This window comes from Gossypium hirsutum, chromosome A05 (genome assembly GCF_007990345.1).
Source record: "Gossypium hirsutum isolate 1008001.06 chromosome A05, Gossypium_hirsutum_v2.1, whole genome shotgun sequence".
Classification (NCBI taxonomy): domain Eukaryota; kingdom Viridiplantae; phylum Streptophyta; class Magnoliopsida; order Malvales; family Malvaceae; genus Gossypium; species Gossypium hirsutum.
The window spans coordinates 16758440-16828132 of record NC_053428.1 but is presented as its reverse complement, the minus strand read 5'-3'; the positions used below and the strand labels follow the sequence as shown (position 1 = coordinate 16828132).

Genomic DNA, 69693 nt, shown 5'->3' with positions numbered 1-69693 from the left:
CTTATTACTCGAGCTGAATTGCTAATTTGTCAATGTCAAAACTGTTATCATTCTTCTGGTGATTACTATCAATTCTCACTTTTCCTTTACCTTTAATTTAAGTAGACCAAGGCAACTTACGGATTCAAACTTAGGCTGGGTGTTCACTAATATAATAAATGTATATGATCGAATAAAAAATAAAATAATTTTGTTTCAAAAATAACTAATTTAATTTAAAAAAATACTACGTTCATATGAATTTAAATTAGGATAAGTGATTTGATATATTAAAAAAGTGTTGAAATAATTTTTTTATATGAATTTACATCAATTAAATTTAAAGCAATTGTCAACCTTTTCAAACCATTTTTAATGAAAATAGAGGAACAACTATTTTAAAAAAAAAACCACATATATTCATTTCATTTTCTAAAAAATATTTTTAAAAATTTTAATCGAAACATACATTCTTAGTGTTTTTTATTATTTAAGAGAAAAAAAATATAACATCTATTTTGTAAAACCTAATAAATTTTAAATTTTTTTTAATGCAAATTGAGATGCTCTTATTAGTAAAGAAAGATAAAAATAACAGTAATAAATCAAAGAAAATAAACGTTTTCAGGAAATTCGAGGAAAATAAAAATTAAAGGAAATCAGATCTTTTTTTTCTCTGCCCTAAGCACCTCTTCATGTCGGTATAAAATCTCATATCATAAATTAAAATGATAAATCAGATTAAATATAAGACAATCACTCCTCTGTTAGAGAATAAATAAAATATTTTAGTTCTTCAAGACATTTGTTCCGTGACACTCAACTGAAATGATAGATTTTCTCCGTCTCCACAACCTCCTAAGCCACCATCAGAATTTCTTCAATCCACCAGACATCTCGTTTTTACCGAAATCCTTCCTTGACCAGCAGGTGAGCTACTTGGTTTCCCCCTCTCTTTATATGTTGAAACTTGATTCTTTCAAAACTCAAATAGATGTGTTTTTATTACATGTATTTTTGCAAATTATGCTTCATATGTAATAGTTAAATATTATATAAAATTAATTCGATTATAATTTTTGGAACAAAAAATAATATGACATAACTTTATTTAAGAAAAGAAATAAGACTTTGGCAGGAACAATGACAACCACAAAAACAACTGCAACATTACTCATTAATGGATTTATATTTGCTACCAACTAAGATTCTTTTTTAATTTGTATGGTCCAAATTACTAATTAATTTCTAAAAGTATTAATTACAAAACATTGTCATTGAGTCTTAACTTGATTGGTATAGGTATTGTTGTCGATGCAGGAGGATATGAGTTCGAGTGCTTTAAAACGCATTATCTTCCTATTTATGGGTTAAAAAGAGACTATGATAGTTATAGACATCGTGTCAAAAAGAACATCTATAATAAAAACTTATAATAAATGGTGAGATGGTTTACTTGTCTATCTCATTTGTAATCATATTTTGGTGGTACTGAAACACTTATTTTTCATTTGTTGACTGTATAAGTAGAGCTATATGTTTATTTTTATGAAATATTAAGAACATTATTTTAAAATTTTGAAATTTAGATTTAGAATTATTTTGATAATTTTACCATGAGAATAATAAGTAGAATAATTTAGAGTTGAGAAAATAAGTAGAATAGTTATGTGTGAAAAAAAGAAGAAGTGAAAATGTTTATAAAGTTTAGGTTTAAGATTACTAAGGACATTTAATAAGACCTGATATTTATCAAAGTTATAGCTAGAAAAACATATTTCAACAAATAATCTTGGATGGCCTTAGTAATTAAGAAAGTACAATTTTTCAATAAAATTTTTAGTATATAACCCAAAATATCAATCTAATCACAATGCCATGGACATGAGGTGAGCTGAGCAGGTCGGCAGGGGGGAGTGGTACTGTGCTGAAAGCAAACCCGTACCCATCAATGACAAAACTGCCAGGTCATGGAAGCAAGCATATTAAAGTTGAAAAGGGCGAATTTTTGGGGGCTGTCAATGATTGAGTGGGGGTCTAATTGAATACAATGCAAAGAAAGATTTTGTGACTTCTTATAAATCAATATATATGTGTCTCTGAAATAGTGATTACAGGACAAAAAAGTGAAGGAAGCCCAACAAACGACACGACCAGCTAAGCCCGCCCCACCATCAACCGCCACTTCCCCCATCATCACAGTCTTGAGAGAGACTCATCCGTTCCTTTTAAAGTAAATGACAACGCTCCACAAAATTCCTTTGTTTTTTAACACAATTTTGCACCGTACCCGCACTAACCGTCCATGTGGATAGTTTCACAATAATGGAGGCAAAAACTGGTCACCTCTTTTATGTTTCTATCTGCTTGTTCAATTCAGTAAAAAGATATTTGCGTGTTTTGGCCCTTGCAAAGACTGGGGCTTCAAGGTAGCCAAAAGACAAACCGATGTTTACCTTTTTCATTTTTTATAATTGTGATGAAGATAAAAGTTAGTTGAATTTAAATTTAAACTCTTATTTCATATAAACAATATATATTTATATTAAAAAATAATCTTATTGTTATTAATAGTCAAGAGTTCGATCATTACTTTAAATATGAAACAATTTTAAAACGTCTAACTTTATAATGTGCTTGTAAAAATTATTTAATAGTATATAAATACCTTGAAAACCCCCCGAAATAAATCACATCGGCCTTCCCTTATTATGCTCTTGAAGGTGGCTAGGTATCCGTTAGGCAACTCAAATCTTTTGCTAAAACTACAACTGCTGCAGTGTTGCTGCTCCACCTGAGCATGAATCACATGCTTTCTTAATTTGAATGTTGGACAATATACATATATATATCCTCAGGTATGATAAGAATATATTAATTCCTCCGTCGACCACGCTAGTTATTGATATATATATGGACAACACGAGGACATATTTTGCAGGCATTGATGAATGGATCTTTCGACTTTACCTACTATAGGGTTGAAAAGTTATGAAATTAAGAGAGGCAGGATGCAAGGAAAGATAGATTTTGTTTTTCTAAAATATCATTATTTATAGAGAAGGATCGTATATGTATGTGGAAGATTGTATGAAATTTCAGCTTCAAATAAGTCCAATTTCTTCATCTATTTCTGGGTGTCCCATGCCAATTTGATAAAAAAAAAATAAATAAATAAGGAAGACAAAAGAAAAGGCAGTATTTACGCAAAAAAAAGACACAGTAGCATTGCAGGTAAGGTTCCAGCAGATGATCAGTTCCAGGGAAGTTCACTCACAGCCTCATCCTCCTTATCCTCTCCACTCTCCCAGTCCTGTTATCCATGTGAGTGACTCATCTCAATCACAATCCATGAGCATCACAAAATAAATGCACTCTGATCAGGGATGGATCAGGGGACATGGGCGGTCGCCCCATTTGAATTTTTAAAAATTTTGAATTTTATTATATAACATTCATTCCACTTAGTCAAATTGTATTTTATATAATTCGCCCATTAAATTATAAAGTTATATTTTATGTTAACAAAATATTTTTTAATTTTTAATGATATAACTTTAATAATAATAATCAAATATTAATATATGATAGATCTTGAAAGATTAAATTTAGAGGCTTAATATAGACTTTAAAGTTAAATTTAAAAATTAAATGATTTGGCCCGTATCTATACATATTAGGTTAGTGATTTTCTTGTATTTTAATTTGTATGTCTTGCTAAGGAATTATTTCTTCTGATAATGTGCCAACACTGCAGAGAAAAAAAAAGGAGTTTGATACAGAGATTAAGAGCACAGAGTATAAAAATACAAATTATCTTCTTTTAACTCCTTACACAAAAGACCTCTTCGTAAATATTTTTGCATAAATTATATTCTTTATTTATTTGACTTACTATATTTTCCTTTTCCTAATATGTTGTTTAATATATTATTACAGTCTTCAAGTTTTTCAATTAAATTATGGTCAACAAAAAAATTGAATCGTTTTTCAAGAAAAGGGTGTCAGAAAGCAATAATAATCGATCGGTTCCTCAATCTTCTATTATTAGTGGGAAAAAATCAAATATTAAATTTTTAATATAGCACTAATTATTCCTTTTTATATATTGAAAAGAAATATTTAATTTTATATAGTTTAAATTTTTTTCTTTTAATTTTTTATAATTAAATCGTTCATATTTTTTAAAAAACATTAAATTAATTTAATTAATAAAAAAATATTAAAAATGAATTAACACTTTTTTACATTAATAAATACCATTCAAATTTAAAAATTTCAATCCTAAATTAAAATCCTGGATCCGTCGCTTACTCGATGATGCAAAAATAATCCGTGCTTCATATTGAACTTTAATTGTTATAGGGCACGATTCATAATTCCTAGCCTGCTAGCCCTACATGAAAACCAAACCAGCACTGTTTTCTTTGGGGTGTAATTATCATCCCTTACTGACACGCTCCAAAAATACAGTTGAACAAAAAAATCAAGAAAATAAAAAAATTGATGTATTTGGTTTGGTTTTATTTAATTTAATTTTTGATTGGTGTTATTATTGAAACTACATAATTTGGATTTGATTTTTTCATAAGAAACTTATTTCATAAAAAAATCATGTTTAAAGGAATAGCTCTAATAGATGTTTAATACATTTAACTTTCTTCTTCTTATTATTATTATTAAAAAAACTAGATAAAATCATACAAAAAAAGTAAAGTTATGAAAATATTTCATAAAAAATTATAAAGATGTAATTTTATATTAGAGTATGTGAATCATTTTTTAAATATAACAATTATAATTATAATTATAATTATAGAAAAACAAGTTATTAAACGTTATAATATTTTATTTATAAAAAGAATTTTTTTCAATTGTCAAATATATATATTTGATGGTTATGAATTTAATTGATTATATGAAATATTAAAATATCTCAGTTATAACTAATTAAACTTATCAATTAATTAAATTAATTAAACAAATGACAAAAAAAGGTATATCAATGATTTATGTATTAGATTTTCTTTTAATAACTTTGAATGATTTATCAATTTCAACTTACTAAATTCATTTGTGAAAATGGGTCTTAAAAGAATTTTATTGGATAAAATGATATATTTGATATATGAGTAGTCATATAATTATAGTTATATAAATGTAATACCCCATACCCGTACCTGAGACCGGGATAGGATACGAGGCATTACCGAGATTTTCAGAATAATTTCAATTAATTTATATTATTTAGTATTCATTTTCATGTTTCATGTAACATCCTTTTCATATATTCAATTCAAAATATCATATAAAATACGAAACAATACTTAAATTGTCATATTTACATGCTCATTCAAGATATACGAACCTACCTGACTAAATTATAGAAATACCAAGATTTAAGGGCATATTGGTAATTTACCATTTTTCCAAATTTCACCCGATATTAAATTGATAATTTCATTCAATTTATTAATTTAGATAATAAAACAACTCATTCCCTTCAATTTCGTCATTTTTGACATTTTTACAAAATTGCCCCCTAAAGTTTTACTTTTATTCAATTTAGTCCATGAGCTTAAAACATGTAAATTAGCCATGCCAACTGAATATTCATATATATTTTTCCTCCTCCTCCTCTCCATTCCACATCCTTAATGTATATAACACACTTATAAGTAATATTATCTATAATTTTTATTATTTACTTTTATGGATATTCAAGCTGTCCATCTGTGTCATAGTCACTAAATTATTTATATCTGGAGCTATAAAACTCCAAATTAAGATCCGCTAATTTTCCCTGAAACTAGACTCATATATATTCTTACCATAAAAGTTTAAGAATTTTTTTTTTGGTTTAGCCAATAAGTACAGTTTATTTTTTAAAGTTATCCCTGTTCTGCTGTCTGGCAGTTTCAACCCTTCTTCACTAAAAATTAATTATCTCACAGTACAAAACTCGGATAATATTCCCGTTGATTTCTCCTGAAAATAGACTCATTAGGTATTCTAAAAATATAACTTTAGGCCTCTAATTATTTTTCTCCAATTTTTGGTGATTTTCCAAAGTCAGAATAGGAGAACCCGAAATCATTCTGACATTGTCTCACAAAATTCATTATATCTCATAATTTACAATCCAATTGCTTATATCGTTTCTTCTATAAGAAACTAGACTAAATAAGTTTTAATTCCATATTTTATTCATCCTATAATTAAATTTTTACAATTTTTGGTGATTTTTCAAACTTAGACTACTGCTGCTGTCCAAAATAGTCTTTGTGCAAAATGTTGATTTCCTACTTTTAATTTCAATTTAATCCTAACTAAATTCACTTACTTTGCTATCTTAATTCATACTTTACTTCTACTCAATTTTTAACCAAACTTAGACATAATTATCTATTTTTCATCATAAAACCATAATTTTGAAATTCTTTCAATTTAGTCCTTAAAGCATAAAACTTATGAATCACTTTACAATTCAATCCTTATTTCATTTCTAACTTGAATTTCTATCAATTTAACCCTTAATTCATCTTTTTGTTCAATAAGAACAATGTCTTATAATCAACTATCTTACAATAAATCAACTTAACTTCATCAAAACCTTGTTCTAAAGTTTCTAAAACATCAAAATTAAGTAAAAAGGGCTAAATTGACATACCTATTTAAACCTCAAGCTTCAAACCTTCAATTTTCCCTTTCTTCTTTCTTTTCTCCTTTCTTTCTTTCTTTCTTTCCCTACTTTTCGTTTTGTCTATTTTGTTTCTATTTCTATTCTTTTTTTTCTTTATTTCCTTTTATATATACACACACACATGTATTTATTATTTAAATAATAAGTATTATTTATTTATTCATGTGTATATTATTAGTACATTTGTATTCATTTATAACCATACATTTGTCATTATCTAATATATGTATCATATAAAATCTTATAATATAATTATTTAATTAATAAATATCTTTTATAATTAATAAATATATTTTAATACTTAAATACAAGCATTACAAGTGTTTGTATTTTTTTATTAATACACTTGTACCCAATCATTACCACACATTGGTTTTACTTTTATTTATTTATCATATAATATTAATTTAATAATAATAAATACACTAATATTTACTTAAATAATAAGCAAATACATACATGTATTACAAATGTGTGTATTATATTTATTACACTTGTATTTTATTTTTGCCATATACTTAGCACTCTTTTTGGCTTATTTACTTATTTAGTCCTTTCAATTTTCTTTATTCTATAATTAAACTTTCACACTTCATTCAATTTAATCATTTTATCCAATTATCCTTAATTTAAGCTAGTTCTGCAACGACCAATCAGTCCTGACTGCTATAAAATGTGCTGACTTGGTAAGTCTATCAACTATCACCCAAATAGCATTCTTTTTGCTTGCTGACAACGGTAATCCCGTAATAAAATCCATCGTGATGCGATCCCATTTCCATTCAGGAATATTAATAGGCTGAAGCAATCCAATAGGAACCTGATGTTCTACCTTTACCCGCTGACAAGTCAAACATTTACTTACAAATTCTACTATGTCTCTTTTCATCCCTGGCCACCAGTATAATTCTCTTAAATCTCGATACATTTTCGTGCCTCCGGGGTGCGTAGCAAATGAACTATCATGAGCTTCCAGTAAAATCAACTCTTTAAGCTCAGAAGTATTTGGAATACAAATCTGATTTCGAAACCTCAAGCATCCACAATCATCAATACTAAAATTTTCTGCTGTGCCATTCTGTACCATCTCTCTTTTCTTCAATAATTTGTCATCTTCCAACTGAGCTGATCTAATCTGATCAAACATTACTGTTTTTATTCTCAATTCGGCCAAAAGACTCCCATCATCACTGATACTAAGCCATGCAAACATTGCTCTTAATTTAATTATAGCTTTTCTACTGAATGCATCAGTTACAATATTAGCTCTTCCCGGATGATAGTCTATAACACAATCATAATCTTTCAGAAGCTCGATCCAACGTCTTTGTCTCAAATTCAATTCTTTCTGAGAAAGAAGATACTTCAAACTCTTATGATCCGTATAGATGTAGCATTTTTCACCATAAAGATAATGTCTCGAAATCTTCAATGCAAAAATCACAGCTGCTAACTCAAGATCATGAGTCGGATAATTCCTTTCATGTGGTTTCAATTGACGAGATGCATAGGCTATTACCTTCCCATCCTGCATCAATACACAACCCAAACCACTCAAAGAAGCATCACTATACACTACAAAATCTTCACCCGATTCTGGCAATGTCAGAACTGGTGCCTCGGTTAACATTTGATTCAATGTTTCAAAACTTTTCTGACACTGATCATCCCAAATAAAAGGAACATTCTTCTGCAGCAACTTGGTCATCGGCAAAGCTATCTTCGAAAATCCATTTACAAATCTTCTATAATACCCAGCTAAACCAAGAAAACTACGTACCTCAGATACATTCCTTGGTGCATTCCATTGAACAATTGCTTCAATCTTTTTCGGATCAACTCGGATTCCATCTGCAGATACTACATGTCCCAGAAATACCACTTCTGATAACCAGAACTCGCATTTACTGAGTTTTCCATATAGCTGCTTTTCTCGTAAATTCTGTAGCACAATCCTCAGATGCCGATCATGTTCTGACTTTGACTTTGAATAAACCAATATATCATCAATAAAAACCACCACAAACTGATCTAAATACGGCTGAAAGATACGATTCATGAGATCCATAAAAGCAGCTGGGGCATTTGTTAACCCAAATGGCATTGCCAAGAACTCATAATGGCCATAGCTCGTACGGAAAGCTGTTTTCGGTACATCACTTTCTTTTACCTTCAACTGATAGTAACCCGACCTTAAGTCAATCTTCGAAAACACAGAAGCTCCTTTCAACTGATCAAATAAATCATCAATGCGAGGCAACGGGTACTTATTTTTAATTGTCACCTTGTTCAACTGTCGGTAATCAATACAAAGTCGCATAGAGCCATCTTTCTTTTTAACAAATAATACCGGAGCTCCCCACGGTGATATACTTGGTCGAATAAAGCCACGATCTAACAAATCTTGCAACTGTATCTTTAATTCTTTTAATTCTGTAGTGATATTTGATACGGAGGTATAGAAATCGGTGCAGTACCCGGATAAACCTCTATAGCAAATTCAACTTCTCTATCAGGCGGTAAACCCGATAATTCCTCAGGAAATACATCAGGAAATTCGCAAACTGTTCGGATCTTGCTACATTGACTTCCAACCGAATCTGAGTTAATAACATATGCCAAATATGCTGAACAACCCTGTTGAAGTAATTTACTAGCCTTTATTGCTGAAATGATACGTGCCGGCCCACTAGTACGAATACCGTCTACTTCAATCCGATCCCCACTGTCTGTTTGAATACTAAATTTCTTTTTATAACAATCCAAAATCACTCTATATTTGGATAGCCAATCCATTCCTAATATTATATCAAAATCCCTAAATGGCATAATCAACAAGTCAACAGGAAAAGTTTTATTCTGTATAATTAACGGGCATCTCGAACAAACTCGATTCACTAATATTGTTTGCCCCAACGGACTCGACACTTCTACAGACACTCTAGACATTTCAGATTTTAATTTCCCCGATTCAACTAATTTTGAATTAATATAAGAATGCGAAGATCCATGATCAATCAAAGCATAAACAGACTCAGAATGTAGTAAAAATATACCTGTCACCATATCGTGAGCATCACCTTCTTCTCGTTTTCTGACCACATAAGCTCTGGCTGGTACTCTGACTTTAGACTGCTGAGTAACAATATCACTGCTCCTTCTACCAGCACCTCCTTTGGAAGCCGAACTACCCCTACCTGACCCTCTTCCTCTAGTAGTAGATATCGATCTTTGTGACGATACAGGTGCAGCACTATCGGTGTTCGGACAATCTCTAATAAAATGGTCTGTAGAACCACATTTGAAGCAACCTCTAGTTACTTTCCAACATTCTCTTTTGTGTTTCTTCCCGCAGTGCTCACAGTCTGGAATTTCTACACTTCGAGATGGACCTCTCACACTGCTAGTAGATACTGTCATCTGTTTACCTCTGCTTCTACCACTTCTGTCTGAATTAAAGCTGGAACTCCAGTCACTTCTTGATTCTCTGAATCTCTTCGGTAATGGATTAGAACTAGTAGTTCCCATACGTTTCCCAGCTGATTTACCAATTTCTGATTTTTTATCCAGGCCCAGTACTTGTTCTATCATTTTTGCTCGCTCAACTAAATTAACAAGTTCAGTAATTCTAAGACTTACCAATTGAATCTTGATTTCATCTCGCAGTCCCCGTAGAAATCGTTTACAACTATCAACCTCGGTTGGAATATATTCTAAAGCATACCTGCTCAATCTAGAGAACTCTCGCTCATAATCCAGTACTGACATATTCCCCTGTTTCAATACAAAAAACTCTTGCTTTTTCTCTTCTATGTACAATTCCCCAATATACTTCTTCTGAAATTCTTTTTGAAACAAGTCCCAGGTTACTTGATCATCCGGTAAATGTCTAACCACAGATTCCCACCAGAGATACGCTTCTCCTTGTAACAGTGATACAACACATATTAGACTCTCTCGGGGGTGCAGTCTAATTGTTGCAAAACTCTTTTTGTTGTTTCCATCCAATTTTCAGCAGCGGACGGATCATCTCCTTTTAATCCTTGAAATTCCGTGGCACCATATTTTCGTAACTCTTTAATCGGGGCCTGTCTGACAGTAGGTACAGATGTAGTAGCAGGTATAGTTCTCACTATATGCTGTAATGCATCAGCTATATCTCTTAACAGTTGTGAGGTATTTCTTTCTCTCCCTACGTTAGGAGTAATGGATTCACACTAGGTGTAGCAGATTCAGTTTCTTCTAATTCTCGACTTCCAGTATACATTTCCTGTTCAACATTATCCAGTCTTTCATCTGACATTTTATCTATAAAACAAAATCAAATAAATATATTAGCATTCAAAAATCCCGACTCAATTTCGACTCGATAGTGGCATGTACTCCTAAACTCACTTCCGAGGACAATTTAGCCCGAGAATCGGCTAAACCTGATGGCTCTGATACTAACAACTGTAACACCCCCTAACCTTAAACCGTCGCCGGAACGAGGTTATGAGGCATTACCGGACATATTAGACAACTTACGAATAATTTACAATTAATATAACTTTCATAGTATAATATAATAATTAAGTCCCTATATTGGACTCTCGAAGTTCAAACACGTATTAAAAGTAGAACGAGACTTGTTCGAGTATTCCGGGAATTTTTTTTTAATAACTATCATAGCATCATTCTAAATTGATTAAAAACTTCATTCATTTAACCATCTAAATCTTATAATTCATCCTTCACTACCCAAAGTAATATACATATTCAAGTGACTAAACAACACCTATGTACATGCCACCTTTACCCAAAAGAAAAATATACATCACCAAATTTGTGTTGGACTCGGAATTGTTCTGGATGCTGAGCTGGGACACTTGACTTCTACTAACATGCGCACGGAAACAACCGTACGCTGAGTATGGATATACTCAGTGGTATTACCATAATTCAAAATATATCATCAATAATAAAAATATAAATATTAAAATACATAACAATTAATTTCTTAAATACTAATTCATACTTTATTTTTATTTTTATTTTCATCATTTCATAATAACAATTCAATTTAATTATTCGTCAATTCATGTATTTTTCACAAACTTGAATTGAAACCACTTATGAACATTTAGCTCATACTTTTGTCTTTCTATCACAATTCCAATTTTTATTCATAATTCAATTTCTTTTCTTTTTTTTTCAATGCCTTAAATTCACATTTCAATTTTTCACCCTATTAACGTAACTCAGATTTTGGCAGATACACGGATCCAATCAAACACACCAATATGGCACCCAGTGCCTCATCGGATAGTTCGAAGTAATAGTTGACACCCAGTGTCTCATCGGCCTAGCCGAAGTAAAGTTGGTACCCAGTACCTCATCGAATCTATCCGAAGAAATTTAGTGACACCCAGTGTCTCATCGACTCGAGGTCGAAGCATCCCTGAACACTTCTAATCCTATGGCATGCCAACTATATCTGACTCAGCCCGACTAGTTAATAGGGTATTCAATTCACTTTCTCAATTCTATATCACTTTCAATTCACAATTCAAATCACCATTCATTTTTCAATCAATACACTTTTCAAATAATCACATATTCCATAATTCACTTATTCTATTCAATTTAATTCAATTTGCATCACTTTCATTTTCACTCAATATTCATATCAATTTCACATACTTACCTCAAGTCTTACTTACCATACGTAACAATTAAAAATTCAGCAATCAATAATAATTAAAATTCGAATTATAGTAATACACACCGTAATTCTCCCGTTTTAGTCCTCGATGACTTTCTCCTTTCCTTTTGATGCTGATGCTTCAGGTTATTTGTTGGCTATGAAAATAATAGTAATTTACATTATTATGTACAGCATTAATTATAATAAATAATTAAATTTCTAAACAATTCCTACCTTATTCCCAATTTAATCCTAACTAAACTTAATTATTTTCTTAATCCAATTCACTCTCTTTTTCTATTCAAATTTTGTCTAAACTTATATTTAACTATAAAATTTCCTGCATATTTTCCTAATTTCGAAATTTCTTCAATTTACTCCCTACAACATAAAACTTATAGCCTAGTTTACAATTTAATCCCTTAATCAATTCTAACTTAGAATTCATTCAATTAAATCCCTAATTGCATAATTTGTCCAACATGAACCATATTTGGAAACATATGAACTCTTGAACTATCAACTTAATTTCATCAAAATCTTGTTTCAAAGCTTCTAAAACATCAAGATTAACTAAAAATGACTTAATTGACTTACCAAATTAACTCCAAGCTTCAAATCCTTAGTTTTCTCTTTTATTTTTCTTTCCCTTTTTCTTTCTCTTTTTTCCCCCTGCTTCCCGTTTCCAATTCTGTTTCTATTCCCTTTTGTTTCTTTATTTCTCTTTTATATTTATTTGCTCTACTTATTTAATTAGCATATATTATAATATATTTATTTTAAATATCTATTTTAACATCATTTACATATTTTACAATTGTACACATATTTAATTCTACATTTGTACCAATAATTTTATTACATTTGTCATTATTTAATTTGTTTCTCAAACAAAAATCTCATAATTTAAAATTTTAATTATTTAATTAACAAATATCTTTTTACTTAAATTATAAGTAATTTAGTATTTAAATTACAAATGTACCAATATAATTTTTCCACATGTATATTTTATTACCATATATTTATCAACTATTTAATTTATTTAAAATATAATATTCATTAAATAATCATAATAATTATAAAACCATAATAATAATTTTAATATATATAATACATACATTCAAGAAAAATCTTGATTTTTCTTCCATTTGCCGCCTCAATTTATTAAATGGCTTAATTGCCATTTTGATCCTTTTTATTTTCTATTACTTTAGAATTAAACTTTTACCCCTTTTTCAATTTAGTTCTTTTTGCTAATTATTCTAAATTAAGCTAATTTCACCTAATTAAATCCTAATTAGACCCACCACTAGGCTCATAAATATTTTTAATAATTATTTTCAAACTTATTTCACTAAGACAGAGGCCCTATAACTCACTTTTTCGGTGCCCGTGGTGTAATGGCCCAAATTTGAGGTTATCGGAACAGTGGTTTCAGAACCACAAATCCGATGAGAAAAATTTTATTTTTCTTATATTTTTATGGTCTACAATTTCACAAAATGATTTTTTGAAAATTTCGTTCGAAAATTTCGACGTTTGGGCACTCAATTTAGTCAAAAGGACTAAATTGTAAAAAGTGCAAAAGTTGAGTTCTACATGTTAGAGGTGTCCAATTGTTATGAAACTTTAAATTGGAGGTCCTTATATGGTAATTATACCATTTGTAACTTGGTAGACAAAAATGGACATGAGATAAGTGAAATTGAAAATTTTTAAGTTAGGGGCAATTTGGTAATCTAGTAATTAAAATGAATTAAAAGGGAAAAAGATGGCAAAAATCATCATCTTCTTCATATGAACGAAATCAGCAAGGGGGGAAGCCATAGTTAGGGTTTTCAAGCTTCCAAGCTCCATAGTAAGTGATCCCAAGCCTCGTTTTTAATGTTCTTTACGTTTTTGAGATCCCGGTAGCTTAATTTAGCTTATTCTAGCAATAATTTAACCTAGGGTTTATATTTGGAAAAATACCCATAGGTGAAAAGTGTTTATTTTGATGTTTTATGATAGAATATGAAGCTAGAAATTATGTTAAACAACTTTTTCTAAGCGATTTTAAGTGAAAACGAGTAAAACGACATAATCGGTAAAAATACCTAATGTTCATAAGTACATGTTAGAGTGGGAATTTGATGTTGCCATAGAAGGGAAAAATGTTCAGAATGTTATAAAACATAAGAATAAGAGATGAAGTTTAATTTCTGAGCCTTGGGGCAAAAATGTAATTATGTAAAAGTTTAGGGGCAAAATTGTAATTTTAAAAAAGTTAGAGTCGAGGGCTGTTTTGATGAATGTGATTATTAAATAAGTTAAATTTACTATTTTAGATCAAAAAGTACGAAACTCGAGGTTATACAAAGGGAAGAATAAAGTTTAAGACTAAGTTGGTGAATTTGGCTATAATTGGTACCGAGGTAAGTTTACGGTAAATAAATGCAATATTTCAATATTTATTATTAATGCTGTTAATTTCCAGCAATTATGAATTTATTTTATGAATTTATTTGATGATGATCCAAGCATGAAATGATAGAGAAGTAAAATTTAAAAGTCCCGTTGATACATAAGGATGGTACTGGATACGAATGTCATGACATTTGGGTAAAGAGATCCCATGTAAGACCATGTCTGGGACATGGCATTGGCATCCTTAAGATCATGAGAGGTCCCCTGTAAGACCATGTCTGGGACATGGCATGGGCACCGAGACGAGAGGTCCCATGTAAGACCATGTCTGGGACATGGCGTTGGCACCGAGATGAGAGGTCCCCTATAAGACCATGTCTGGGACATGGCATGGGCACCATCACGAGAACATCCCATGTAAGACCATGTCTGGGACGTGGCTTTGGCATGTTATTATCAGAAGAGACCCGAGTATCCTTATTATTCCAATGTAGCTCAACGGGCTTGTAAACGAATCATGTTCATGAAAGTTCAGTTTAAAGCATAAATGGCAAGCTCAGGTAAGTTGTAAGACTTAAGAACTTATTATACTATCAATTGATGTTCAACGATGCAGCAAGGATTAAGTAAGTTATGCACACAAGTATTCTAAGTAAACAAGTAAGAGAACTAGTATGAGATTAACTAAAGAGTAAACTAGAGATATAGACATTGAGTTTAATTTTTTAAGTTAAATATTGTTATTTATTTGCTAGTAAACTTACTAAGCTTTATGCTTACTTCTTTTATTTCTCTTTCTCTTATAGTATTGCAAAGCTACTTCAAGGATCCTAAAGAAGTCGGAGATCGTCCACACTATCAACTACAACTGCTCGGTATTTTATATCGAAACACGTTTGAGTTGTGGCATGTATAGGGATTTAGTTATTTTGTATGTTTGTAATGATGATTTTACTAATGAGTGATGTGTAAGTATTTGATGATGTATGGTTATTAAAATGATTAAGGATGAAGGTGTTTGTTGTTATGAAAGATTAGGTGATAAATTATGCATGGAAATCATGAAAGGATAAAATTTTGCAAAGAAACAGAATTCAGGCAGCACAGTGACGTGAATTTGAAAAATCACCCAAGATAGTATAAAATGAATTAGAGGGTGAAAGATATATGGAATTAAAGCTTGTTGAGTCTATTTTCATGGAAAAATAATGGTGTAGAAAAAGGAAATTTATATTTTAAGATATGTGAATTTTAGTAAGATAGGGTCAGAACTGTTTTTGGAGTCCCCTGTTCTGAGTTTAGAAAATAATTACAAATTGTACAAAAATGGTTATGAGTTGAAATTTACATGCTTAGATTTCTTAATGAGTCTATTTTCTGTAGAAACAAGTAAGAACTTCATATGAAAATCCTACAGTGAGAAAACTTATTTTTAGTGACTAGAGGTCAGGGCAGTTAGGTGGTGAAACAGGGGAGACTTTAACTAATAAACTGTACTAATTTGCTGAACCAAAAATTCTAAAAATTTTATGGTGAGTAGATATATGAGTCTAGTTTCAGGGAAAATTTACGGAATTAAATTTCGAGTTCTGTAGCTCAAGTTATAATTAATTTAGTAACTGCTGCGCGATTGGACAGATTTGCTGTGAATAATGAAATAAATTTTCAAACCTAGTTTTTATGCTCCGAATTGGTAAGATAAGCTAAGTAATGCCTCGCGCTCGACTCCGGAAACGGTCTCGGGTAAGGGGTGTTACACGTGGATTTTGGGTCATTACAAGTTCACTTAATTAAACTCTAATTAACCACTCAATTAACTTCGTAAATATTTTTAATAAATATTTACTAATCCATTTTTCAGAAACGGTGACCCGAAAATACACTTTTTCAGTAACGGTAAAATTCGGGTCATTACAATAGATACGTTTTATTTAACAAAATGTATAAGAGGATTGGCAGAACTGACTCAGTTTTTTGATAGGTGAGTAAATGGAGTAGGTATTACAAGTTTTTTTTGTGGGAGAAAGTATAAAATATCTAAGGGGAAGCCGCATCTCGTTTTATCTATTATTGTATTTATTTTATGTATTAATTTTTTTAGTAATTTCTACTTTATTTTATTTAATTTTATGCAATTTATATATTTATATTATGTATTATATTTTCATTTTTTTATTTATGGGAACAACTGAATAAATAGAACAAATAAAAAAATAAATAACAATAGGGATGGATATATAAGAGAAAATTGGGCTTTTTTATTCTTCTCTAATTTTTTTGTTTAGCTTTTCTCGAAAATAAAATATAAAAAATAGGCATTTTAGGTTATAATGGATCAATGAATTATTGGGCCGAGCTGGATTTGAACTAGCGTAGACATATTGCCAATGAATTTATAATCCATCCCTATTAATTGCTCGGGCATCGACCTAGTAAGAATCAATTCTAGGTTTATTGATAATACACAATCAACTTCCTTTCATAATACCCTGCTCTCAAGGGGAAGTCGAATCTTCGCCGCTCCTTGAAAAAGAGGTGTCTTGAACCACTAGAAGCTGGGGGCTCGCTATGCCAAAAGTGAGAGAAATCCCATCCCTCTCTTCCCTTTTTACGCTTTAACGCCCCCATGTCGCCACATGAGAGAGACCTAGGGGTGTAAAAAGGATCCTATCAACTCATTCCAACCTAGGATAATAAGTTCATGGGATTGGTCTTACTTCATTGTCAAGAAATGAAAGAAGACTTTGATCTCCAAGTTTAATTCAGACATAGCTCACTTCTTGTTGGGTGTAGAGCAGTGTCAAACCAAAATATCCAACAAACATTAGCTCCCCTGAAAAGGAAGTGATCCAGCCGCATCTTCAAGTACGACTACCTTGTTACGACGTCACTCCAATCACTAGTCCTGCCTTCGACACCCCTTTGCTTGCCGTTAAGGTAACAACTTTGGACATGGCCAGCTCTCATAGTGTGAATGAGCTGGAGCGGACCTTGGAACAATAATGTGCCTTGCTTCTCAAATTTTACCATTCACCATTCAAGAAATTAAATATGATTGAAGTTCCAAAACCCAAAAACCTTTAATTGGTGCATATTCAGCCAGGTATCTTCTCACCATTCACATACTACACCCGAAATTTTGTTTGGTTTTCTTTCTTACAAGACTTTCTTATGTGAACTACTTGACTTAATTTACATACTTCATACAACTATATACCTATCTATATATATCATTAGAAAAAGTGCTTTTGAATTGTAGCAGTTGGTTGAACGGAAAACAAAGAATTGTAGCATTTTGTGATTCAAAAGTCTCCCATTACCTTCCTCACTCCAATTCCAAAACAATGAGAAGCAACAAACCAGTTTTGTGTGTGGTTCTGCTAAATTACATTCGCCCAGCTGAGTTTCTCTGATATTCACAAGTGCCGCGTGGTCTTTGTATAAAGCATAGGTTCTGAGTTATCCCGTACTGTTTTCCCATTCGTAAATAATTAACGCCAATAATTATAATGATTGATGGGGGTGTCATTTCCTATAAAATATCTGTCCTTCAATCTTTCCCCGACTACACAAATAAAGTAATCGAATCCCCCCTTCCAAATTTTGCTCTACTATAAATACATGTTACCTTTCCCTTTTCCAGTATAATTCCCTCTAAACATATAATATATAACAAGCATTCTTCTCCTTCAAGTCGACTTGTTTCCTTTCCTGAGAATTATTAGGTAGCTAGCATTTTTTTTTCTTTGTGGCCCAATCCTCCTTTCGTTATCTTCCTTTTATTTTCAGTTAAGGATAGTTATATAATCAGAGAACTGATAACAAGAGATAGACGTAGACAGCCACCGTCTACGTAAAGTGATGTCCAAGTAGTTATCAACTGAAAATCTTAAGTAGTTTCCTTTCCTTTTCTAATTTTTCTAATTTTTAATGTTATTCATGCAGATGAATTTGTTGTGCGAAATTGCATATTGATGGAAGAGTAAAATGGCGGACGGTGATAATGTCATGGTAAATGTTAACCAGGTAAAAATGAAGAGATAACCCGTTACAAACATGTTGAGGTTTTTTTTGACAATAATGATAAATTTAATCCTCAATATTTACATATTTTATCAATTTGACTCTTAATCTTAAAAAAAAAGTCAAATAATATTTTTTTAGTGGAAATAATGACTAAAACATTAACTTTTAACGTTGTTGGTATAACAACTCACATAACAGTTCATATACACGTCATGCTAACATAACATCATTTTTTTTATATTTAATGTTAATAAATACTTTAAAAATTTTCAAAATAAAATAAATCAAAGTTAAAATTTTTAAAAATATAAGAAGTTCATAAAATTTTTAAAAAATTAGCGAGGAGTACATGTGGATTATTATGCAAGTTTTCGTGTTTAAAAATTTAACATTTTAGTTAGTATTATCATTAAACAAATCATTCCGACTCTTTTTCAACAGGTTGATGGTCAAATTTAACTTTTTTTAGAAGATTGAGGGTCAAATTAAACTAAAAAAAATAAGGGCTAAATTAATAAAAATATAAATAACTTTGTTTTATACCTTTTTTATTACTTATGCAATTAATTTAAGTGAATTTGTTGGGTTCAGGCTAAGCTCATGTATTATCTTAATTTTATATATATAGTTTACCCACGCCTGTCTATCTTTATAAATTACCAGCTTTAATCCGATTAAATTTTTATTATTATCTCTATATATTTTGAAAACATGCATTTTGAATATCAAGTAGGTATTGGAGTTTAAAGGAATAAATTAGACTGTTGAGCCCAAAATCAAAATATTACCTAAAATCAGAATTAAATAGCAAATTGAATAATTGTGTGTATTTTGAGATGCAAAATGGTAGGCTAATAAAGACGTAATTGGCGTTTAATTTCATCAAAAACCAAAGTCAAGAATGAATTCAATGAAAACGAAAAATATTAATGCCTTTTGTCCAATTACATCACCATGTGAGTATTATTACATAAAGAACAAAGTGGCCACCTCTTTTCTGTGATTTTCTCACTCCAAAATAATAAAAATAGAGACACCTAAAGACATATCCTGTTGACAATTAACAAGAATGATGTACAAGAGAGAGCTGACCGATTTATCATATTATTTGTTTGTGGCAATAAAAATGGGATAAAATCTAGAGTGTAGGCAGCCCCAACGGGGAATATGCGATATTGTTGCAATGTTGAGTTTCAACCTTGTAATTATTAGTAGCTCTCTTCGTCAGGTTAATTAGTTGGAGGTGGTGGTGCAAATTCACCAATATCCTAGCGTTTTATAAATGATCAGAGTAGGGATGGCGGCATAGCTTAGCGGACATAGAAAGTAGTAACATTGCATGGGTTGCTTATAGCTAGCTGTCCATTCATTCCAAAGGCCATCCGCATTTATTATTACATTACCTTCTATTTTCAGATATCGGTACATGCTAAAACCCGCAAATATCGGTACCCAATTCACATCCACTTCATTTTTGCATTGAAGATTAGATGTGTTAAATTTTATGATTTTTTCCAATCCAGTTCGATTCTCTAATTTTAATTTTGAATTTAGAGCTTTTAAATTTATTTTTTATTAAAATGAATTTTATTTTATAAATATTGGATGTTATTCTTTTTGATAAATATTTTCAAAACAAAAATAAAATTTCAAACTGACAAGAAAAATCAATAGATCATACATATTTTTTTCAAACTAATTCAAGTTGAATTTTGATTAAAAAATTAGTATAAATATTTATTTAATTTCAATTAATTTTAAAAATGAATAAATTTATCTATCTTTAAAGGAAAAAAATTTCTAAACTTTTATAATTGTGTATATATATAATTTTTTAAAAATTTCATAAAAACCACATAAAATTTTAAAACTATAAAAAAATTAAAATGATAAATTTGAAACTTTAAAATAATAAATTATCAAATTAAGTTTATCATATTAAATTTATATATTCAAACTTAAATTTTGGTTATATTGTCTAACTTATTTAATTTATTTCAAATATCATTTAAATCTACTAAAAAATACAAATCAAATTAAAATAATAAAACAAGACTCATTAATCAATTCAATCCAACCCTCATCCACAGTCCGTAAACAAAAAGACAGGCAATTGAACTTTGTCTCCGAAGTCAAAAATGAGAGGGAAGAAAAAAATGAAAACCCGTATAACGTTTCCATCGAACGGAAACAAAGAAAATCTTCTTTGTCCCAATCCCTCCTCTGTCCCATTCTCCCTCATCACTACCGTACAAACCGCTTATACGATTAGCCGTTTTTAACCTCTCTTTTTCTTTTGCCTCTCTTCGATCTCCGTCTTCTGTTTTGATCAGCCTCTACACATGGATTCAGACCCCCCACTTCTGGAGACATACAAGACCCTGTTCACCAACTCCAAGACCTCTTCCAACAACCACGACCACCGCCTTGTCGCGGTGGAGGAACGCCACCTTCCCTTGATTGATCTCAGCCGTTTAAGCCATAACGAGACGGAGAAGGAAAGATGCCAGAAAGAGATAGCTAGGGCTGCAAGTCAATGGGGTTTTTTCCAAGTCGTAAACCATGGAATCTCGATGGAGTTATTGGAGATGTTGAGGGAGGAGCAAGTGAGAGTCTTCAAGCAACCTTTCCACCACAAGTGCAGGGAAGACAAGTTCTTGAATTTCTCCGCTGGTAGTTACCGTTGGGGCACTCCAACGAGCTACTTCCTTAGGCAATTATCGTGGTCTGAAGCTTTCCACATCCCCGTGAACGATATCTCAAGGTATGTTTTAATCAATTTACGGTTTTTTATTTTTTATTTTTCTTGACGATATCTGATACGAGTCACAAAAGCCCAAATTCTTGAAGGCGAGGCCCAATAAGAAGATTCCAAGCCCAATCAAGAAATCCACCCATACTTAGTTGAAAATCAGGCCAAATTGTCAAAGTGGCCCAAGTTGTAAAGTTTTATTTTTATTTATTTATTTATTTATTTTATTTAGTTTAAATTTTTATATTCAGTCCAAGAGTCCCAAATAAAAGACCCTTGGCCGAATTTCCATATTAAAATAATTAGGAGTTTTTTTTAGTTTTAGTTTTAGTGTTCTAATTAAATTAGGAAAACATTTGAAAGGCCTATTTATATGGCTTGGCCAGCCACCCTACATTACATTACAATTACATTGAAAATTTCAGATTTGATTTGAGTGAAAATTCTCTTTGAGTTCTTCAAGGATTTTCTCTTGAGTTTTCTTTAGAAGTTGTTTTAACAATCTTTTTGATTGTGGGAGCCATCTTCAACCTTCTTCTTGCCATTGATATTCTTTGGAGGGGAGATTAGAGCCGTTTGAAGGGAGTTGTGAGATCTTTCGAGATTTCAAGGCTTCTTAGGACTTATCTTTTAATTTCTTACTGTCAATTCTTTCTTTATTTCTGCTTGTGCCGAATCTTTATCTAATTTATTTTCTGTTCTTATTATGTTTTCAGCATTTTTCTATCTTAAGGAATCAGCCCAAAAATCCCCAATTTCTAGGGTTTTCCATACTCTTTTTGGGTGAAATTAGATTGTCGAAATTTGGGGAAAACTATTTTGGTGTTCAATTGGGCAGAATCACAATCTCCTTGAGGGTTTCAAGAACCCTAACACTTATTTCTATTCTCTATTTGATTCTTTACTGTTTTGGGGATTTTATTTCAGATCTGAAAATTCAAAAATCTAATCTTTTAATTTTCTGTTTCGTTTCAGATCTAATTGTTTAGGGTTTTCGTAGGAGTTTCTCGTGACTTGGCAACTCGATCTTGGTCCGCGCGCAACCCCGTATCATTTGGTATCAGATTTTGGGCGTTTTGGGTGTTCTTGGTTGATTTCTAAACTGATCTCTATTTTTTAAAGCATAAACAACAGTTTTACCCAGAAAAATTGTTCAAAAAAATTCATTTGAGTGGGTAAACGTTGTCCGATTGATCTGAAATTTTACATACATGTTTTTGGCACTGTGATTGAATATAAAAAAATTATTCCTGCAAAAAAATCAGTCAAAAAGTCAAAAAAATAAAAAAGACGAAATTCAATAAAAATTTAAAAAAAAGATTCAGCGGGTTGAATTTGGTGCCCAAAATTTCCAGATCAAAAATTAAATATATAAGGACACTCCAGATTTAATTTCGTGATTTTGGAGATCGGGAACATCTTGAACGAAGTTGTCAAGTTACTCCGCAGTTTTTCGGGTTTTCTGTTTTCAGCAATTTTATTGATTCTTAGCTGTAGGTTTTCATTTGTTTACCTTTATTCTTCCTTTACGTTATCTAACACCTTCTTGTTTCTTGTGTTAGTAGGATTTAAACGTGTGCACAACTTCTTCCTCGGTGCAACACGAATCAATTGGTGTCTCGTCAGTTTTTGGCATCCTAGTGCAAATTAGGATTCTTTGGTAGTTTGGTTCACACTCTCTAATTGGTTGATATAAACTCTGATAAAGAACTCACAAGATTGAATTCGACCTCATTGAGAATTTGATTTTTTCTTTTTGAGTGATTAACGGTGAGGTTTGATAACTTTTATTTTGAGTGTTGAGTGTTTTGCAGGTTTTAAAAAAAATGTCTACAGGTGATAATACTAGTGACATATTTAAAAAATTCCAACAACAGTTGGACGAACAGGCTGTTGCACTTCGAGCGTTGACTGCTACTATCAATGAGGTGCGGTTGAATCAAGAGCCTCAATATCGAGATCAAATTAAAGACGATGTGGATAACCAGCCTCCTGCTCATAGGCGCGCTCCTCGGCGTGTCCCTAGAACTGATTATGATCTTCATGATCGTGGACAACCCTCTTTGGCAAAACCAAAGAGCGAGCAGCAACGAGAACATCTCTTTCATACTCGCTGCCATGTCCAAGGTAAGCTTTGTAGAGTTATTATTGATGGTGAAAGTTGCTCGAACGTAGCCAGCACGACGATGGTGGAAAAGCTTTGCTTAACCACTACCAAGCATCCACGACCTTATCAACTACAAGGGCTTAGCAACGAAAGCCAATTTAAGGTCACTCAACAAGTGCGCATCGCCTTTTCTATCGGTAAATATCAAGACGAAGTCGTGTGCGACGTAGTACCTATTCAAGCCTGCCATTTATTGCTAGGAGAACCATGGCAACTGGATCGAAAAGTCACTCACGATGGTCGTACCAATAGGTATTCCTTCAAGCATCAAGGAAAGAAACTTACCTTAGTGCCGCTCACTCCGGAACAAGTCCATGAGGGCCAAATCAAACTGAGAAATTCTGTTAAAACAAGTGAGGAAAAAGAAAAAAAGAATGAAAAAGAGCAAAAAGAGATTGAGAGTGAAAAGGAATGTGAAACAGAAAAGAAATTTGAAAAAGAAGTTGAAGAAAGAAGAGAAAATGAGTTAGAAAAAGAAACAAAAGAAAAAGACGAGGAAAGGCTAGTGAGGAATGTTTCCACTAACCAAGATATGAATTTTTCTTGTATTGCTACTTTTCAGGTTTTTGAAAGATCGAAAGATAACTTTCAACTTCAATACCTCTCAAATGAAAGACGCTTTCATACGATCAACTTAGGCAAAGATGAAATCACACTACATGATCCCGAAGGTAAGCAAGGTAAGGAAATTTTAGAAACCGAGTCCAGTGCAGATTTGAAAATTATTGATAAAACTTTTGGTGACTTAGTTCTTAAAAGATCCCCTCATTTTGATCCGATTAATTGTTACTCTTCGATTGTGGTTGATAAAGTCATTACGAAAAGAAGCGTGATTTGTTATTCTCTTGATTTACCTTGTGTAAAATCCTCGAATTTGTCCAAATCTGTTTTGGAGAATAAGGTAACGAAATTTTTCAAATTTGTTTTCAATTTATATTCGTGCCTTAAACAGTTTATGTGGTTGTACATGAAGTTTGAGTTCCATTTGACAAAGGTTAACTCAACAACGGAGATTCAACTACACTATGCCCCCGATGAGCGAAGGTTTGTTTTAAATGAAAAAGGTAAAATCGACCCTTATTCTTCTGCTTATCGAGGTAAGATGCTTGAAACCTTTGAAACACTTTTGTACTCCTCGAATAGTGATAAAGATCATGTTGATGAACACTTAGATCGAAACGTGCTTGACTGTCCTATTTTATTTATTGATGATCTATCTGTTTTGATGGTTGATAAAAAGATTCTTGTTTTTGATAATGCATGTGTGAGTGAATCTATAGACCGTCGATTAATGCATGGTATGATTATGCAACTCTGTGAACCATGTGAATCTTTTCAAATACCTACTTGTGACGATTATGTTTACCATTTGATTTATTACTCGCAATTTATTCATGGTTTGTGGGAACAATGTGAGACGACTGAATGCCTTAAAACATGTCCATCTTTGTTTCAAATATTTGACGAGGCAGTGGTGAGTAAATTAGATTGTTTGCATGGTAATCTGAATCTGTCCATTCACTTGCGTTATACCTGTTCTATTATGCTTATAATTGGACTACAAGCATGTTTGTGTTGCTATTTACTATTTCATGGCTATTCTTTTCAGTGGACTCAATTGCCATTACTCCCGTTCGATAGAGGAAAGTCGAGTTCATTTGATTTTTCAGATTCGAGGACGAATCTTTTTGAGGAAGGGGGAATGATACGAGTCACAAAAGCCCAAATTCTTGAAGGCGAGGCCCAATAAGAAGATTCCAAGCCCAATCAAGAAATCCACCCATACTTAGTTGAAAATCAGGCCAAATTGTCAAAGTGGCCCAAGTTGTAAAGTTTTATTTTTATTTATTTATTTATTTATTTTATTTAGTTTAAATTTTTATATTCAGTCCAAGAGTCCCAAATAAAAGACCCTTGGCCGAATTTCCATATTAAAATAATTAGGAGTTTTTTTAGTTTTAGTTTTAGTGTTCTAATTAAATTAGGAAAACATTTGAAAGGCCTATTTATATGGCTTGGCCAGCCACCCTACATTACATTACAATTACATTGAAAATTTCAGATTTGATTTGAGTGAAAATTCTCTTTGAGTTCTTCAAGGATTTTCTCTTGAGTTTTCTTTAGAAGTTGTTTTAACAATCTTTTTGATTGTGGGAGCCATCTTCAACCTTCTTCTTGCCATTGATATTCTTTGGAGGGGAGATTAGAGCCGTTTGAAGGGAGTTGTGAGATCTTTCGAGATTTCAAGGCTTCTTAGGACTTATCTTTTAATTTCTTACTGTCAATTCTTTCTTTATTTCTGCTTGTGCCGAATCTTTATCTAATTTATTTTCTGTTCTTATTATGTTTTCAGCATTTTTCTATCTTAAGGAATCAGCCCAAAAATCCCCAATTTCTAGGGTTTTTCCATACTCTTTTTGGGTGAAATTAGATTGTCGAAATTTGGGGAAAACTATTTTGGTGTTCAATTGGGCAGAATCACAATCTCCTTGAGGGTTTCAAGAACCCTAACACTTATTTCTATTCTCTATTTGATTCTTTACTGTTTTGGGGATTTTATTTCAGATCTGAAAATTCAAAAATCTAATCTTTTAATTTTCTGTTTCGTTTCAGATCTAATTGTTTAGGGTTTTCGTAGGAGTTTCTCGTGACTTGGCAACTCGATCTTGGTCCGCGCGCAACCCCGTATCAATATCTCTTTCTCTTCATCTCCTTACCTCGTTTCTTTTCGACAAATTCGGCAAAACAAATAGTAACCAAGAATTAAAGAGCTAACAAAATGAGTTTGTTGTTATTATATATGTTCTCTTTAAGTTAAGACAGTAAAGCCTTTTGTTTTATCTACTAGTATAATTTATGTTGTATATACTGATATTTCATGTCGGCATACAATTTAAGTTTACCTACGTATAGTTCTTATTCAAAAAAACCAACTAATACAACGATGAGACAAGACAACAACGCTCAAATCCATACTGTTTTTTCTAGGTTAATCCGATTGCTGTAATATAATAAACTGTTTTAAATCTTTGTCATACTATTATTTTCTGTTTTCTTTATTCTATATGTTGTGTCTAAGTTAAGTTTGTACGATTTAAAAAAAAATTGAATTTTGGATAATAATAAAAAAAAGGTTTTTGTTTGTTCACAAATAAAGTAGGCAGTTATATGTATTTATATGAGAATTACTAGTTAATATATATGATTTGTTTTCAATATTAATGTAAATGATCTCTTATAAAACTCAAGCTTAAAGCTTGCTTAGAAGAGCTGATAGTTGTAGACATTACACTGTTTTTAATTATGGCATGGAAGAAGATGTGATGAATTTAATCTTTCATACTTGTCTAGGTACTATGTGATTAGATGGGATAAGTTTTTATTAATTTACTAAAAAAATGGATTAAATGAAAAAAATAAAAGTTAAATAGTTTAATTTAATATTATTTGAATGGAACAATATTATGAAAATATTTATTGGAAAAGTTGGCTAAAATTAATGGATAGCATTACATTTTTTTTAAAGAGATAGATTATGTTATAAATATTCAATTTTAAAGAAAAAGAGTATTTTGGAAATTAAAACTATATTCTTCTTTTCTCTAAATAGTCATAGAATATGGTTCACAAATATCATATTAGTGTGATAGATTATTAATATAATAGTCCGGGGTCAATCTTGATAGGATAAAATTTTCAATTGAGTTTTATTTTTTTTTAAACTTTTTTTATATATCTTATAATTAAGAACATGTATTATCCTCCCAAACTCAGTTAAATTTAAAAATTTCACGGTTAATATATCATATGAATTTCCTTAATATTACCATACGGTTTTCTATGTTAAAAATAAGTTTTCAAAAATTTAAGTTACAAGAACAACATAAGAATAACAAATTAAATAATTACACATAACACGTCACAACTTGTCTGGGTGGTGTAGTTGGTTATCACGCTAGTCTCACACACTAGAGGTCCCCGTTTCGAACCCGGGCTCAGACATTTTTTCTAATTTTTCCAACTTTTTATAGTTGGTGGTCCTCTCTGTCAACTCGTACTACATTTACTGGGACTAAGCTTCAGACTGAGTTACTAATTTTCACATGTAAACATCAGGAATCACAGCTCCATGGTCAAATTGTGTGTGGTGGTGTCACCCTATTTGTGGAATTAAGCTGCAACGTTTCAGTAGCTTTTTTCTCAGATTTAGTGAGACAATTCAATGTTCGCTTTTATTTTATTTTTTTCAAAGAAGTTGGCATTTATTTCTTGTGGTCATGTTTGGTGGTAAGTGTATGGAATTTAACACACAGTACTGATGCATTGCACCCTGATAAAAGAAAATGGTTCTGAAAAATCAGCATCAAATCCTTCAAAGTAACATGGGTATTTTCCTTTCCTTTGCAATTCCATTCCATGCATGTTCTTCTCGTTTTTATCTATGGCGAGTGGCTATGCATCAGCCCCCATAGGCAACGGACCCTCCTGACTTGAGGGTCACAAGTTTTATTTAGACGACCTCAGTCAAATATTCCAGTCTTACAACAAGGAAGGAAAAGCTTGAAGTGGCCTCACCAGTGGCTCTCGTTTTTGCTGATTTTTACCACTGCTACTCCCTACTGTGTGTGTGGACCCACTTCCTCATAGTTGGGAGATTCCTTTTCTATCTTCTTTTTTCAAACTACATACGTACATTCACATACATACATCCATACATACATCCATACATACATACAAGTAATGATTCTAACACCTCATAATGTGTTAACCAGCACACCAATGGAACCGTTTGCCACAAAAGTCGCCATTCTTGCTCAGAAATTAGCTGAAATTTTGGCAGAGAAGTTAGGTCACAAATCGAGTTTTTTCCAGGAAAGTTGTTTGCCAAGCACTTGCTATATCCGGCTGAACAGATACCCACCCTGCCCGATTCCTTCAGACATTTATGGTCTAATGCCACACACAGATAGCGACTTCCTAACTATATTGCACCAAGATCAAGTCGGAGGATTGCAATTAGTGAAGGATGGACAATGGTTTGCTGTTAAACCCAATCCCGAGGCTTTAGTCATCAACATTGGAGATCTATTTCAGGTGATCAATTTCATATATACCGATCACCTTCTTTACCGGTTCGAAACTAGGTAAGGGTGTTAAAAAGCTTTGATTGATATTGTGCAGGCTTGGAGCAATGATTGTTATAAAAGCGTCAAACATTGTGCGGTGACGCATCCAACGAAAGAAAGGTTTTCAGCAGCATATTTCCTTTGCCCATCGTATGAGACAGTGATAGAGAGTTGCAGCATGCCCTCGGTTTACAGAAAGTTTAGCTTTAGGGAATATAGACAGAAAGTGCAGGAGGATGTTCAACTCCATGGATATAAAGTAGGACTCTCCAGGTTCCTTGTATAAATTATTATTATCACCAGCTAAAATTTATCGATTTCATCTTCTTTCTAGCTATATACATAGTTAGGTCATTAATTTGTTTACAAAAATATCTAAGCTCTACCCCATTCCAAGAAAAACTTACGGTATAACCTATAAGTCCCGCTTAATTAGAAAGAATTTTGTTTTACCTCGGCTTAATCTTTCATGATTTTTACTATCTTTAAGAAATAATATTAAATGAATTTCAGTTACTACAACTCCTTTTGAAAAGCTAAGAGCGATGTTAAAATAGTTAGCTTTAAAACTGCTTTTCCAATCAGACTTCAGAAGCTTGCCTTATATTTGGATTAGATACTAAATGTTAGTAAAAGAAAGGAATTTGAAGTAATTTTAACCATTTTTATTTCAGGAAAGAAAAATAAATCATTAACTATAATGAATTTCTACAGTTTTAAATTTTTCATAAAATTATTTATAAAAGAAATAGAAGGAAGAAAGAATAAAAAAAGAAGAAGAAGATATTTTACCCTTTTAATTTTTTGTTTTTCTTTTCCTAATTCTTATTCCATAATTGGGGTAATTAAATAAAATATTGAGATTTTAATAGAAACTCTTACTTTTGAGTTAAATTATTCATTTACTAATTCTGGTTTCATTTCTCTTTTTTGAAATTTAGTTAAAATATATAGAATTATATATTTGAATTTATTAGCGGAATCCAACTATATCAGTATCAAATTATTTTAGTTTCACATACTTTCGTACTTTTTTGTACGTTTAATATTTTAATAATTTAATTGTTAATTTTATCGATATAATTGTACTTATTATACATGTAAAAATTTTAAACGATCTGATATCTCTATCATATCAATATATATAAAATACTATATATATATATATATATTAATATTTGTTAAACATTTCAAAGTTTTTTACAAAAATAAATAGTTAGATTTTTTTCTTGAAATGATAGTTAGAAAATTTTAAACTATATCAAATTTAGCATATATTATCTATACGAATGAGATATGAAATATGACGTTTAGATCATTAAATATTAATCAAATAAAAATATACATAAAGGTATACTATTGTAAGTCGATCTCTCCCTTTTATAAGGGGTGTGTTTATATATAATTTTAATATCCAAAATATGATTTATATATTTAAATTAAATTTTAAGAACAATTTATATTAATTTTTTAAAAGCATTTAAGATTTATATTTCATGTATCAAAATATAAATAATGAATTACAATAAAGTAAACATTTAATAATTTATTATAATTTAATTTAATATATTTATATATAATTTTAATGAATTTAAGTATCATTTAAATATATATTTCTTACTTTATAACATTAAATAAATATTTATCTTCTCAAAATATTTTTTCTAAACTCTTAAATATTAAATTAAATTTTTATAAAACATTTTAAAAAGTATTTTCTACAATATTTTTAAATGCTAAACAACTCTATGTTCTCGCAAGCAAAATTATGACCATGAATTACACTAAAGTCATAAACTATTAGTATATTTATGTTTTGGTCACACTGAACTTCAGAAAGTTAAACTATGGTTATTGAACTATTCAAAAGCTTTTATTTAAGTTATTGAACTATTAAAATTATTATTGCACGGCCTCCTTTGCTTGCACCGTCGCACTAATTGAATACTTTCATTCATTCCCCTTCGCTTCTTTAATTCATTTTTTTTATAAAACAACTTGTTAAAGTTACGAATCTACGAACTAAAATTCAAACAACTTTCTTTTCCTATTTTCGAACTGATCATTAGATTGATTTGGATTTAACGTATGCTCATTTACTTGTGGATAGGTACTGATCCATTGTACCAATTATCAAATCGTTGTTTGGAGATCGCTAGCCAGATTTAAAAAAAAATTAACAATCCACTAACTTAAATAAAAAATTTTAAATAATTCAATAATTATTTTTGTAACTTTTTAAAGTTAAATGATTAAATTATAAATTTACTAATATTTTAATTACCTTTTATTTAAAAACTAGTGCTGAAATCTCATATTGTTTTGATTAGAAATAAGATATTATTTGTGTAGAATAAAGGTACATAATCATTTATCAAAACTTAATTAAAGCCCCAGTAATCAACTTCTTGGCTCTTGCATAATGAATGTAAATATATACGTATGCGGAATTGGGAATTTGAGAACATCATTTTCTTTCTTGCAAAATGAAATTACCTTAGAATATAAGAAATATTATTTCGTACATTAATATCTCCATAATATATTTTATTTATTCTATTTTACTTTTTTTTTAAATACCAAGTGAAAATACGTGATTACAATTACTTATTGAGTTAAGAAACTTGACGAATAATTATTTAAAGGTTAAAATAAGTTGTTATGAAGTTTGGATTTAATCCCTATATTTAAAAAATAAAGATTTAAGACCTATTTTATTTATTTAAAAATCTCTAAGTATTTTTTTTGTAAAAAATGATCAATTTAAATTTTTAATTAGATTGTTCTCAAATGACATGGCATATAATTAATAGAAAATAAACATATTAAATTAATAAATTTTAACAGATATAATACAACCGATGAAAATGATGATTGAACAAAATTATTTAAATGATTGAACATTTAACTCTTAAAATACGAAGACCAAATCTCAAATTCTATAAAAATACAATAATTAACCTTATCTAAAATATAAATGATCTTATATCAAAGCCCGAACAGCATCTACATGGGCCCAACAGGCTAAAATAAGTATTTTAAGCTATAAACATTTGCAGCCGAATTTAATTAGCGAGCTGCTAAACTCTTATTAGCCACAATTTTCAACACCACCAATACTACTCGCTTAATGCTGATTTTTCTTTTATTTTTGTCTTGGACCGCCTCAAATTTTATCTCAATGACTCAATCAAATGTTTGAAGTTAAAACTTTTTAATTTCTTTTTTTTTTTTTTAAAGTTTGAAGTTGAACTTAACCGCTGTAAAAAAAATATAAAAACACATCCTTTTACTTGAGGCTATTGATGTTTAGCAATAGATTTCAATTAAATTAAATTTAAAATTGAGCAAATTAAATTTTTAAATAATTCAATATTGATTTTTTGTTTAAAAGACTTAAATTCAGAATTTCACATAAGCCATATAATTCAAATTAATTCAATTTCCATAATTAAAAAAAATATAGAGAAGAAAGACGGAAGAGGTCAAATTGTTGGGCCCTTTCAAATTTGTTTATGGTTTATTATTGTTTTTTTTTATTATAATTTTCAGTTCTATTTTACTATCTATAGTGGTTTAATTATTTTTCTTCGTATTTAAAATTTAAATTTATGTTATTTCTTTGAAAACGCATACGGTTACGCTCAATATTAATTAGTTATTATTATTATTATTATTATTTTATTCTTACTTTATTTATTAATTATGATGTACTCAATAAAAGTTTTTCGTATTTTCCTTCAAAAAAATCAAGTGCGCCATTCGACGGACTCATTCTTTGAGAACCTTCCAAATGTCATTGCAGGCCTTTAGAAATCAATCAACGAACTCTCCAAACGAAGTGAGCCACCAGTCAATGGTTGCAGCAGCAACAATTATCGATTATATTATACAGTTTTAAACTATTTATTCATCAAAGCTTCACAAAATCAACAAGGTGCCGTGGAAGCTGAACAAAGAGAGACGTGTTCTTACCTAACCCAATCTAATTTCTACAAAAGAACAAATGGCCAACCAGAGCTTAGAATCATACCACTTATCCTTTTCTCAACCCATTTTCCCATCAGAAGTATGAAGAAAACAATGAATTCCCTTTACAAACCCATATATTTGATCACAATCTTCGAGCTTATTAGCTTCATCGCTTGTCAGTCACCAACATATAATTATCATTTTTGTTTAGGTCCAGGTAATGATACCGCCACTGCAAGCTATAAATCTGACCTTACACTTCTCTTGGATTATATGTCCTCAAACGCTTCCGACAAGAGCTTCTACAACGACAGCTTGAACGGGATTTACAGTCTCTTCCTTTGCCGAGGTGATGTTTCTAGTGATGTGTGTCGGGTTTGTGTCAGCAATGCCACTCAAACACTCACGCAAACGTGCCCTTCTGATAAAAGGGCAATTATTTGGTACGATCAATGCTTGTTTCGATACTCGAACATCAACTTTCTTGGCCAGCTGCGGCTTTATCCAAGGCTGTTCATGTGGAATGCTCTGAACAACACTTCACCTGAAGAGGGGGATATCGGTACCCGAGGTTTGTTATATTCCTTAGTTTCTCAGGCTCCCTATAAGGAGAACATGTTTCAAACAAATGAAATGGTGGTCGGAAACGGACCGGGGCGTAGGTATGGACTCGTTCAGTGCAGCAGAGATCTTGATGTCGGCGGCTGTTCTACTTGTTTGAGAGAATTATTAAATCAGACAGAGGATTGCTGCATAGGGAGAAGAGGGTGGCGAATTTTAACTCCAAGTTGCTGTATAAGGTATGAAATGTACTCTTTCTATGAGCAAACATCAAACCTACCAGGATCAGCACCGGAGAATGAAGGTAAGCCAAACAGGCTTAATATTTAGTTATTTTATCACCCTTGAACAATTTTTATTTAGACGGCAACTTAGCTTCGAAGTTAATACCTGAGGAAAGGGCACTTTGAAATCCTTGGGGTGCTTTCTGATTCCTATGATAAATTGGTCTTATTATTATGTATTCCTAGCAATGAGGAATGATCTTCTCCACAAAGGAAATGTTACAAGCTTTGTTGATAAAATTGTGACTTGTTAAAATAACATGAATATTTGATACAATGTGACAGGAGGAGTAGGTAAGGGAGGGAAAAGCACAAGGAAGAACACGATTATCATTGCATCATCATTGGCAGGCTTTTTGGCATCAGTTCTGGTGGCGGGTTTCTCGTATTATTCGCCCTTAGTCAGGAAGAGAAGACAAAAAGGTGTTCTTTGACTTTTAATTTTTTTCTGGTCAGACTATAACTTGTCGATTTTGCACAGAAGGTTAACATTATTGCTTAATACTCGGTAGAAGGAACAAGCCAAGAAATATTAATAAGAAGTTCTCAAGGCTCAAAGGCTGCACATTGGACGGGGGAAAGTATTCATCTACATCCATCAGATGAGGATCACAGCGGGGACTTGCATCACTTCAATTTAGCTACCATACAGGCTGCAACAAACAACTTCTCCAGGGAAAATAAGCTTGGAGAAGGTGGTTTTGGACCTGTTTACAAGGTTGAAACCGGTTCTTTGATCCATTGACATTTGGCAATTGATTAGTATTTGTCTTAGGATTAAGGAATTCACTAACTCATACAGGAGATGATTTCATGTGTAGAAATTTCAATACAAGATTGGATCATATGCATATTAACATGCCGTTAACCTCTCACCAACGATAGACATGCACTTTCAATACAAGATTGGATCATATGCATATTAACATGCCGTTAACCTCTCACCAACGACAGACATGCACTTTTGAGAATTGCAAGGAAAAATCTTCTGTTGGAGGACTAACTTCAAAATGCTTTCAGGGGGAAATGCCCAATGGGAAGGAAATAGCAGTTAAAAGGCTTTCGATCAACTCGAAACAAGGTCTTGAAGAATTCAAGAATGAAGTGAAGCTAATTTTCAAGCTTCAACACAAGAATCTTGTGAGGCTATTGGGATATTGCTTGGAGGAAGATGAAAAGCTTCTTGTCTATGAGTACATGGCTAACACCAGCTTGGATGCTTTTCTGTTTGGTCCGTAACGTTCGTTCTCTCTTTCTTTAACCTTTCATGTCAAAAGTCTGGTCTAAGGATTTATTACTTATCAGATCCAGGGATTTTCAATAGCTAAGAACGTTACTCTTGTGCTTTTTCTGAAGGCAGATTCTGAAAAATGTAAAGTACTGGACTGGGAAAAACGCTCAAACATCATCACTGGAACAGCAAGAGGTCTTCAATATCTACATGAAGATTCTCGGCTTAAAATAATTCATAGAGATTTGAAGGCTAACAATGTGTTGTTAGATGATGATATGAACCCTAAGATATCGGACTTTGGCACAGCAAGAACGTTTGGAGGCAACCAAATGGAAGCCAATACTGAGAGAGTTGTTGGCACATAGTAAGCACTTCATTTTGTTCCCTCACACAATTATCGTTGCTAAGCATGATGTATTATGCCTCTCTAGCTATATTTCATCAAAGGTGATACGAGTCACATAAGCCCAAATTCTTGAAGGCGAGGCCCAATAAGCAAATTCCCAGCCCAATCAAGAAATCCATCCATATTTAGTTGAAAATCAGGCCAAATTGTCAAAGTGGCCCAAGTTGTAAAGTTTTATTTTTATTTTTATTTATTTATTTATTTATTTACTTAGTTTAAATTTTTATGTCAATATTCAGTCCAAGAGTCCCAGATAAAATAACCTTTGACCAAATTTCCATATTAAAATAATTAGGAGTTTTTTTTTAGTTTTCTAATTAGATTAGGACTAGTTATAAGGCCTATTTAAAGGCATGGCTGTCCACCTTGTTAAACACTTATCATTATTATTAAAATTTCAGATTTGTTGAGAGCAGAATTTTCTTTGAGTTTTCTCCAAGATTTTTCTCTTGAGTTTTCTTTAGAAGTTGTTTTAACAATCTTGTGATTGTGGGAGCCATCTTCAACCTTCTTCTTGCCATTGATATTCTTTGGAGGGGAGATTAAAGCCGTTTGAAGGGAGTTGTGAGATCTTTCGAGATTTCAAGGCTTCTTAGGACTTATCTTTTAATTTCTTACTGTCAATTCTTTCTTTATTTCTACTTGTGCTGAATCATTATCTAATCTATTTTATGTTCTTATTGTGTTTTCAGCCTTTTTCTATCTTAAGGAATCAGCCCAAAAACCCCCAATTTCTAGGGTTTTTCCATACTCTTTTTGGGTGAAATTAGATTGTCGAAATTTGGGGAAAACTATCTTGGTGTTCAATTGGGCAGAATCACAATCTCCTTGAGGGTTTCAAGAACCCTAACACTTATTTCTATTCTCAATTTGATTCTTTGCTGATTTGGGAATTTTATTTCAGATCTGAAAATTCAAAAATCTAATCTTTTAATTTTCTGTTTCGTTTCAGATCTAATTGTTTAGGGTTTTCGTAGGAGTTTCCCGTGACTTGGCAACTCGATCTTGGTCCGCGCGCAACCCCGTATCATTTGGTATCAGATTTTGGGCGTTTTGGGTGTTCTTGGTTGATTTCTAAACTGATCTCTATTTTTTAAATTACAAACAGCAGTTTTACTCAGAAAAAATTTTCGAAAAAAATTTATTTGAGTGGGTAAATGTTTTCTGATTGATCTAAAATTTTACATACATATTTTTGGCACTGTTATTGAATATAAAAAAATATTTCCCGCAAAAAAATAAGTCGGAAAAGTCAAAAAATTGAAAAAAGACGAAATCCAATAAAAAATTAAAAAAATATTCAGAGGGTTGAATTTGGTGCCCAAATTTTCCAGATCAAAAATTCAATATTTGAAGACATTCCAGATTTAATTTTGTGATTTTTTGAGATCGGGAACACCTCGAACGAAGTTGTCAAGTTACTCCGCAGTTTTTCGGGTTTTCTGTTTTCAGCAATTTTTTATTGATTCTTAGCTGTAGGTTTTCATTTGTTTACCTTTATTCTTCCTTTACGTTATCTAACACCTTCTTGTTTTTTGTGTTAGTAGGATTTAAACGTGTGCCCAATTCTTCCTCGGTGCAACACGAATCAATTGGTGTCTCGTCAGTTTTTGGCATCCTAGTGCAAATTAGGATTCTTTGGTAGTTTGGTTCACACTCTCTAATTGGTTGATATAAACTCTGATAAAGAACTCACAAGATTGAATTTGACCTCATTGAGAATTTGATTTTTCTTTTTGAGTGATTAATGGTGAGGTTTGCTAACTTTTATTTTTGAGTGTTGAGTGTTTATTTTTTACAGGTTTTGAAGATGTCTAAAGGTGATAATAATGATGCACTTATGAAAGTCCAACAACAGTTAGACAGACATACTGCTGCAATCACACAAATAAATGCTACACTTCAAGCATTGAATACTACTTTGAATGAGGTACGAGTGAATCAAAAACATCAATATCGAGATCCAATTAAGGAAGATAGGGATAACCAGCCCCATAGGTGCAACCCTCAACGTGTCCCTAGAATGGATGATGATTGTCATGATCATGGACAATCATCTTTGGCAAAACCAAAGAGCGAGCAGCAACGAGAACATCTCTTTTATACTCGCTGCCACGTACAAGGTAAGCTTTGTAGAGTTATTATTGATGGTGAAAGTTGCTCGAACATAGCCAGCACGACGATGGTGGAAAAGCTTTGCTTAACCACTACCAAGCATCCACAACCTTATCAACTACAAGGGCTTAGCAACGAAGGCCAATTTAGGGTCACTCAACAAGTGCGCATCGCCTTTTCTATCGGTAAGTATCAAGACGAAGTTGTGTGCGACGTAATGCCTATTCAAGCCTGCCATTTGTTGCTAGGAGAACCGTGGCAACTGGATCGAAAAGTCACTCACGATGGTCGTACCAATAGGTATTCTTTCAAGCATCAAGGAAAGAAACTCACCTTAGTGCCGCTCACTCTGGAACAAGTCCATGAGGACCAAATCAAATTGAAAAATTCTGTTAAAACAAGTGAGGAAAAAGAAAAAGAGAATGAATGAGAGCAAAAAGAGATTGAGAGTGAAAAAGAAATTGAAGAAAGAAGAGAAAATGAATTAGAAAAAGAAACAAAAGAAAAAGACGTGGAAAGGGTAGTGAGGAATGTTTCCACTAACCAAGATATGAATTTTTCTTGTGTTGCTACTTTTCAGGTTCCCGAAAGATCGAAAGATAACTTTCAACTTCAATACCTCTCAAATGAAAGACGCTTTCATACGATCAACTTAAGCAAAGATGAAATCACACTACATGATCCCGAAGGTAAGCGAGGTAAGGAAATTTTAGAAACCGAGTCCAGTGCAGATTTGAAAATTATTGATAAAACTTTTGGTGACTTAGTTCTTAAAAGATCCCCTCATTTTGATCCGATTAATTGTTACTCTTCGATTGTGGTTGATAAAGTCATTACGAAAAGAAGCGTGATTTGTTATTCTCTTGATTTACCTTGTGTAAAATCCTTGAATTTGTCCAAATCTGTTTTGGAGAATAAGGTAACGAAATTTTCCAAATTTGTTTTCAATTTATATTCGTGCCTTAAACAGTTTATGTGGTTGTACATGAAGTTTGAGTTCCATTTGACAAACGTTAACTCAACAATGAAGATTCGACTACACTATGCCCCCGATGAGCGAAGGTTTGTTTTAAATGAAAAAGGTAAAATCGACCCTTATTCTTCTGCTTATCGAGGTAAGATGCTTGAAACCTTTGAAACACTTTTGTACTCCTCGGATAGTGATAAAGATCGTGTTGATGAACACTTAGATCGAAACGTGCTTGACTGTCCTATTTTATTTATTGATGATCTATCTGTTTTGATAGTTGATAAAAAGATTCTTGTTTTTGATAATGCATGTGTGAGTGAATCTATAGACCGTCGATTAATGCATGGTATGATTATGCAACTCTGTGAACCATGTGAATCTTTTCAAATACCTACTTGTGACGATTATGTTTACCATTTGATTTATTACTCGCAATTTATTCATGGTTTGTGGGAACAATGTGAGACGACTGAATGCCTTAAAACATGTCCATCTTTGTTTCAAATATTTGACGAGGCAGTGGTGAGTAAATTAGATTGTTTGCATGGTAATCTAAATCTGTCCACTCACATGCGTTATACCTGTTCTATTATGCTTATGATTGGACTACAAGCTTATTTCCGTTGCTATTTACTATCTCATGGCTATTCTTCTCAGTGGACTCAATTGCCATTAGTCCCGTTCGATAGAGGAAAGTCGAGTTCATTTGATTTTTCAGATTCGAGGACGAATCTTTTTGAGGAAGGGGGGAATGATACGAGTCACAAAAGCCCAAATTCTTGAAGGCGAGGCCCAATAAGCAAATTCCCAGCCCAATCAAGAAATCCATCCATACTTAGTTGAAAATCAGGCCAAATTGTCAAAGTGGCCCAAGTTGTAAAGTTTTATTTTTATTTTTATTTATTTATTTATTTATTTACTTAGTTTAAATTTTATGTCAATATTCAGTCCAAGAGTCCCAGATAAAATGACCTTTGACCAAATTTCCATATTAAAATAATTAGGAGTTTTTTTTTTAGTTTTCTAATTAGATTAGGACTAGTTATAAGGCCTATTTAAAGGCATGGCTGTCCACCTTGTTAAACACTTATCATTATTATTAAAATTTCAGATTTGTTGAGAGCAGAATTTTCTTTGAGTTTTCTCCAAGATTTTTCTCTTGAGTTTTCTTTAGAAGTTGTTTTAACAATCTTGTGATTGTGGGAGCCATCTTCAACCTTCTTCTTGCCATTGATATTCTTTGGAGGGGAGATTAGAGCCGTTTGAAGGGAGTTGTGAGATCTTTCGAGATTTCAAGGCTTCTTAGGACTTATCTTTTAATTTCTTACTGTCAATTCTTTCTTTATTTCTACTTGTGCTGAATCATTATCTAATCTATTTTCTGTTCTTATTGTATTTTCAGCCTTTTTCTATCTTAAGGAATCAGCCCAAAAACCCCCAATTTCTAGGGTTTTTCCATACTCTTTTTGGGTGAAATTAGATTGTCGAAATTTGGGGAAAACTATCTTGGTGTTCAATTGGGCAAAATCACAATCTCCTTGAGGGTTTCAAGAACCCTAACACTTATTTCTATTCTCAATTTGATTCTTTGCTGATTTGGGGATTTTATTTCAGATCTGAAGATTCAAAAATCTAATCTTTTAATTTTCTGTTTCGTTTCAGATCTAATTGTTTAGGGTTTTCGTAGGAGTTTCCCGTGACTTGGCAACTCGATCTTGGTCCGCGCGCAACCCTATATCAAAAGGTCAATATGAGATGGAAAACAAAAGGGGCAAACAGATTTGAAATTCATAATATAAACGATTGCAAGAGCGTAGGATGTTAATATTTGCTTCAATGTGCAGTGGATACATGGCACCGGAATATGCGCTAGAAGGATTGTTTTCGAACAAGTCGGATGTTTATAGTTTTGGAGTCCTAATGCTAGAAATATTAAGTGGTAAAAAGAACAGGGGGTTCTACCATCAGGACTGCGGCCAAAGCCTTCTAACATATGTAGGCATCCTCTCTTTGTTATCTCTTTATTGTACCTAAACTTAAGGCTTCTTGCACCTAAACATATGGCCCTGAGCAGGCATGGCTGCTGTGGAATGAAGGCAAAGGACAGGAGTTGATAGATCCAAACATCGCCGGCAATTGACCGATTCAAGAGGTTCTGAGATGGATACACATTGCATTGTTGTGCGTTCAGGATGACCCTGCACTTAGGCCTACAATGTCATCAGCTATTCTCATGCTTGGGAGCAAATCAGTTAACCTCCCCTAGCCTTCAACATCTCCATATTCAGCAGCAAGATTTTTACAAATGATTAATCTTCATCCACTGAATCTTCCTACCTCAGAGATTTAAGAATTTAAAGAGATAGACTCCATTGTGGTGGACCTTATAGGTTCCAATTATAATTGTTCTTTAGGAGAATGGTGCTTTATGTGCTTGCAAATATAGATGAAATGGATTCTGAAGTTGATGATGCATCATCTAAACATTCTTTATCTGATACTACTTTTAGCCTTAATGGAAAGTTTCATACTGTAGTCCATATTAACAACCTAAAACCCAAGAATTATATGTTCCAAAAGGTCCAAACTCCTCTATCAGATCCATCAAAAGCCCGAAATGACTTTCGGAAACCAGTGATTTCATTAACAGCCTCATCTCAAAAAGGCCCAGACTAATACATACAAGTAAGAGTTGTAATATCATTCCATCGATGTTCGAAATAAAAAAGGCCGATTGTGACATCATCTGATAAATGCTTTCCCCAAGTCGAAAACAAGAAGAGTCTGGCAACTTGAGAAACGTCTTTCATAATAAAAAAAAGGCGTCGATTTGAAGTCTCAGATAAAAGAAAATGAATGTCTTTGAATTCCCCGACCATTTAATATCAACTTGATTGTGTTTTCAATGATAAAAAAAACGATAGGTTTTTCATTTTAAATGTACGGAGGGTGGAATTGAGATAAACTTGACAGAAGGAAATGGATTTAACGCTATAAATCTCAGGCCTAGTTGACCAAAATGAAAGTGACATTTTTCTTACATCTCATCCATATCCATATCCACATCAACCACTTCTTCCGATGCAAATATTATTATATTAGTCATTAGTATATCAGTTATTGCTTTCATTTTTGTATAATACCTTCACCTTGACAGTGATCCGTTCCAATCCAAACACTGTGTTTTCGCACTGAGACCTTAAACCTTCCCTTGCTTATTATGTTGATTTCCCCTTGGGAAGATCAGCTCGAAATTTTCTGAGGGATGCTTTGCTGTTTTCACTATGTGGATTCATCCCATATAAAAATTTAAAAGGTCAGAAATAAAAATAATAAATTAAAAGCCCCAAACATATGTCTGGACTCTAAAAGCCCTTTTTTACAGCTAGTTTCAGGTGATCACATCTTTTCTTCCCAGTTTTTGCTTTCATCAATTGCAATTGATTGTTGACTGTTCTTTATTCTTGAACGCCGTGCTTCTCTTGTGAGCAGAAGGGTCGCCCCAATTCAGGGGTCGTTCTTCTTTGCATTTTAATAAGTGTTTTTGAAATGGATATGGAAGTATTTTAAAATGATGTTGTAATGAAATGAAATAATTTTAAGACTATTAACAAGATAAAAAAATTAAATTTTTAAAAATAAAAAATATAGTAATTTAATTTTAAATTTATGAAATGTACAAAGATTTATAGATAATTTTAATCGATAATTTCTTTCGTGTAGAAACACGATATTTGTTTAGGCCAATTTTAGTCCATAGGATATTTCTAGGTCCTCCACTTGTTGAAAAACGAAATGCAAATGCAAGCAGTATGTTTTTATTATACCATTTTCCTTTGTCTTTTAGCTAAGTGTGAAACACATGTAACAAAATTTTTAAAATTTTAAATTGGTAAAATTAAAATTATATTTTCACTATTTTAAAATTATAAAAATTTAATTTAATTATTTAAAAATTATAAAAATATAAATTATTAAAAATTAAAATTTTATTTGATTTCTAAAAGTTTTTATGACTTCGCCCCTTATATAGAAACTCCTATCTTTCTTACTGTTCCTTCCATTTATTTAAATTAGAAGAGGGGAAAATAGGATACTCCATGTGCAAAACACAAACAGGAACTTTATTCAGGAGAAAAAGAGAAATTTGATACTCTAGCTGCAATTGTTATACATATTAACACAAAAATGTCTGCATAAATATCTCCATTTCTTTATCCACTTCCAACCTTCATCATTCAGTTTTTTTGTAAGCACTTGCATAGCAGCATATCCTTAACAAGCACAACACGTTTAATCAAGTTTAACACGCGCATTGTTTTTAGAATTTCAACATTAAAAAGTAAACATGACAATTCTCCCTCATATTACATTAAAAGTTTCAAGGAATGCAAATGGGTTAATCTTAATGGTTAGAAAAAGCATGTGCCACTAGGAATAGCTGCATTTTGTTTACTTGTCTAGTTTCACTTAAAAGCTTTTCAGAGTTTTCTGCCATTAATTGTATATGTATGTAACTGACGTCCCACTTGGAATGAGAAGGGGCACTAGCTGTGCTTTCACCCCACCCCCCCTATTCCCAATATAACCTTAGGTCGAACTTGCCTGTTGAATGACAAAGAAAAATAAGATATTGAATTCTTAAATTTTATTGATTATATTTTTAATCATGTCCTTAGTTTGTATAAAAAAATGCTTAATTAAATCTCCGAAGAAGGAAGATACAAACGGAGCTGACATCAATAAAGTGAAAGAGATTTTTTTTTTGTTTTTTTTTTGGGGGGGGAGGGGGGAGGGAGGGGGCGAGGGGGGCTAATAGCGGATGAGATATATGTGCTTATTATAATAATATGGTTAAAAGTTATCTCAAAAACCCATATTGAAATTGATTGCCTTTTTGTTCTTTTTCCCACAAACTGCCATGCAATTCAAGATTCGCGTCTTCAATATAAGAACATTTCCCAGGACCCTTCTTTTCCACAGGAACATCACCATTAAAAAATTGCCAGCTAAATGAAGATTCAGAATTTGCTAAGTTGGGTTTCTCTCATTTTCCTCATCAGCCAGGGCCAATCCCATTCAACGCAAAAACATCCTATTTTAGATGACAATCTCACAATCGAAAGCTTCATCCACAAAACTCTCCAATGGAGGAAAAATACTCTTCACCAGTTAAAGTTGCAGGGGAACAGACTGGAGCTATCAACCTCCACAGTGGTAGCAGCAGTGTTGAGCTTCGTAGCTGCCTCCATATCCAGTGCGGGAGGCATTGGTGGGGGAGGGTTGTTTATTCCCATTCTCACCCTCGTGGGTTCTTTAGACCTCAAAACTGCCTCTAGTTTCTCAGCTTTCATGGTGACGGGAGGGTCAGTTGCAAATCTTATGTTTAACTTGGGTGCCCAAAGTGCGATGTTTGGGGGTAAGTCTTTGATTGACTATGATATAACACTTTTGTCGGAGCCATTCATGTTATTAGGCGTCAGTGTGGGAGTAGTTTGCAACCTTGTGTTACCAGAGTGGTTGATCACCATCATGTTTGCCGTTTTCCTCGTTTGGTCTACCATTAAGACTTGTGGAAACGGGGTCAGGCTTTGGAAAAAGGAATCGGGTCGACATTTAGGAACCTTAGATGGGTACGGAGAACTGGAAAATGGTGAAAGCGGCGAGGTTAAGAGTCTAAAAGAACCTTTGGTGGGTACGGAAGATAAAGAAAGTAGTAGCAGGTTTCCATGGAAGAAACTGATGGTCTTAATTATGGTCTGGTTTTCCTTCTTTGCCATCTATCTCCTTCGTGGGAATCGCTATGGACAGGTAACATTTTCTTGTCTAATTGTCTCATCTTTCTTTGGGATAAATTTTGCATGACTTTCCTACTGTTTTCATTTTCAAATACGTCTTGCTCTTCTAATGTCCGGATATGAAATGATTATTAAATGAAAAGAACAACAACAATCCCATTTTTCAAGAAAAAGTATTACCTGACTGTTAGGCTTATGTTAGAATATCTCACAGGATTCTGCAAATCAGCTTTATGTGTATACCTTATTATTTCCTTTGCAAAAGTTGCCTGGAAATTAAAGGACCATCTACTTTAAGGAAATTCGTATATTCTGTAATTAGCTTAGTGTAATCTAAAATGAATTTAAAATAATAGGTAGAATTGCTGATGCTCAAGGATTGATTATAGGCTAAGGTCTAGTTTCTCTTTACAGCAAACCCACTGGAAAAATAAATAAATGAATAAAAAAGGAGTGCAGAGTGAAAGCTACCTTATTTTGGATTTACCTGGAGAGTGAAAGTTATTAATAGGCATTATGCTAAGTATATATGGTCCACGTATTCGATTTGGACAGGGCACTAGCTTTGAGTTTATGTGCCCACTTTTTGTATTAATCTTAATCCTTACATAGCAACAAATTTATAAAATTAGAAGCAAAAAAAAAAAGAGAAAGAGGAGATTTTTAACTTTTATTTAAAAATTTAAAATTGCATGGAATGATGGGGATGATCTTGAATCTATGTGATCAATCATGGCATGTTCAATGTTCATAGTTATTCAAGAAACATGCAGGGTGTCATACCACTGAAGCCTTGTGGAATAGGATATTGGTCTCTCTCCTTGCTTCAAGTTCCCCTCGCCATAGCTTTTACTGCATGGATCCTTCGCAGGAAAGAGTCCATTGCAGGCCAAGGTCCAAATCAGCAGGTGCTTCACAAAATCTATTTACAAAATTAGCCAGCTACTTGAGAAATGATTAAAAGTTTTTATATTTTTTTTTCTTTTTTTGTGAAGGGGGTGGTTAACAAGCTAATTTTCCCCTTAATGGCTCTAATGGCTGGGGCCTTGGGTGGAGTTTTTGGAATCGGAGGTGGCATGCTTATAAGCCCACTTCTTCTTCAAGTTGGAGTAGACCCCGAGGTAAGTAAACCAGTTTACATATCCCTGTTTTAACCATAATAGAGTTCCATAGTTTTATCTACAGCAAAAACCAAAAAGCAATGATGTAACCATTTGCTCCAGGTGACAGCAGCTACATGTTCTTTCATGGTTTTCTTCTCATCCACGATGTCTGCATTCCAGTACTTATTGTTGGGCATGGAGCACACCGGCACTGCCCTTATATTTTCGGTTATTTGTTTCATTGCATCGCTTCTTGGGCTGGTGGTGGTGCAGAAGGCCATAGAACGGTTCGGAAGGGCATCCCTAATTGTGTTCTCAGTTGGTACAGTCATGGCTCTGAGTGCCATTTTGATGACTACCTTTGGAGCTCTTGATGTTTGGGACGACTACTCATCAGGAAATTACATGGGATTCAAACTCCCTTGTTGAAAATCAAATTTTGAAGACCTGTTTGAATAGCCAACCGCGTTTTATTTTAACTTTGTAATCGAGAGGTAGAAGATTAAAAACCTTACTGTGTTTACAAGAATCTGAGGTTTCCATTTCTCTTCATTCCATTTCCATTTAGAGATAAAAACATTTTCAAGGAATATCAAAGGGCAACTTCATCAAATGGCTGATGCTATCAAACGATTGCAGCAAAGGAATCAAATAGGTAAAAAAGCAAATAAGTTGGTTTCACTTGACTACACGTACAAGTTACACAAAACTGCTTTAACTGCAATGTAATCAATGCTTTCCAACTTTTAGGGATACAAAAGTTAGAATATCCGAGCAATCAATGTAGTTTCAAGCATTGCTTTCAGTTCTCACTTCACATACTCTTTCAAAAGGGAGTAAAACAGTAAACAATGCAGATCAAAAAGATCAACACCCAATGAGATGACAGATACAATTATGAACAATGGTTGTTTCTGCTAAGGAAAGCAACCTCAAAATAACAGGCTGCCAGCTTATGCAACAGGAGGGCGGAGCATATGATCCTGTGATGTATCGACAGCAGCAGGAGGCAAGAACTGCCACATGGAAACTCCGGGATAGCCAACGAAAGGCACCAGTTTCCCACCAACAACTTGGCTTGGGGTAGAAAATGGAGTAGGAATAGCAGGAGCCTGAGGTACGAATCCTGGTTGAGAACCTAATGCCTTTACTTGCCGCTCGAGATTATCTTTCTCGGTCTTTAGCCTCTGCTTCTCATCACGAAGTTCGTTCTTTTCAGCCTACAAATAGAACTAAGCCCATCATATACAAGAAGAAATGGATACTCAAGCCACCTGGAAATTTTAAGCAATACTGATGCATCTAATAAAATTTTTAACATGCAACACTTGTACATGTATACCGCCAAATATAACATAGAATAAATGAACATCAAAATCCAAGCTCACCTTAAGCTCATTAATCTTCTCCTGCAGACTCTCATTTGACTCCCTCAGTTTCTGGGCCTCATCCCGTAATTGAGTAACCATCCGAGCAGCGTCAACTAATATTACAGCCTTGTCCACTTTGGAAGACCTTCCAGGCTCTAGAATAGAACCCAATTCTAGGAACCTTGAGACATTGACATACAAATATCAGAGGAAGCAAATTGGGTTGAAGGGAGAGAAATAGGGACAACAATACATGCCTGTCATTTAGCTTATCCCTTCGCATCTTTTCTCTGCAAGCTTTGGACCCAGATGCACTGGATGATCCAGACCTCATCCTGAGACAGAATAGGGAAGGGATTACTAAAGCAAACCAGACATGAAACCAAGCACAATTGCAATATACAATAACAAAAGCAAAATAAAGTAGTTGCATACCTTTTTCGGGAGCCTGTTTCATTAAGACTGTCTGAATTCCCAAACGATTCAGTGAATTCAACACTGCAGAAGCATGAAGAAAGGTCAATGAGCAGGTTTCAAGAACAGTGAGAAAATTAACATAGCCTAACTTGAAGGAGAAACTGGGGGCCTTGGTAGCTTGCCAACCACTTAGTCCATTGCTAAACATAATGGTAAAATATAAGGCTAAACAAATAACAAACTGGAAACAGAACTACAAAAGTTGAAAAAAAAAATCATTGCTTTGAGAACTATAATGTTAGAAAAATCCTTCCTTGGAACTTTTGCCCACTTGAAAGTTGAGCTAATCTAACATGAGGTTTACAACCAGTAATGAATTCCATGTCATTTTAAAGTTCATAAGCAATGAAGAAAAAGGGAGAAAAGAGGAACCTGAGAGGAGCAGAGCAAGTAAGGGAGGGAGATGACCAGATTGGGGCTGAAGGGTCAAGTGAGGGAAGATCACCACCAGGGACAGGAATGTCTTCTAACAAACCATAATCATCAAAAATCCAAGCATTGGGATTGTCAGAGGAGACCAGGTCCTCCGCACCCGGTTGCCGCCGGGATATCATTTTTCCCGGCGAGGATTCAGTTATGCCAGACAGCGGAAGATGTTTGATGCAGAAAGTGAAGAAAACAAAACAAAAGAGAACAGAGAGATAGATTGGAGATATGGAACGAGTGAATTTGGTTGATTTGGGGGAATCTGTGAGGGAAGAATGTGATGGTGAGGAAAGGTGGGGAATATTTTCTTTGGATTTGGACTCGGGAACCGAAAGAGAAAAATCATTTGAGAGAAAGTCCACTCCTTTTCACCTTTTCCCAAAGTTGTTTCTTTTTAATGTCACTTGCACTCCACCACTGCCAGAACCAAAGTCACCACACCACGGCCCCATCCTTCGGTTTCGCCTACGCAAGAGTGTGTTGCTTTCATTTTATAATATTGTTCCCACATTTGAAAATGTTTTAATTCTTTTTTTTAACTATTTTAAAATATTTTAATTACATTTTAAAATTATCTAAATTATATTTTATGAAGTTATTTTTTATTAAAATTATTTATTTAACTATTAAATGAGAAATTAAATTGACATTTATAAAATCTTGATGTTAAAATTTTTGAAACATTTTACAAAAAAATTACTGTTCAATATTTCGTTTTCAGTTTTAATTTATTTTAGTTTTAACTTCTAAATTTTTTTTCGATTATTTTTTATTTTTAGTTTTAATTTTTCTTTAAGGTTTTCATTTTAAATTGTACTGACATGTTATTAACATTTAAATTAACAGTTTTAATAATAATAATAATAATAATAATAACCTAATTAATATAAATGTAATAAAAATATTTTAAAATTTCAAGATTAATTTAAAATAAAATTCATAAATTGGGAATATTTAGTGTAATTAACTTCACAAATAAACAACGGTCCTTTCCGGAATTGGGCTTTTATGTTTAATTCTTTTTCGTGAATGCTGGGCTTCATTCACTAGAAAAAAAAATCAGAGCATCATTAATTTTAAGTTTAACCCCTTTCACTTTCATCACTCTATAAAAACAAAACAAGAAATTCGATATCTTCATGCTTTATACAACAAATATGGTCAAGTGAATCGGGTTCTAGAGTGTCATCTTATCGATCACATTTCAGAATCACACTTATAAGAACGCGAACACCTTTATTTACACGTTCAAACATGTCTAGACATCACAAGCATCCATACTATGCGACATATACACGATTGGATTGCATAAAGGCATCAGTCCTTTTCCTTATCTCTTCTGGGTTTGCTCCCACCAACTTCTCTACTACAGTCCCTCCTTTCATCAGTAAAAATGTTGGCATTGCCTTCACCTCCATCCTCGTTGCTACCTCCTACAATAATCAACTCATATATATAGATATCATTGCTAAACCGCTTGACCTAACCAGAAACCTAATCTGGAATTAAAAAATAGAGCACAATGTGAACGCATAATACCTAATAATACCAAAAGAATTCATCCTTATCACAAAAGGAATGATACTTATCCTCCAATCCACAAGTTGTGATGATCCAACTTACAAGCCAAACCACGGGCGTAGTTAGAGGGGCGGGCCCCTCAATTTTTTAAGATCTATTTGGGATTTGGTCCTAATATTTTTTAAAATTTTAAATTATCTTTGTATAATGAGTTGAAAATAATGTAAAATTGTTTTAGGTCCTCTAATTTTCTTTTCAATTTAGTCCTAATAAAATTTGTGTGGATTACAAACAGCTCTATCTCCATTGTGATCAGTAGGTGTGAAGTCTAAATTTAAATGCCAAATTGCCAACCTATTATTTTAAAACTAAAATCTGAACAAAATATCAACAGATCATACAGTTCTTACCTTAACATCATCAACATCAACGGTGAGAAACAGGGCATCTTGAAAAGCTGAGGCCAGTTCTTCAAAATAGGGGTTCATGGTCACTGAAGGAATACACCATGAAGCAGTAAAGTGTACAACAATCTACAACAAATCCAGAAGAAAAAGAACTGAAATTAAAAAATAAACCATAACAAAATTCCTTGGTTGAGATCAACAGACTGACCATTTATGATAAAGACATGAACCGTGGAATGTGGATATGGAACTTTTATAAGACAAAGCAAAGGGGACAGATGGGATTGTTGTAAGGAACAATGATGGAGGACAAGGACCAAAGCTAAACTATTACCACTAGAAAGAAAATAGACATGGAGGTGACTGATTGAATAGCTTACTGGGCAGCCTTGATTTGTAGCTTGGTTAAAATAGAAGTCCCAGGATTCAACAGAGTCAATCTTCACAACTCTGGACTTGTTGTGCTGCTCTGGAGCCTCCATGTTTTTCTCCTTCCTGCTCTTTCACCTCCCTAGGCGATTCTCCTTGATGCTTTGGTTGTTGGCTTTGCTTGTTTGAACAAGAGAAAAGTCTTTTTAGACTACGACAATACATTTAAAGTTAGGCCCACATTATTTTGATAGAAATTGTAAGATGAACCTTGTAGGAAAAGACAAAAGGAACCCTCTGAAATTACCATGGGCGTTCTCCTGATAAACCCCCTGTTTTTTCCTCCCTTGATAATTTCAACTTGTAAACACTGTAGATTTCATTATATACTTTTGTCATATTAGCTACCATTCATATTCTGTATATAATATTAATACGTTTATCTTTTCTATTGGAGATACTTGAAGGTTCTAGACGTCTAGAACTACAATGTCCATCACAAATAAAATATCTCCCCAGTTTGTTACTTTCCCATTAGAAGAAAAGAAAATATGAAGTTTTTCTTCTTTTTTTTTGGCCATGAAATTCGTTTCAGTTTTGTCAAAACCTTATTTTAGCATGTTTACAGAAAGGTGTCTTTCAGTGTTCTAAAATCCCAATCTGCTTATATACTTGACGAAATATCGAATTAGAACTTGAAGAACAGTAAGAAAGCAAAAGCCTAAAACTGAACTCTGATAAAACATAGAATTCCTTTGTTTCTGTATTCATCAAATGAACTTTATATCATACAACTATGAAAGAGTTACTTTTGTGCCAGTCAAATAAAATGCACCTTTTTTTTTTCCTATCAGAAGAAGCATAAATCTAAGAACACAAATGATTAGTAGTAGTAGCTCAAGCAGAAACCCTACAGTGATACAAAAATTCAACGCAAAACACTTGAATTACAAAATATAGTTACGACTACAGTTATAAAAGAATGTGATAATAATCATAACTTCATTTCAGCCGCAGCTCAACCGAGAATCAGCTGCTCGCAATGTCAACTGACGGCGGGGAACTCCGATTTCACATGCATTCACTCTAGCAGCAAAACGGAGGGAGCACAGAGACTCACCCACCGAAGAAGGATCCGGTGATACATTCACAAACATTAGGGTTTTTGAATCTCCACCAAGACAAGGCTGTAATTGGGGATGGAAATACAGTCATTCATTGATAATTATGACATACAACAGCAAAATCAATGCTATCATACATTTAGGCCCCCATGTAATGTATTAAAAGAAGGTATGTTTGTCAAAGTGATACTACATTCAGAAGGAGGAACCGTTACGGTAATGTGAACTCAAATATGATATCAGCAAACAGAGTTAGCATCAACAAGAGAAGGTATAAAAGATTACAAGTTCTTTAAGAGCACTTTACCTGGAGAAGATATGTCAGCTTGGAATTCCTAAAAGGCACATGATCCTCCTTTTTGGCCAACGCAAATATGACATCACTCAAACTCGATAAGCTCTTGTTAATGGCCTAGTTTTATTGAAAGCCGTCAGCGTAATAACATTAAAGAACAATTTATGAAAAGGAAAAATCAAGTAGTATGTAAACACCTGAGTCTCCTTCAACCTATCTCCAGCTGCACCACTCTTTGACAATCGTTCACTTCCTGCAAGATCAATGAGATTTAAGACACCCTGTACTTGTTGCTCAGTACCCTTACAGAACCAAAGGAAAGAAATGTCAGTAAACATAAGAAACAGGGTTATCAAGAGATTCAACATAAAGAAAGCACTCAAAGGAAGTATATTTACCTCGTTTATACCCGATATCCTTAATGTAAAAACCATGTGACTTCTAGACGATTGTTCATTCATTTGCGTCCTGCCCACAGACCTGGAAAACAGAAAAATAGAACCCCCTTGAATATCCAAATATACCGTAACATGGTCATTAAGAAGAAACTCATGAGGCATTATATATCAGAGAAACTTTTGTTATTTTTTTTTTTTAGTTCTTGTGCTACCTACACTAGAAACTAACCGCCTCATCATTCATAAACATTTCATAGTTTGTAATGATTAGTAATTTTAAAGAACCAAGTCTTTCCATAAAAAGTCATTCACTTGGTAAATTTCTGGAACAATTTTAATTCCAACTTAACACTGTAGAAACTTACTCAAACTAAGCTAGATGCATAATGCAAGACAAATCAGTTCAACATTGGAAAAAAAATCATCAAGATTGTAAACAATTTTACCTGCTTTGAGCAGCCTGCCTTAAAAGAGAGGAAATCTCTGTTATGGTACTAACATCGACAATGGTCAGATCACTGACATGTGTATTACCATTTGCATCATGTTTAATTGTATACTGCTTTCCAGAAACTGCACTTTCTGCGCGTGTTGGATCTGAACCAATAGATCGATTGGTTGATAACAAATCACGAATGGTCTCGTTGTATATTTCCAACATTGAAGCCTAAAATTTTATAAAGGGATGATTAAAACCATGATTAACCAATGTAATAGGTGGAAACCAGAATCAAATTAAATTACCTGCATTTTGTATTTCCATCCTTGTGCCTGCAGTGACTGGCTACTTTGGAATATCTGCTCCAACGAACGAGGTATCAACCCTTTTTGCTCTTGGGCTTCTGGCCTTCCCATCATAGTATAAGTCTTACCTGATCCTGTCTGTCCATAGGCAAATATACAAACCTGGAAAACAAAACAAACCACCAACGGCCTGTGAATGCATATTTCCTCTGTATCTAGGGGCAAATAATGTAGATCAAATAGCAACCATAGACAATTGCTAGTGATTTTATTACTCAAATATCAGAATAGACATTCAAGATTTAGCTTCGAAGAAGACAAGTATGTGCAAAAGGAATTACCTACCTTTAAATGTAAATCTTAGTTTTGGAAAGAAAGAAAAAGAAAAAACAATCCTTCCCACCACTCACAAAAACACAAGTATAAACAATAAAGTAGCTAAATCACCTTGTATCCATCAAGGGCACTCTGTACCAACTGGGATATCTCCACAAAAACATCTTGCTGTGAAGCTTCAGGATTGAAAACCTTGTCAAATGTGAAAGGATACTTTTGCCCTGTTAACAATGAGATAAATTTTATTAAGGTTGTTGCTTTTGACATGAACAGAAATTGAATAGCAATGAAAGAACAGAAAATTCATACCATTTTGTATCAAGTCAATTCCACGGCCAAGAGATTCTGTTGATGTAGGATAAGAGACGACTGCACCTTCTGCTGCACCATCATCCGGGAATAGAGGACGTACCCGACAAAATACACGAATATTCCCTTTCAGTTCCTGCAATTATAGGTAAGTTAGTATCATCACATAATTACAAGCAAAAAAGGGAGGGTAATCGATCTTGTAGTACCAAAATAGTATTGTGCAGCTTTTTCCTCAAATTCTCTCCTTCAATCAGTTTATGTTCCATATCTGCCAATCGATCTTGTAGTTCTTGTATGGTTCTTTTTTGTTCTAAATATTCCACCCTTGTTTCTGAAGCTGATAAATCAGCCATCTGGAGAAAGGAAAAGCAAGAAAAAGCTATGACATCAGGAGACAGATTGATGATTTTTTTGCAGAAGAAGATAAAGAAAATAAAGTCTCGATTTTAAGCAGTGCAATTGTTACCTTTAGTTTCTCGTTTGCAGCTGCAAGCTGAAGTTCCAGTATTCTTAGTTGCTCCCTTTGAGAAGAGCATGTTTTCTGCAAAAGGTAAAAAGCAATGTAGGAAAGCTGGCCCAAATGGATTTTACTATTTGGTATTAAGAAAGTCAACCAACCTCCAAGGATTTTGATTTCATAGTCAAGTTATCTAATTCTGCAAATGATCTTCCAGTAGTTTCCTTGAACTTCACTATTTCGGCAGATAAGGCTTGAACTTTTGACACTTGGTGTTCACGATCATCCCTCACTTGTTGTAGCTCCCCTCGTAGACATTTGACTTCATTAACTAATGTTTCCTTTTGATTAACAGCATCATCTTGTGAAGCCTGAAAACAATAACAACCAAAGGATAATACTGGTTGCCTCCATGCAAACCTAAGTGCTATAGAATAAAATGAACAGTTGGCATGTATGAGGACATGTATATGACAAACCAGCTACTATAAAAACCGAATGTTACATCACTAGGTTGACAAATAAAACAGAAAGTTGCACAAAAGACCTGAAAATGCTTTTTCCAGTTCAGAATTAGTCATCATGAAAATCTAACTTAACCAAACAATGGCAACATGAAGGGAAGCAAAAGAAACAACTGAATAAGCTAAGAAAAATTATACAGCAGGCTGAATCAAAAACCATACTCTTGACAAAGTTAATTGCTCTTGCAATGAACTACAGTGGCCCCTTAGAGAGCTAAGATTCTCCACTGTTGTCAATTTCTCCTTTTCTACACGTTTGAGCGACTCACGGACTGTTTCAAGGTCAGTGATTAATTTGGAATTGTACTGTTGAAGACTCAGGATGTACTCTTGTAATCGCTTGTGTGTATTGTCAAGTGATGCAGCCTGCAAAATACAACAAAAGTCAGCCTGCAAGTAGACACTAATTTAATAATAGCATCAAATTCAATATGTATATTACCCTACCCTCTCATTGGCAGCTGCTATATCCTGCTGAGCTTTCTGAAGATCTTCTGTCAAAGAAGCAACTGACTTTTCAGCTGTAACCCTAGCTTCAATTTCACTTTTATGGCGGTTAATAGCATCCTAGTTATTAAAACCAAACACATATATAAAAGAACCGTTAAAGAAGAGCATCCATGCACAATAGAATTTTAAGATTGATATCATACCAGCTTTTCAGACACTTCCTTCGAAAGCTTCTCCTGTAAGGACGCATTACTGTCCCTTAACTCAGAAATAACCGCATTCAATTCTTCCTCCATGTTTTTCTTCTCTAACTCTGCAGAATCAAATTTTAATTAACATAAATCAAGCAGTAGTGCAAATTAATGTTTAGGAAGAAGTAAAATTACCTGTATCAAGGCATTTTTTCTCAGCAGACTCTAATGAATTCTTAAGCTTCTCTTTATCAAGTACATGATTCTCATCACATTGTTGAAACCATTTCACACAAAGCTTAAGCCTTTTATTATGTTCAGCCGCGTGCTCATATTTAGCCTACAACAAAAATAAATAAATAAATAAATGACAAAATTAAAATCTACAGAAGGACAACAAAACTAATTATAATAATAGCTTACCTTCAGATCAAACTTCTTAGCTTTCGGCCTCTCATTCAAAATCGCTTCCACTTCTTCTTTAGTGAATTCATGACATTCCTCAGCGTTCCCGACCTCGGCGTTAGCAGCGGTTGTGGTGTCTTGGAGATTGTTAACAGCTGAAAAAGCTCGTCGGGTTCGCCCTGTTGCTGTGGGTCCCACTCCTCTTCCTACTGCTCCAAGCCTTCTCCGTTTGTCTAACGGATTTTCATCTCCAATTTCCTTCCTCTGAAATTAATAATAAGAATAGTAAAAATTAAAACAAACAGATTGAAACATTAAAATAATAATAAAACTAAAACAAATTGAAAAACCGCTTACGGTGGAGGGGCTGCGAGGCGGCCGGTTCTGGTTGCGGGAAGCCATATTTGTAACTCAGTCAAAAACTCAGTTGAAGCTATTGGTTAGAGTCGTTTAATTTATCCTAGTGTTGTATGGGCCGTTGATCTCAGAGAAAAGGGACTTGAAGACTGTAATTTCGATTTGATTCTCTTGAAGAATTTGGATTTGGGGAAACAAATTAGAACGTTAGGGTTTGGAGAGCGAAAGAGAGAGCGTTGTGAGCCTTTGGGAGTGGATTTTTTGAATTGATTTGAAATTAGATCTGGCGCCCTCTCCTACGCAATGAAAAATAAAAAATTACTAACGCTAACGTCTTTCGGAGCTGTACCCATTTGGGTCGGGTAGCTTAGCCCATTAATATTGATCCTCTTGACCCAGGTGCGGACTCAAACATTGGGCCTCTGATAATGAGTCAACAACTGCTGACGTAAGCATCAAACTCCATGCAGAGCCGACGATCCAAAATACAAGCATGTCAACGTTACACTGAAATCTAACATGTTGAATGTCAAAATCATCGACCACCACGTGTCTAAGAACAATTGGTTAAGGCCATATCCGTGTTATCCAAAGTAGAAAATGGCAGATAAGGTGCATGCCCAAAAGGCCAAAACCAATCTACATCACTGAAAAAAATAAAAATTGGATCAAACCTGAATAACACCGTTAAAAAACAAAATTATTTCACATTTCCCGACATAGTAAGTCAGATTGTTGTGAAGATGGCTCAAGCAATGGCATCCATGGCAGGCTTACGTGGCTCCTCGCAGACTGTCCTCGAAGGCAGCCTCCGAGTCAGTGGCCAAAACCGTGTGAACACTGGTAGCAGCAAAAGACTGGGTGTGGCTACGCCTGGTTTCACCGTCAGAGCCCAACAGGCACCTACCGAGCCTGACACAGGACGCAGAGCCGTGCTGGGTCTTGTTGCTGCTGGTTTGGCCACAGGGTCCTTTGTTCAAGCTGTGCTTGCCGATGCAAGAAGCATCAAGGTCGGCCCGCCTCCCCCACCCTCCGGTGGATTGCGTAAGTCGTCGATTTATCTTTTGTTTTCCACCTTGCATTTAGTTCTGTTTGGAGGGGAATTTCGTTAAATTTGTGTCTGTTGGCCATGGTCCACAAAGAAAATGAAAACTTGAAATTGTAGGTTGAAAATGGAATTGTTACATATTTGACAAAAATGGGGGCATTTTGGCAGCTGGAACTCTGAATTCAGATGAGCCAAGAGACCTTGATCTGCCATACAAAAATAGGTTCTACCTCCAACCACTTACTCCAGAGCAGGCAGCTCAAAGGGCAAAAGAATCAGCCAAAGACATTCTTGGTGTCAAGAGTTTGATTGACAAAAAGGCTTGGCCCTATGTCCAGAATGATCTCCGTCTTAAGGCTGAGTATCTCCGCTATGACCTAAACACCGTCATTTCCTCAAAGCCCAAAGAAGAAAAGAAGTCTCTCAAAGTACTCACTAAAAAGCTCTTTGACACCATTGACGAAGTAAGTTTTGAAATTTGCTTTTCGTTTTTGCCATATAGTTTACATCAAACTAATGCCCTATAGATAGTGTTAAGAAATGGCTTAAAATTGGTAGTGGATTGTTGTTGTTGGTAGTGGGTTGTTGGTGGTAGTGGATTAGTGGATGGTTGTTGGTGTCCATTTTCAACCACAAATCTTTGCCAAAGTTTTGGACAATTATGTCCTTGAACTCTCTTATAAATAGAGAGGTTCATTAGCCATATTCATCATCCCAAACCAAGAGAGAGCAAAGCTTGTTCTTTGAAAGCTAGGATTTTAGCTTTCGGGTTTTCTATAGGGGTTGAGAGTTGTGAGGTTCTCGGGTTGTGTCTTGAGTGTAAAACACTTGTAATCTTCATCTTGTTATAGTGAAATTTCTTTTCGCCTCTGCCCGTGGACGTAGGCATTAAAGCCGAACCACGTAAATCCTTGTGTTCACTTTATTTTTCGTTCCGGTCAATTTACTTGTAGTCATATCGGAGTTCTCGAATCGATCCTTTCCGCAACAAATTGGTATCAGAGCGTAGTTGAAGGAGTGATAATATTTTCTGAATTGCCCTGTGACTGCAGCTTTGTCTGATCTTTCACATCAGGAAGAAAATATTATCATTCATTCAAAGGTTCCAAATTATGGCTACAAGTGTTTCATCGACTAAGTATGATGTCGAGAAATTTACCGGGAAAAATAGTTTCAGTTTATGGCGCATCAAGATGCGGGCAGTGCTGGTTCAACAAGGATTGCTAAAAGCATTGTCTGGTAAAGATAAATTACCAAGCACGCTTTCGGAAGAGCAAAAGGATGACATGCTAGAAAGAGCACATAGTGCTATTCTGCTATGTCTAGGAGATGAAGTGCTACGAGAAGTAGCGGATGAGAAAACCGCGTCCGGTTTGTGGCTCCGGTTAGAGAGCAAGTACATGACGAAGTCATTGACGAACCGGCTCTACCTCAAGCAAAGACTCTATGCCCTGAAGATGGAGGAAGGTACACCTGTTTCCCAGCACCTGGATAAATTCAATTCCATTATCATGGATTTGAATAATATCGATAACAAAATCGATGATGAGGACCAAGCAATAATTGTTTTGTGTTCTTTGCCTCCCTCGTATGAGAATTTTGTTGATACAATGATGTACGGTCGTGATGACCTGACTCTAGAGGAGGTGAAAAATGCCTTAAGTTCCAGTGAGTTGAGGAAGAAAATCACTGGTAAGGTGGTCGAAAACAATGAAGGCGAAGGCTTGGTTGCTCGAGGAAGATCCAAGGCAAAGGGTGGAAGTTCAAGTAAAAGCCATCCTAGATCGCAGTCCAAGAAGAGAATACAGTGCTACTACTGTAAGAAGTACGGGCACATGAAGGTAGATTGTCCGAAAAGGAAGGAGAAATCAGAATCACAGGAGCAACAAAATGATCGTGCGAATGTAGCTGATGCAGATTCTTCAAGTGATGCCGAGATCGTTCTTGCAGTATCCGACTCTTACGCTGGTGGGAGATGGATTCTTGATACGGGAGCTACATTTCATATAAGTACTTCGAAAGATGCATTCTCAACATACGAGAAGCATTCTGGTTCAGTACTAATGGGAAATGACCACGCATGTCAAGTCATGGGGATTGGCACAGTTCGTATAAAGATGTTTGACGGTATTGTTAGAACTCTAACTGATGTTCGGCACATTCCAGAAATGAAGAAAAATTTGATCTCTTTGAGTACGTTGGACAAGAAAGGCTTTCGGTACTCTGCTGAAGGTGGAGTTCTCAAGGTATTCTCGGGTGCTTTGACTGTGATACGTGGTAATTTGGAGCGGGGCCTTTACTTCCTCGATGGTTCCTCGGTTACAGGTGTTGCGGGAATGTCATCATCAGATGATCTAGATTCTGACACCACGAAGTTATGGCATATGCGGCTCGGGCATATGAGCGAGAGAGGCTTATCGGTGCTAAGCAAACGAGGATTATTGTCTGGGCAGTGTACAGGAAAGTTGAATTTCTGTGAGCACTGCGTCTTCGGTAAGCAGACTCGGGTAAAGTTCAGCACTGGGATTCACAAGACAAAAGGCACAGTGGATTACTTCCATTCTGACCTTTGGGGGCCTTCTCCGACAATTTCTAAAGGTGGTTACAGATATCTGCTTACCTTTATCGATGATTACTCGAGAAAGGTTTGGGTGTATTTTCTGAAGAGCAAGTATGAGGTTCTCATCAACTTCAAGCAATTTAAAGCTTTGATCGAAAATCAAACAGGAAAGAAGATCAAGCGATTCCGGACGGATAATGGCTTGGAGTTTTGCTCAGGTGAATTCAATGAGTTCTGCAAAAATGAAGGAATAGTGAGACACCGCACTGTTCGTCGAACACCACAACAAAATGGAGTTGCAGAACGCATGAATAGAACTCTCTTGGAGCGAGCTCGTTGCATGCGATCAAATGCTGGGCTCGGTGAAGAATTTTGGGCTGAAGCTGTTAATACTGCTTGTTATTTGGTTAACAGATCTCCGTCAACAGCTATTGAGCTGAAGACTCCTGAGGAAGTATGGTCTGGTTCTCCTGCTGATTACTCTGGTTTAAGAGTGTTTGGCTGCCCTGCGTATGCTCATGTAAATGAGGGAAAACTCAAACCGAGGGCGAAGAAATGCATATTTCTTGGATACGGCCAAGGGGTGAAAGGATACAGGTTGTGGTGTCCTGATCCGGTTTCGTCCAAGTTCATCATCAGCAGAGATGTGACTTTTGATGAGTCATCCATGCTTCGATCCACCACAAATTCCCGGGAAAAGGAGGAGTCAGATAGAATGGGAGATCACGGTGTTGAGAAGCAGGTGGAGTGTCAGGTGGACGCTCCAATTCCTACGGAAGGTACTTCAGTCCAGGATGATCAAGTTGAGGTGCAAGATTCCGATGAAGATGAGTCACCTCAAGAAAAACCATATAGCATTGCCACTGGAAGAACGAAGAGACAAATCAAACCAAATCCGCGTTACGCTAATCTGGTGTCTTTCGCGCTCAGTGTGGCGGAGTCCATTGGTATAGAACCTTCCAGTTATAATGAGGCTGTCACGTGTGATGAGTCGGCACAGTGGGCAATTGCTATGAGTGAGGAGATAGAATCTCTTCACAAGAACCATACTTGGGAGTTGGTTAAGCCGCCAAGTAACCAGAAGATAGTTGGTTGCAAATGGGTCTTCAAGAAAAAGGAAGGCATCCTAGGGGTTGAAGCAACTAGATTCAAGGCACGATTGGTTGCTAAAGGCTTCACTCAGAAAGAGGGGATTGACTACAATGAAGTTTTCTCCCCAGTCGTAAAGCATTCTTCCATTCGTGTATTACTTGCCATGGTGGCCAAGTCTGATCTAGAACTTGAGCAGCTTGACGTAAAAACGGCGTTCTTGCATGGTGAGCTCGAGGAAACAATCTACATGCGTCAACCAGAGGGTTTTACAGTTCCTGGTAAAGAAGACCATGTCTGTCTATTAAAGAAGTCTTTATATGGATTGAAACAATCCCCAAGGCAGTGGTACAAGCGGTTTGATAGCTTCATGATTCAGCATGGTTACACAAGATGTGACTATGATGCTTGTGTCTATCATCGGAAGCTCTCAGATGGTTCGCACATTTATTTGTTGCTGTATGTTGATGACATGTTAATTGCTTCCAAAAACATGTCGGAAATCAACAAGTTAAAGTCGCAGTTGAGTGGTGAGTTCGAGATGAAGGATCTGGGTGCTGCCAAGAAAATTTTGGGCATGGATATTCACAGAGATCGCAAGGCGGGCAAGCTTCGTGTGTCGCAGAAGAACTACATTGAAAAGGTTCTTCAACGCTTCGGCATGGATAAAGCGAAAACTGTGAGTACTCCGTTGGCACCACATTTCAAACTCTCTGCAGAGTTGTCACCACAATCTGATGAAGAAAAGCAGCAAATGTCTCACATTCCATACTCGAGTGCAGTTGGAAGCGTGATGTATGCAATGGTTTGCACTCGTCCAGACATTTCACATGCAGTTAGTGTGGTCAGCAGATACATGAGTTGTCCTGGCAAGGAACACTGGCAGGCCGTGAAATGGATTCTCAGGTACTTGAGAGGTTCTGCAGATTTATGCTTGGTATATGATCAGAGTGACTGCACTAGCAGTGTCACGGGCTATGTGGACTCTGATTATGCTGGAGATCTGGACAAAAGAAGATCTCTGACGGGTTATGTTTTCACTTATTCTGGAGGAGCCATTAGTTGGAAAGCTGTGTTACAGTCTACCGTAGCCTTATCTACGACTGAGGCGGAATATATGGCGTTAGCAGAAGCAGTGAAAGAAGCATTGTGGATGAAAGGTCTAGTAAGCAGTTTGGGTTTACAACAGGATTTCACTGTTGTATTTTGCGATAGCCAGAGTGCCATACATCTGACTAAAAATCAGATGTTTCATGAACGGACCAAACACATTGATGTCAGATATCATTTTGTTCGGGAACATGTTACGCAAGGTGACATTGTTATCAGCAAGGTTGCTACCGAGAAGAATCCTGCAGATATGTTAACTAAGGTGATCCCTGCATATAAGTTCAAGCATTGCTTGGACTTGATAGGTATTCGGGATTGATTAGCGCCAGAGAGGCGTTTGGAAGAGGTGATCCAGTTCGAGGAATTCACTATGATGTTCAGCTTGGTAAATTTCAAGCCAAGGTGGAGATTTGTTAAGAAATGGCTTAAAATTGGTAGTGGATTGTTGTTGTTGGTAGTGGGTTGTTGGTGGTAGTGGATTAGTGGATGGTTGTTGGTGTCCATTTTCAACCACAAATCTTTGCCAAAGTTTTGGACAATTATGTCCTTGAACTCTCTTATAAATAGAGAGGTTCATTAGCCATATTCATCATCCCAAACCAAGAGAGAGCAAAGCTTGTTCTTTGAAAGCTAGGATTTTAGCTTTCGGGTTTTCTATAGGGGTTGAGAGTTGTGAGGTTCTCGGGTTGTGTCTTGAGTGTAAAACACTTGTAATCTTCATCTTGTTATAGTGAAATTTCTTTTCGCCTCTGCCCGTGGACGTAGGCATTAAAGCCGAACCACGTAAATCCTTGTGTTCACTTTATTTTTCGTTCCGGTCAATTTACTTGTAGTCATATCGGAGTTCTCGAATCGATCCTTTCCGCAACAGATAGTGTCAACGACTGGAGATTAAATGCTGAGATACCTCGTATTTTCCATTCTGATGAACTGTCCAATCAAGTTCACCTTGTCAGTTCTGATGTGGATGTTCTTTTGTTTCTTCAAGCTTGACCATGCAGCCAAGATCAAGAGCACCCCTGAAGCAGAAAAGTATTATGCTGAGACCGCATCTACTCTAAACGATGTTATTTCCAAGCTTGGCTAAGATGAATTGTTGTATTTTGGATGTAAGCATAAAGCACTGTTCATAGTTTGTACATGTCTATGCTTTCCAAAGGGAAGCTTTATCAATAAGACCATATCAAAGCCTTTATGCATCAGAAACCATGAACATTGCATCTCCATTCACGTATTTACCTGTGACCAAGCCGAGTTGGTCCGTTGCTAGGCTTGACCTCAGGTCAAATCAAAAGTTCGATGCACAAAGTTTAGCTCGATTCGGTTCATACTCAAACTTGGTTTTTAATTTACTCTGCTATTGAACTAAGGTTTTCATACTAGTATTTTCATCTTTTACTTGAAATTTTATCTCCTAATTTTCAAGTACTCTGGCATTATTGTTCATTCTTTCGTCTTGAAGCTTTAAATGTCCAAAAATACGGAAGAAGAAAATACAATTAAACAGGGCAAAACAGTATGGATTTCACACTTAATAGTTGTATTGATTTATTATTAGATAACAGATAATAACGAAAATTAATAATTGGAATATGATCATGTTCTGTTAGCATGTTGAAGTGTGAAAACTACGACTTCAATTCATTTGGATTGTAGCATAAAAACGTACTTAAACATGTTTCCAGCAGGTAGAGTGATAATCATCTTTCTAAACTTACAAAACATTAATATTTGTTCTGATTGATTTCTCTGTTCTGGACGTGACAGCAATTCATGCCCCCGCATGCTACGCTTGGCACGTAAGAACAAAAGCCTTACATCAAGTCATAGAGACTTTGGTGTCATCCGATATTAATGGAGATGATCAAGTATCTAACATCAGCCAACAAAGCCAAGGTTGCTGTGACAAAATTGTTATATGTTGACTTCATAAATCAAGGTTAAAGCCCTATGCAACTCTTCTCTTCAAAATTTTCCAAAAAACATTCATATATATATATAATACTGATCGGCAGTCAAGTTTAAATCCTGTGAGTTAAACTGTGAAGACTAGACAGGGGAGTTAAGGCAAATGTTTCTTTACATGTTTCAAGGAAATCAGTATGCTATAAAATCTCTGAAATGTCTGATATTACTAATAATGGATTCGGATCTCTAATAATTAGTGATTCATTAATTGGGAGTGTTTTTTTTTTTTTAAAAAGAAAATCAGAGGAGAAGAAAAAGAAACGGCCAGGCAACTTATTGATTGCATATATTTGGCAAGTACTTATTAGGAATCTTCTTAACTTATTGCCAAGATTAGCTTTGTTTCCCATTTTTCTCTGTCTGAAACCTTGCCTAGATTTTGTAATGTGTATGGCTGGTCCAAGCAAGGAAATAATTGCCAAACACAGAGAATAGTGCACAAAAACAGAAACAATATGCGCAAACTAAATATAGCTTTCCGTGATGGTATGTATGCTTGTCTTGTTTAATTCTAATGGCGCAATCATAGGGTTTGAAAGGTGAGACTTTTAAGAGTTGTGGAGATTGGAGACATAGAAAAAACATACTGGTAGAGAAGAGAAAAAGGGGTTCAAAGCAAGGGAGAATAAGATGTCTTCAGCTTGGTTAACTAGTCTCAAGAGATCAGTCAACTGTAAACCAAAGTTGCCCGATGTGAAGGAACCCGCAGCCAACGACAGCACTGAGAAAAACAGCCCATGTTTATGTAGTTCAGGGTGTTCAAGATCCTTATCTAACTTGAGAGATGTCATTCATGGAAGCAAGAGACAGGCAGACAAGGCACCACGAATTGGCAGCCCGACGTCTATAGCGAGCAGTGAGATTATCAATCAGATAACCCATCAAGCCGTTTTCACCGACTCCAAATGTGTTCTCGAGATCAAGACTGAGTGCTCAGGTAATGATGATGGCAAGGGGGGTTCAACTTTTGTGGGAACCCTTAGGCCTGGCACACCTGGTCCTGGAGACCGTTTTATGGAACCGGCCTACAATAGCAGAAGGTCGAGGAAGATCATTGCGGGTCCTTCACTCATGAGAAGTAGCTGTGGCATCTCTTCTTCCAAGCCTAGAAGATCCCTTGATTTTGAGTCCCAACGTTATGTTTGCCAGAAATGTGGTGAAAATTTTAAAAAGTTGGAAGCCATAGAATCACATCATCTCTCCACGCATGCTGGTAAAGTTCACTACTCATGTATGAACATTTATATGTATTTTTCATCTGTCAATTAGGATGACAATTTTAGTTTTACATGCTGTGATTTATTGGTTCTTTTAAAATTATGTTGTTCTGGTTATCGAGAAACTTGAAAGTCATCTCATATGTGCAGTCACGGCACTTTCTGAAGGAGACTCCTCCAAGAAAATAGTGGAATTAATTTGCCAAACAAGTTTTTTGGAGCCTGAAAATAAATTTGGTGAAATTGAAAGGATACTGAAGATTCACAACATGCAAAGAACTCTTGTGCAATTTGAAGATTACAGAGAAATGGTAAAGCTCAAGGCAAATAAACTATCCAAGAAACATCCACGTTGCCTAGCTGATGGGAATGAGCTTTTGAGGTTCTATGGCTCAACTGTTGCATGCTCTCTTGGCATGGAAAACACTTCAAGCCTCTGCACATTGGAGCAATGCGAAGTGTGTCAAATTCTAAGACAAGGGTTTTTCAGCAAGAGGGAAGCCAACGGATGCTGGGGTGTTTTTACTTCTTCCACAAGTAAAAGGGCTATGGAGAGTGTTGAACTTGATAAAGAAAAGCATTCCCTAAGAAAAGCTCTGGTTGTGTGCAGGGTAATTGCAGGGAGGGTTGTTAAAGGTTTAGAGAAAATGCGGGAAATGGAAGGTCAATCAAGCTTCGATTCAGTGGCTGGAAAAGCTGATTGCCATTCAGATATTGAGGAACTCTATTCACTAAGCCCTAGAGCTCTCCTCCCATGTTTTATATTAATCATCTGCAAAAATTGATTGACCACTCAAATTTTGACTTTGAGAGGAACATGTTGTACTCATCAAACATGTTATCTATTTTCACTGGATCCTATTTCCTTTCTCAACCTTCTAGGTGGCTATTAATTCTTGTCGTTATTATCTAGAATAAATACTAAAAAGGTAACATATTTTGTTTCTCTCAAAGTAATTTATTTCAAATAAAGGACAACCGCTACATTAATTATTTTTTATTAAAGATATTGTCTTATTTCGTATTTATACTTTTATAAAATGTTCAAATGGTATTTATATTATGAAAATATTCAATGTAATATGTGAACTATCAATGTGTTTAATCATAGTAGTTAATGTTAAGATTGTTAATGAATTGTTAAACTAACAATGAGTAGAACTCTTTTTTCTAAATCATCAATTCCACATAAATAATGTGCTATTATGTGAAAAACTAAATAAAATAAAAAGTAAATAATTAAACATATAATTAATAAAAAGAAGTAAATATTAAACTTACTAAGTACACTTACTTTCTTGGATAAAACAAAATATTATTTAAAAACCAATTAAATAAAAAAAACTCTTTATAGAAGATAACCACTTACATAAATAAAGAAGATGACGTTTATTTAAAGGAATAAAATGATGTTTTTACTTATGTAAGTTTAGTGTTTACTTATTTTTTATTAATCATATGTTTAATTATTTGTTTTATAAATTTAATTTGCTTTTTTTGTTTACTGTACTTAGTTTTCACATATTCTTGTATTATCCATGTAGACTTGAAATAGCACAAAACATACCAATTCAACTTTTTCAATTGTAAACCACTCATCTAATAAAACTAGCCATTCAAAAATCAACTCATCTATGCTAATCTATGTGCAATCATGTTATTTTAAGTGTCATGTATACCTCAACCACAATTGCCAAAACATACTATTTCAACTAGGCATTAACATTATCAAAATCATGCCTTAAACTACGTTTAATGTTCAAAACTAACGTATATAAAATACCTATATACACGCCACAATTTCAGACTTAAAACAATTAAAAAGCTACTAATTAAAAATGAGATAGTGTAAGCTTTTAGGCGATTCTCTTGATATGTTCTGTAAAGTGACAATTACAAGGAAAGAAAAACAACAAAACATGCATATGAATACTTAGTAAGTTCCTATCAAATTTTCTTAACTTACCTTAACAATTCAACAAGCTAAACATTTAAACAAGTTGGCAATCAATAAGGAATTCTTTGGCATACGTTGGAATGACTAATGCATAAAATCATATACAAATCCATTTTGCATTTTAAGCTCAATAGATAAGAAATCATATACCGTAATTTCATTTGAAAACACATACCACAATTCCATTTGAAATCATACCTCATTCAAACTATATTCAATCCATTTCAACCTTTCCACTTTCATTAGGTAAAAGTTTCACTCGAAAGAACTATAGCAAATCAAATTCAGATACACGGGACTATTTTGCTTACACAAGCTGACAATGATCAAGGTTGTTCACACAAGTTGACATTTTTAAGAATTTGCTCACATAAGTTGACATCATATCGAGGTTAACAGTCCAAGCTAAACCAACGAAACTTATAAATCGAGAATCCACAACAAATTTCAGATTTCGTATCATCATGTAAATCCCTGATTAATTTCGTATTCAACCTTAATGGCATGTCAGAAATATCAAAGTCTTTTACTAAGTTCACACGAGCATCGTTATCGTAATTGTATCATTTCAAATCCTATATTAGTATACTTGTTTCACACAAATCCTATAAACATTCCATATCCATTTTAGTACCTTGTACTATTCATCATAATCATTAAACTTTTGCTTTACAATTTAGTCCAACTAATGCCAATTTGGCATAATTCACAAATTTCATAACAATTTAAACTTATAAATAAAATAAACATAATTAATAAAAACAAAATAATAAGTTCCATATGAACTTACCTAGAAAATAGCAAACAAGCAAATCTTTAAGGACTATTCGGCAATTTTTACTTTTTCTCGATTATCTTCGATTTGATTCAATTACCACGTCCTCCTGCATTAGCAATAATGCTTATGTCAATCGAGCTAAGACTCAATCAATTATTTTTCTTTAATTTTTTAACTTATATACTTTGTTTAACTTAATAAATCAGATTAATTTAATTAAACATTAATTGATTAAGTCTTAAGCATGATTAACCAAAGTTAGTAGAATTAATACCATCCGCCACCTTTTGAATTAAAAATGATCTAATTACCATTTTGATCCCTTAGCTATTTAAAAATCTATAACGATTGAATTTTTACAATTCAGTCATTGTAACCCATTTAAGCAATTAATAGGTAAAATTAAAGGACGAAACTTTAATATATTTCTATATTAACCTCATAAATATTAATATTTAATATTTACGGACTTGAACTACAAAAATGGAGTTTTGAAATCGTCATTTCTGATACCACTGCAAATCAAGCTATTACAGATTATTTATTGGCATAATGAAAATTTAGTCCCTATTGTTTATTGTTTTTGTCATTGTGGTCCTAATTTTTTACATCACTTTGATTCTTAACTTTTAAAATTTAGTCAAATTTTTCTTTATACAAAAAGTTAGTTGAACTGTTAAAAATTTGATGGCAATGGCATGATAACCCACGTGATAGTTTTTGTTTACTTCATAAAAATTTAATAAATATGTATAAAATAATAAGAATTTTAAAAAATGAAGTACATATAAACTACCACACAAGCTACCACGTCAACGCCATTAAAATGTTAACAATTCTATCAACTTTTCATTTTAGGTTAAAGATCAAAATGATAAAAAAAATAGTAGCAAAGTGACGAAAGAACTAAATATTAATAGCTAAATTTATGATGATTCCTTATTTATTTCTTAATTATCTTGTTATTCTCTCTAGATTTCTTTGCAATGCTTTGATTTGAGCCAAACAGCTTGGAGGATTGTCGGCGCAAATAAAGTCAATCTGGCCGTCAAGAAAGGTTGCCTTTTGTGTAATTCCCATTGATGGTTTCATTTCCAGGAAAATGCAAGGAAAAATAAGAACCGCAGTTCAATTCGTGCCCTATCTTGTATTTTTTTTTTAAATTTTGTACAAATGAAGGAAACATTTTTATCTAGAAGCTAATCGAGCCCACTTATTAATGCTATTAGACCAGAACAATGCTTCTATATATATTAATGGTACGGCATTGTAGATAAATTTAATATCCTCTGATAAAGGTTGAATCCTCCAATTGAAGTGCTCTGATTCTGACTCAAGGACTTTGTGCAGAAACTTTGATTTATGAAAGTAGATAACTATCTTCAAGCCTCTCCTCTAGCTTCCAACATAGCTTCCCTAACGATGAATAAAGAAGCTTGTTTAACATCATTTACTTTCAAACTGCTGCAAAAAGTTTATATCTTCCTTCCATCCTTGTAAAAAAAATGAGCAAGTAGTAAACTACCTAACCAGGGAAGAAAGGTAGATGGAGGTGAAGGAGTGTGTTTTTAGGTGGCCATTCACTCAACTACCCCCCCCCCGGGGTATTTGCATTTTCAGGTTGCAGCCGATGGTGCCCAACATTAAATCTTCACCTGATTGCAACTTCAATACTACTCTATTTCCTATTATGAATGTTGGGAGAAGTAAAAAAAAAAAAATCTTATTTATAAAATTTTAATAGATAAAAACTAAATTTTTATGTTAAAAAATTTAAATTAAATATTAATTCTTTAGAGGGGCCAAAAAGGAATATTTTCATTTTATTAGAGGCTAAAAATTTTAATTTTCGGAGAACCTAAGAAACAATTATCCCATTTGTTCAAAGGGAGGAAAGCCTCTATCTACCTAACAAGCAACTGTCCTCGTACTTTATAAAATTAAATTGTTGTTGCAAAACTATCAGTTCCCTTCCCTTTCTTCCATAATTGTAATAATTTAGCCTACAGTTACTGGATTAACCTTATTAATACAAACTTCAATTGGAGGCTTATCTGCCTTTCCAAATCACTTTAGAACTGAAGAGGTCGAAGAGAGGAAGAATCATTCAGGTTAAGATTCAATTTTTTAACATTAATTATGAGATGAATATTAAATTTAGAATTTTTTGGTTTAAAAATTGCTGGTTCTCTTTTCGATTATTACATGCGCAGTTGAAACTTTATGTAATAAATTTATAAAAATTAATATAAAAAAATTAAATATGACTTTAATTAAAAAATGATAAAGTTAAGATAAATGCTCGCATGTTTTAAATTTAAATCTTATGCTATTAAAATATTTCTAGATTTTATAAAAATATAATAAAAATAAAAATATCTTCAAATAATAATTTATTTTATAAAACTAATAAACTGACAATTTAAAAATGAGTTGAGAATCAAATATAATTTTTACATCAAAAGTTATAAGACTTTTGTGTCGTTGGTATGCATAAGGTCGCGTGCTCACC

The 69693-nt window shown here is 33.8% G+C and overlaps 9 protein-coding genes and 1 non-coding gene across 14 annotated transcripts; 7 read left to right on the top strand and 3 right to left on the bottom strand.

The window, feature by feature from the left end:
* The first annotated feature begins 18429 nt into the window (after nt 1-18429).
* On the top strand, nt 18430-29311 carry LOC107958247 (gibberellin 2-beta-dioxygenase 8). The gene is made up of 5 exons (XM_041113651.1): nt 18430-18502; nt 18723-18803; nt 21137-21567; nt 28495-28816; nt 28904-29311. Exons 2-5 carry the CDS (start codon nt 18765-18767, stop codon nt 29132-29134), a joined length of 1023 nt encoding a protein of 340 aa, XP_040969585.1. The 5' UTR covers nt 18430-18502; nt 18723-18764; the 3' UTR covers nt 29135-29311.
* TRNAV-CAC (transfer RNA valine (anticodon CAC)) lies at nt 27651-27724 on the top strand. The gene has a single exon. It is a non-coding gene; the product is annotated as a tRNA-Val (tRNA).
* A 3516-nt stretch (nt 29312-32827) lies between the features above and the next one.
* LOC121203135 (cysteine-rich repeat secretory protein 38-like) lies at nt 32828-33740 on the top strand. Its single transcript, XM_041113647.1, has one exon. The coding sequence runs from the start codon at nt 32920-32922 to the stop codon at nt 33709-33711; it is 792 nt and encodes a 263-aa protein (XP_040969581.1). The 5' UTR covers nt 32828-32919; the 3' UTR covers nt 33712-33740.
* Nucleotides 33741-34592: 852 nt separating this feature from the next.
* On the top strand, nt 34593-35264 carry LOC107960737 (G-type lectin S-receptor-like serine/threonine-protein kinase At4g11900). The gene is made up of 2 exons (XM_041111878.1): nt 34593-34896; nt 35026-35264. The coding sequence occupies exons 1-2, from the start codon at nt 34593-34595 to the stop codon at nt 35262-35264; spliced, it is 543 nt and encodes a 180-aa protein (XP_040967812.1).
* A 7942-nt stretch (nt 35265-43206) lies between these two features.
* LOC107958245 (sulfite exporter TauE/SafE family protein 5) lies at nt 43207-45843 on the top strand. Its single transcript, XM_016893946.2, has 4 exons — nt 43207-44201; nt 44962-45096; nt 45184-45309; nt 45412-45843. The coding sequence occupies exons 1-4, from the start codon at nt 43404-43406 to the stop codon at nt 45718-45720; spliced, it is 1368 nt and encodes a 455-aa protein (XP_016749435.1). The 5' UTR covers nt 43207-43403; the 3' UTR covers nt 45721-45843.
* Nucleotides 45844-45947: 104 nt separating this feature from the next.
* LOC107958246 (transcription factor ILR3) lies at nt 45948-48040 on the bottom strand. Of its 2 annotated transcripts, XM_016893947.2 has the most exons (5): nt 47511-48040; nt 47097-47159; nt 46919-46996; nt 46680-46842; nt 45948-46511 (listed from the first exon to the last, which is right to left on the bottom strand). In XM_016893947.2, the coding sequence occupies exons 1-5, from the start codon at nt 47690-47692 to the stop codon at nt 46245-46247; spliced, it is 753 nt and encodes a 250-aa protein (XP_016749436.1). In that variant the 5' UTR covers nt 47693-48040; the 3' UTR covers nt 45948-46244. The 2 variants fall into 2 exon arrangements, with proteins under 2 accessions (XP_016749436.1, XP_040969582.1); XM_041113648.1 differs by lacking the exon at nt 46919-46996 and having other exon boundaries at nt 47511-48026.
* Nucleotides 48041-48673: 633 nt separating this feature from the next.
* On the bottom strand, nt 48674-50255 carry LOC107958244 (thioredoxin-like protein CXXS1). 2 transcript variants are annotated; one of them, XM_041113650.1, is made up of 4 exons: nt 50169-50255; nt 49873-50072; nt 49496-49618; nt 48674-48997 (listed from the first exon to the last, which is right to left on the bottom strand). In XM_041113650.1, exons 2-4 carry the CDS (start codon nt 49972-49974, stop codon nt 48845-48847), a joined length of 378 nt encoding a protein of 125 aa, XP_040969584.1. In that variant the 5' UTR covers nt 49975-50072; nt 50169-50255; the 3' UTR covers nt 48674-48844. The 2 variants fall into 2 exon arrangements, with proteins under 2 accessions (XP_040969584.1, XP_016749434.1); XM_016893945.2 differs by lacking the exon at nt 50169-50255 and having other exon boundaries at nt 49873-50083.
* Nucleotides 50256-50601: 346 nt separating this feature from the next.
* Nucleotides 50602-55796, bottom strand: LOC107958242 (kinesin-like protein KIN-14C). Of its 2 annotated transcripts, XM_016893943.2 has the most exons (17): nt 55455-55796; nt 55116-55361; nt 54888-55032; nt 54705-54814; nt 54499-54618; nt 54214-54417; nt 53689-53898; nt 53537-53611; nt 53277-53423; nt 53068-53203; nt 52870-52979; nt 52423-52584; nt 52125-52345; nt 51679-51760; nt 51478-51582; nt 51293-51397; nt 50602-51048 (listed from the first exon to the last, which is right to left on the bottom strand). In XM_016893943.2, exons 1-17 carry the CDS (start codon nt 55497-55499, stop codon nt 50869-50871), a joined length of 2403 nt encoding a protein of 800 aa, XP_016749432.1. In that variant the 5' UTR covers nt 55500-55796; the 3' UTR covers nt 50602-50868. The 2 variants fall into 2 exon arrangements, with proteins under 2 accessions (XP_016749432.1, XP_040969579.1); XM_041113645.1 differs by lacking the exon at nt 50602-51048 and having other exon boundaries at nt 51289-51397; nt 51478-51533.
* Nucleotides 55797-56085: 289 nt separating this feature from the next.
* On the top strand, nt 56086-62467 carry LOC107958243 (oxygen-evolving enhancer protein 3, chloroplastic). The gene is made up of 3 exons (XM_041113649.1): nt 56086-56498; nt 56671-56966; nt 62250-62467. Exons 1-3 carry the CDS (start codon nt 56198-56200, stop codon nt 62346-62348), a joined length of 696 nt encoding a protein of 231 aa, XP_040969583.1. The 5' UTR covers nt 56086-56197; the 3' UTR covers nt 62349-62467.
* Nucleotides 62468-62565: 98 nt separating this feature from the next.
* LOC107938217 (uncharacterized) lies at nt 62566-65320 on the top strand. 2 transcript variants are annotated; one of them, XM_041113646.1, is made up of 3 exons: nt 62566-63200; nt 63759-64442; nt 64597-65320. In XM_041113646.1, the coding sequence occupies exons 2-3, from the start codon at nt 63860-63862 to the stop codon at nt 65229-65231; spliced, it is 1218 nt and encodes a 405-aa protein (XP_040969580.1). In that variant the 5' UTR covers nt 62566-63200; nt 63759-63859; the 3' UTR covers nt 65232-65320. The 2 variants fall into 2 exon arrangements, with proteins under 2 accessions (XP_040969580.1, XP_016726797.1); XM_016871308.2 differs by having other exon boundaries at nt 62566-64442.
* Nucleotides 65321-69693: the final 4373 nt, after the last annotated feature.

Coding starts and splice junctions, on each gene's coding strand:
- LOC107958247 (XM_041113651.1), top strand. CDS start 18,765: ATGGCGGACGGTGATAATGTCATGGTAAATGTTAACCAG. Junction 18,804..21,136: donor TCATGGTAAATGTTAACCAG/GTAAAAATGAAG, acceptor TGTTTTGATCAG/CCTCTACACATGGATTCAGA. Junction 21,568..28,494: donor CCCGTGAACGATATCTCAAG/GTATGTTTTAAT, acceptor TGTGTTAACCAG/CACACCAATGGAACCGTTTG.
- LOC121203135 (XM_041113647.1), top strand. CDS start 32,920: ATGAAGAAAACAATGAATTCCCTTTACAAACCCATATATTTGATCACA.
- LOC107960737 (XM_041111878.1), top strand. CDS start 34,593: ATGCCGTTAACCTCTCACCAACGACAGACATGCACTTTTGAGAATTGC. Junction 34,897..35,025: donor CTTGGATGCTTTTCTGTTTG/GTCCGTAACGTT, acceptor TTCTGAAGGCAG/ATTCTGAAAAATGTAAAGTA.
- LOC107958245 (XM_016893946.2), top strand. CDS start 43,404: ATGAAGATTCAGAATTTGCTAAGTTGGGTTTCTCTCATTTTCCTCATC. Junction 45,097..45,183: donor GCCAAGGTCCAAATCAGCAG/GTGCTTCACAAA, acceptor TTTTTTGTGAAG/GGGGTGGTTAACAAGCTAAT. Junction 45,310..45,411: donor AAGTTGGAGTAGACCCCGAG/GTAAGTAAACCA, acceptor CATTTGCTCCAG/GTGACAGCAGCTACATGTTC.
- LOC107958246 (XM_016893947.2), bottom strand. CDS start 47,692: ATGATATCCCGGCGGCAACCGGGTGCGGAGGACCTGGTCTCCTCTGAC. Junction 46,997..47,096: donor GAAACAGGCTCCCGAAAAAG/GTATGCAACTAC, acceptor ATTCTGTCTCAG/GATGAGGTCTGGATCATCCA. Junction 46,843..46,918: donor AGGGATAAGCTAAATGACAG/GCATGTATTGTT, acceptor CAATGTCTCAAG/GTTCCTAGAATTGGGTTCTA.
- LOC107958244 (XM_041113650.1), bottom strand. CDS start 49,974: ATGGAGGCTCCAGAGCAGCACAACAAGTCCAGAGTTGTGAAGATTGAC. Junction 49,619..49,872: donor CTACAAATCAAGGCTGCCCA/GTAAGCTATTCA, acceptor GATTTGTTGTAG/ATTGTTGTACACTTTACTGC. Junction 48,998..49,495: donor TTGATGTTGATGATGTTAAG/GTAAGAACTGTA, acceptor TGATTATTGTAG/GAGGTAGCAACGAGGATGGA.
- LOC107958242 (XM_016893943.2), bottom strand. CDS start 55,499: ATGGCTTCCCGCAACCAGAACCGGCCGCCTCGCAGCCCCTCCACC. Junction 54,418..54,498: donor TAGCAGCTGCCAATGAGAGG/GTAGGGTAATAT, acceptor TGTATTTTGCAG/GCTGCATCACTTGACAATAC. Junction 51,583..51,678: donor GGATATCGGGTATAAACGAG/GTAAATATACTT, acceptor TGGTTCTGTAAG/GGTACTGAGCAACAAGTACA.
- LOC107958243 (XM_041113649.1), top strand. CDS start 56,198: ATGGCTCAAGCAATGGCATCCATGGCAGGCTTACGTGGCTCCTCGCAG. Junction 56,499..56,670: donor CCCACCCTCCGGTGGATTGC/GTAAGTCGTCGA, acceptor GCATTTTGGCAG/CTGGAACTCTGAATTCAGAT. Junction 56,967..62,249: donor TCTTTGACACCATTGACGAA/GTAAGTTTTGAA, acceptor TGTTTCTTCAAG/CTTGACCATGCAGCCAAGAT.
- LOC107938217 (XM_041113646.1), top strand. CDS start 63,860: ATGTCTTCAGCTTGGTTAACTAGTCTCAAGAGATCAGTCAACTGTAAA. Junction 64,443..64,596: donor TCATCTCTCCACGCATGCTG/GTAAAGTTCACT, acceptor TCATATGTGCAG/TCACGGCACTTTCTGAAGGA.